The 72089-nt window shown below is 39.0% G+C and overlaps 2 protein-coding genes across 7 annotated transcripts; one reads left to right on the forward strand and one right to left on the reverse strand.

Annotated features, from left to right (window-relative positions):
• Nucleotides 1-2741: 2741 nt before the first annotated feature.
• On the reverse strand, nt 2742-3605 carry LOC131011021 (uncharacterized). The gene has a single exon (XM_057938790.1). The coding sequence runs from the start codon at nt 3603-3605 to the stop codon at nt 2742-2744; it is 864 nt and encodes a 287-aa protein (XP_057794773.1).
• A 15144-nt stretch (nt 3606-18749) lies between these two features.
• Nucleotides 18750-21872, forward strand: LOC131016524 (protein LATERAL ROOT PRIMORDIUM 1-like). Of its 6 annotated transcripts, none has more exons than XM_057945246.1 (3): nt 18816-19219; nt 19477-20316; nt 21447-21872. In XM_057945246.1, exons 2-3 carry the CDS (start codon nt 19620-19622, stop codon nt 21782-21784), a joined length of 1035 nt encoding a protein of 344 aa, XP_057801229.1. In that variant the 5' UTR covers nt 18816-19219; nt 19477-19619; the 3' UTR covers nt 21785-21872. The 6 variants fall into 6 exon arrangements, with proteins under 6 accessions (XP_057801235.1, XP_057801229.1, XP_057801247.1 ...); XM_057945264.1 differs by having other exon boundaries at nt 18826-19219; nt 19443-20316; nt 21453-21872; XM_057945271.1 differs by having other exon boundaries at nt 18826-19219; nt 21453-21872.
• The last annotated feature ends 50217 nt before the right edge of the window (nt 21873-72089 follow it).

Here is a 72089-nt window from a genome sequence, read left to right on the forward strand (position 1 = left end):
ATTCCGATTCCATTGTAGATCGGGCTATACATGTTTGCTTAGAAGATTTCCATGATATTGCTCCTCCACCAATGGTAAATACAAACCCACTTGTGGATTTAGAGTATTTAGTGTCGGATATCCAATTGGCATCACAATACCCTTCCAAAACTGCGGGATATCTCGAATAGTGTATACTATGAGATATTGTGTGTTTTAAGTATCTCAACACTCTTATCAATGCGGTCCAATGATCCTTTCTGGGATTACTTGTAAACCGACTCAATTTGCTAATAGAATATGCTATGTTCGGCCTTGTACAATTTGATAAGTACATTAGGCTTCCAATAATTCTAGCATAGTCCGATTGTGATACGGGTTCTCCTCGATTTTTGGCTAAGTGTATACTTAAGTCAACAGGTGTTTTAGCCGGAGGTAGATCGAAAGCTTTGAATTTCTTAAGCACATTCTCAACATAGTAAGATTGTGATAAGACTATTCCTTCGGGTGTTCTAAGGATCTTAATTCCTAGAATCACATCCGCTAATCCCATATCTTTCATGTCAAAGTTATTCTTTAACATTTCCTTAGTTTCTACGATGATTTTATTATTGCTACCCATAATTAGCATATCATCAACGTAGAGACAGACAACGACAAAGTTGTCGGATGTTCCTTTGATGTACACACATTTATCACATTTATTGATTTTAAATCCATTTGACATCATTGCTTGGTCAAATTTCTCATGCCATTGTTTGGGAGCTTGTTTAAGTGTTTAAGTCCATACAAAGACTTGACAGGTTTACAAACTTTGTTTTCTTGGCCGGGAATCACGAACCCTTCGGGTTGTTCCATATATATCTCATCTTCTAAATCTCCATTTAGAAATGCCGTTTTTACATCCATTTGGTGTATCTCAAGATTATATAATGCGGCTATAGCAAGTAGCATTCTAATGGATGTAATTCGAGTGACTGGAGAGTATGTATCAAAGTAATCATACCCTTCCTTTTGTTTGTAGCCTTTAACTACCAAACGTGCTTTGTACTTATCAATAGATCCATCGGCTTTATATTTCTTCTTAAGAATCCACTTGCAACCCAAAGGTTTATTTCCCGGAGGAAGATCAACAATATGCCAAGTGTGATTGGATAAGATTGACTCGATTTCACTATTGATAGCTTCACGCCATAGATCGGCATCAGGACCAGACAATGCTTCCTTGATTGTCTTTGGTTCATCTTCTAAAGTATAAACTACGAAATCCGAACCAAAGGTTTTCGCAGTCTTTGTTTGCTTTCCGCGTCTTGGTTGCGGTGTTGGTCCATTATCCTTAAGCGAAATTTCATCATAAGTTCTCTTTTTTGAACTTGTATCATTCTTCTCTTTCTTAGGGAATATAGTTTCAAAAAATATGGCGTTTCTTGATTCTATAATCATTCCCTCATTTATATCGGGTACTTCCGATTTGTGTACCAAGAATCGGTACGTACTACTATTGTTTGCATATCCTATGAAGATGCAATCAACAGTTTTTGGTCCTATTTTTACTTGTTTGGGTTTTGGTACTTCAATTTTTGCTAAGCACCCCCACACTTTTGTATATTTATAGGACGGCTTCATTCCTTTCCATAATTCATATGGAGTTTTATCTTGTTTCTTTTGGGGTAATTTATTCAAAATTTTATTAGCCGAAAGAATAGCTTCCCCCCACATGTTATGTGACAGGCCTGAGCTTATCAACATAGCATTCATCATTTCTTTCAATGTTCTATTCTTTCGTTCTGCAACACCATTTGATTGTGGAAAATAAGGTGCAGTCGTTTGATGAATAATGCCATTTTCACGACAAAATTCTTCAAAAGGTGCAACATACTCGCCACCTCGATCACTTTGAATCATTTTGATCTTGGTGTTAAGTTGATTCTCAACTTCATTTTTGTATGTTTTGAAAGCTTCGAATGCTTCGTCTTTGCTTCTCAAAAGATACACATAGCAAAATCTTGTGCAATCGTCTATAAATGTTATAAAATAATTCTTTCCACCTCTTGTTTGCACAAGTTTTAAATCACATAGATCAGTGTGAATCAATTCAAGAGGTTTCGTTGATCGTTCCACTGAATGGAAAGGAGATTTTGCCATTTTAGCTTCAACACAAATTTCACATTTTTTGTGTTGGTCGAAAGTCAATTTTGGCAATAAATCTAAATTCACTAAACGACGTAGTGTGTTTAGATTAGCATGTCCTAATCTATCATGCCATAAATTAGGAGACTCAACCAAGTAGGTAACTTTGTCCTTTATTTCATTATTACAAAGTACATGGATAGCATTAAGCTTGAAAAGGCCATTATCTAAGTAGCCTTTTCCTATATAGCGACCATTCTTGGTCATTACAACTTTGTCTGCTTCAAATACTAGTCTAAATCCGGCGTTGCTCAAGGCAGATCCTGAGATCAGGTTTTTTCGGATGTCGGGAACATGCAACACTTTTTGCAGGGTTATCTTCAGTCCCGACGTCATCTTGAGCACAATGGTTCCAAGTCCGACGATCTTGGATGCGGCCGAATTGCCCATATACAATTTCCTATCTCCGAAAATAACTTCATAGGAGGAGAACATTGCTTTATCTGCGCAGATGTGCCTAGTAGCACCGGTGTCGATCCACTAACCTACTGGGCTGTCGACCATGTTGACCTCGTCTACGACGGCACATAAGTCGAGTTCGGCTAAGTCGAGGGGCACATGTTTCTCCTCCGTCACGTTGGCTTGATGGTGACTATTTTTCTTATCATTTTTCGGTTTGCGACAATCTTTCGCCATGTGCCCGGCTTTGCCGCAGTTGAAGCAATCGCCTTTGATCCTCTTTTGATTCTTCGAGTCTGGCCTTTTGCTTTTAAACTTGCGTTCTTCTTGTTGCTGGACTCAACCAGGTTTGCTTTTGCCTCCATAGAGGTTTTGTTCATTTTGTTGTCGGAGAGTCTATTGTCCTCTTCGATTCGCAAACGAACAATCAAGTCTTCAAGTCCCATCTCCTTGCGTTTGTGCTTGAGATAGTTCTTGAAGTCCTTCCAGAGTGGTGGTAATTTCTCTATCATTGCAGCCACCTGAAAGGATTCAGACAAAACCATACCTTCGGCAAGAATGTCGTGCATGATTAGTTGAATCTCTTGCACTTGTTCAACATTAGTCTTGCTATCCACCATTTTATAGTCCAGAAAACGACCGACTATAAATTTCTTCAAGCCGGCATCTTCTGATTTGTACTTCGTCTCCAATGAGTCCCATAACTCCTTAGACGTCTTGGTGCTAGAATAAACACTATAGAGAGTGTTGTCTAGCCCATTCAGAATGTAGTTGCGACACAGAAAGTCGCTGTGATGCCATGCATCATATGCGATACGCACTTGCGGATCAGTTTCGTCTTCCCCCACAGTTGGAGGAGACTCATTCAGAAAACGAGCCATATTCAAAGTAGTAAGATAAAAAAGCATCTTAGATTGCCAACGTTTAAACTCAAAACCTGAGAATTTTTCCAGCTTTTCGGCAGGTGCTGGAGCATTTGGAACGTTGATCGGAACAGTTGGAACGTTGTTGTTGTTGGTGTTGCTTCCTGTCGCCATCTTTCCACACTAATTTTGCCTTACGATTGTTATTTGGTAGTGTAGAAAATAGAATGACGACAAATGTAAGGATGCAGAACCAAGGCGAGAATAAATTCTCTCTCCATAAGGTAAAATTACTTCCGCTCTGTGCTTGCGGATCTACAGTAATTGCCCCCAAGATACAACAGTTTAGGGATGATAGACGAGTCATTAGCACTAGGAGTTCGCTTGATACTCGGGACTGAGTATGTAAACTAAACTAATATGACAAATTAATTATCTGAATTCGTTGGTGTGTTTAATCTCATTCTGGAGGGTCCTATTTATAGTAGTCCAGGGGTTTCCTTGAACTGACGTGACTGTTTGGCCAAACAGGAGGTCCGAACTGGCGTGTCTCTTCGGTCCTCAACCGCTGCCACGTACCCTGTTAGGACAAACAGATCCGAACCATCGTGTCTCTTCGGTCCTTAACCGTCACCACGTGCACTGTTTGGGCAAACAGGTGGTCCGAACCATGGATATCTTTGGGCATCAATTACTCATTCAATTCTTTACAGATTTGAACAAGTAAATATACCAAATTAATCTACTCAACATGTAGATTCCAAAAATATAATTTAATATCATTAATTACAAAGTAATCATGACATTAAATAAGCTATTTATTCCAACATTTAAGTGCTGCACGTTGGAGTTTAGAAGAATTCAGAAGAATTCGTCAAATTCGCAGCTGAACAGACCAGTCAGCTTCAAACCTTCGTTTGAAGCCTCAAAGATCCTCAAATCGTATTTTGCCCAGAAATAAGACTTCTTCGTATTCGAGAGTGCTTTCAGTGGCCGCCTGTTTTGCCTGAATCGGAGTTCTGTGGAGGAAGTTATGTTCGTTCTCCCGAAACTGCCAGAACTTGATTTCGTGCAAAAATCTGACTCCAGCTGAGATCTTCTGAACTGTATCCCGCTCAGCTTTCACCGTTGGATGGACAACGTTCTATGAAAGTGCCAAGGGAGAAACTGCCTACACATTTCTGGCGCCTCTCTGCTCTCTCAAAAACCTTAATTAATTAGTGTGTATTTTCCTGAGAGCAGATAGCTGTATTTAAATAAATAAATACGTGTGGGCGCCAGTTTCTTAGTGTTAGGCATTTTCTCCCTCTGCTAGGGCAAGGAGACTTTGGGCCAGTCCAGGGACCAGATACAAGGAATAAAGATGGGCCTCAAATAAATTAATTCTCCATGGTCAGCCCAGACCATAATTAATTTATAAATATTAGTTCATTCCACTAGAGAACCAATACTAACTTACCCCTTTATTGCCGGTGATGAGTCGGGGCTTGTATTTAGACTTATTAAATCTTCGTATTTAAAATATCCGACATCCATTAATTAATTAGAGCTCTGACAGCTTAAATTAATTAATCTCTTTGTAATCCTTAAGCAGTACTACTCAAACCTTATTATTGTGCCTGAACTTAATCAACCTGCAGGGTTTAACGCAATAAACCTTATTGAGCTCCTTAAGGGGATGTCATTATCCTATACCGAATACGGGTACTAATACAAATAATCAAATATCATATATTGACCGCTATCACCCAAGATATAGAGTACTCAAGTTACTATATAACTCTCACCCATAATAAGTCAAAGTGATATACGAATCAACATATATATTTAAAATCTTATTAGTATTAAGATTCTATTAAGTCACCGAGATCTTTGATTCTTCACTTAAGTCAGACAGAAGAATACATCTCACTGTGGTCCTATCAATACGTTATGACGTACCAGTATAGACAAGTAGTCAAGACAAACTACTTCCATCTATACCGCAGCCTAAACCAATGACTCGTCCTAAAGTCATCTCGTCTGTGATCATTTTATATCTCTTAAGGTTATTCCAATTATATGGTCTTCTGTGATCTACAACACACCATATAATCTACTTATATAGAGACAAAGGACATACATATGCAATCATGAACACAATCAGATAAGAGATTAAAATAGTGAACTTAGGAAACATTGTATACAAGCATAAAACGCTCTTGCTTTCAGTATACAAATCCAACAAGTTGCTCATTAATTATTTTTATCGTGGTATGTCTTCTTTTGACATGAGGATTGTTGATGCTGCTTGTGGAGGAAGTTTGACCAACAAGATCTTAGATGAAGCAAAACAATTAATTTTTGATATGGTCTCCAATGGTCAACAAAATGAGGATGAGGATGATGATAGGTACAGGTCGGTCAACAGAGCAGAAGATGCATGTGTGAATGAGAAACTCGATGCTCTAACTTCCTTAGTTAGAGGCTCTGTTGGAGCTCAAATTTAGAAGGATAATCATCCAAATTTCAGCTGGAATGAATCGCCTGAATTTTTCACCAGCGCACAGTCGCAGGCTGGGCGGTATGCCCATACCAACCGCCCAGAGCCCAGTATGAGCGATATTCTTAAAAGTCTGGAACAGAGCAGTCATATTATTAATAATCTGGTACAAAGTCAGCAGGCTTTCCAGCAAGAGACGCAGGCTGCGGTGGGTAGTATGGGCATACAGATCACTCAACTCACCACTCAAGTGAACAAATTGCAAGCCAATCATGGAAAACTTCCATCTCAAGAAGTACATCCCAAGGAATATGTTTATGCTGTGAATTTCATGAGTAAGGAAGACTTCTTTGATCCAAAGCCCATGAAAGATGAAAATGAGAAGGAAGAGCAAGAAAGTGCTCAAAACGATGAAGTTGTCGAAGAGGCACAACAATATGAAAATCTCTCTTCTTCCGAGGTAGGTGTTGAATCTAAAATTTCTAATTCTAAAGCACTAATTCCTTTCGCTTTTCCTTTCAGGTTGGCCCAAAACAAGGAAAAATTATGTGACAAGGAGATTTTGGAGATATTCATGATGAATAAAGAACCACCAGATCGAATATTATGATGAAATTCAAGGGTGTAAAGTGCAGTCGAACTCCACCAATGAAATTCACACTTGGCATCTGTCGCGCGGTATGCCCATACCGACTAACACTGGACAAATTGTGCCTTCAATTGTGAAATTTTCAAAGCGGAAATTGAAACCACCTGATGATTGATCCAGTTTTAGGGAAGTTTTTGTTAGTTTCTTTCGTTTTTATTAATTTTTTCTTTCTTTTTTTCTTTTTCCTTTCTTTTATGCTTTCTTTGTTTTGTGTCTTTGTTCTTAGTTTTTCTCCACACAATGAGGACATAAGTGTGGGGGAGTTTTTGTGTCTTTTATCTTGAGTCTGTGTGCTCGTTTTGTTTTGGGTGTCTTTTTGTGTTTGTTGGTCTATGGCAACTTTTCATGCGAGCATTTTGATTTGTTAGGATGAGCATATTGATATGGATTGTATGGTTGTTTTCTTGGATGATACAAAAATGTGTTGAAACCCATATGTGTTTGAGGATGACGAATGTGCAAATTGATCATTTTCGTTGAAAGCCACTTATATAGTGAGGATTGAGCCTTTTGAGCAATAATTTGAATGCTCCTTGCTTGTTCTTGATGAGTGTTATGCATACTTGACGTCTTGATATTCGGTTTGCCATGTTGCCATAATCAATTTTTTTTGGAATTAGACTCATTTGTGAAGGTGATTTAGGCATTAGAAATGAACCTCATTGGCCTTAAAAATGTCATACCTTTCAATATCCCCTAGTGAGCCATTTTGAAGCCTTGACCCTTTTTATTGTTATATATGATTGAAGCCTCGAAAATTTTAGCCATTAGCCTTCTTTTAGCCTTGCTTTGTCCCTTTCCAACAAGATGCAAGTGGTTTTGTTTTGTGATATTACTTTGTTGGAAGAATAAGGTTGATTGAAATTTAGTGCTTGGTTGGAATGATTGAGGATTGAAATTGAAATTGACAAAAGAGGTTGTTGGTTGTTTAAGAATGAGGTGATGTTATGATGTTAGTTCAAAAAAAAAATCGTGAAAAGTACCATATGCAAAAAAAAAAAAAGAGAAAAAAGAAGAAGAAGAGAAAAAAAAATGAAAAAGAAAAGAAAAGAAAAGAATAGAATGTTAGAATTTGAATGGTTATATATTGGGAATAAGGGTCGATTTGATTGAGTTTGATTTTGGGATTCGAATGTGGTGAACTACTTGCATTTTGTTGGTTTTATTAGCCTTATTTATCCACTTTTGTTTATCTTACCCATGCACCCTAACCCCATTACAACCTTGTGGAAAGACCTATTGATTCATGGATGAGTTCAGTTTTCGAATTAGAGATATTGACATAGTGGCAAACTTAAGCACCATTTCATATGATATAAGATATAAATCTTCATTTTTACTATATGCATTTAAAGTAATAGCAATATACATGCAATGTTCTAAAACCTTAAAAGTTAAAGCTAGTGCAATAATAAACACCCAATAAATCAGTTGTTGCATTTTCAAAAACATTTAAAAGTTGAAACAAATCATTATATTTTTTCCAATAATATGGCAACAAAGTCATATTAATCTCGGGAGTAATTCTAAAAAAATCACATAAATGTTCAATATGGTCCATGTTAGATGCAAGCATGACATATGTTGAATTCCAACATGTTGAAACGTCTTTAGCAAAATTTGTATAACGAATTTTTTTTACGACAACAATGTATTTGCCATTTTTTTGCAATATTCATTTTGGAATGTAAAAGTTTAACGGCGTTCCAAATGGCCCATTAAAAGCAGGGGAGCATGCAGCAACTAATTCGGGAATGGAGGCAGTGTTGGCAGCCTCATAATTTATGCATACTCTATTTTTGGACACTACCCCACACATAATTCTTACAATTTTACCTTTGAAACTTTCACTATTTACCGATAACCTACTTAATAATACCCTCAATATGGGACCCTTTCTCCACTATCATTATTACAAACAACTTTTTATTAAAATCCGTGCCAAAGTCAACCATGCATAATTTTTGGGGACGGGGGAGTATTATATAAGCAAAAGAGTAACAAAAGAATAATAGAGTATGATAATAATAAGCAAGAGCAAGAGAGTAACAATAACAACTTAACAAAATCAATTTAGTACATAAAGAATGGAGGAGAAATATAAGTAGAAGATAAGAGAGTGTAGAATTGTTAATACAATTTGGGTGTGTTTGCTTTTTATCCCTCTAAATGGAGGGATAATATAAGGAGATATAAATTAATCCCTTCAAGTGGGGACCACATATTTTATAGTATCTTGTTTGGTTTGTGTTGGGTATCTTCGCCTAGCCAGGGTTCACCACTTGATTCCCGAACCTCCTGTCTTCCCCACTTGTGCTCAAGCACTTGACTCTTAGTCTTCTTTGTCTTCTGCTCCTTCTTCTTCTTCTGCTTCAGATCTGCACAATAAGAGAAAGAAAAAGAGTAAAATAGATACAAGAGAAGGAAGATAAAGAAAAGAGAGTTCAAAGAGGGGAAAAGGTGTCCTCGGGACACGGTGGGGCTCAGATTTTCCCCAGAACTCGGCAACCCTTACGGCAGTTGTTCGATCAAGGCCAAAGTGACGGATATGGAGCTGCTTCTCAGATCTCAGCAGAGCCACCAACAGCAGGAGCCAAGTACAGAACTCCGGCGACTCAGATCTACTCAGGTAACCACCAAACAGGGCTCCGGTGGTCAGGAAAGCCCGGTGATACCTCCACTCACACAGGGAATCCCGTACTATCAAAGAAACAACAACACTTGAAAGGAATAGCAGAGCCTTTCTCACTTTGATAATAACGGTTATCCCAACATGAGAGAGCATCAGGGTTTTAAGGAGAGCAGCAGCAACGGTAGGGTAAAACGCCATTGAAGGCGCTGGAGAAATCAAGGCAAAAGGGCGGTGGGAGGGTGGAGGAGCCGAGGAGTTGGGGAGAGAGAAGAAAGGGAAAGGAAAGCGGCGCTGAGAGAAGTGAGAGAGAGTGGGGCTCGGGTGGGGTATATCTGAGGGTGAGTGGGCTAGGGTTTGGGAATGGGCTCGGTTCTGGGCCCAAGAGATGGCCCAGACAAAAGAAAGATAAATGAGAAATGGGCCAACCTCACATATCCACCTTTGGCACATTGATCATTTAGTCACCATGGAAGGGCCATCCATTGAGTTGGAGTTGTCATCACAGCCCCTATTTTTACTATCATCCTATCACAAAGACAAGACAATAGAGGGTGAGAAAAATATTAAGCATATTTAACTCAATCTCAAAACCACAGAGATCAACCCAAGGGAAATCACCTTTTCTCAAACCATAAGGTTATCATTGAAGACACAACAGACTCAAACAGCAAGAAAGCGACACCACACAAGACACAAAATTCACAGAGCAGATACACAAAAGACCAAAGCAAAACAAGATAAGCACACACAAACAGAACACAGAAAACACAAGAAGAGAAGGAAACAACCAAAAACAACATGCAAAAGAGAATCAAGAAGAAAAAACATGCAGGACCAGACTACTATAGGCTCATATGTAGGGTTTCTGACAAGAAGTGAGCTTGGCAACAGGAAGACACTTAGTACCCATGTCAGCAGGATTAAACTCAGAGGGTATTTTCTCAAGGATGATCTCACCTCTCTCAACAACATCTCTTATGAAATGATACCTGACATCTATATGTTTGGTTCTATCATGAAACACAGGATTTTTGCATAACTGAATTGCAAACTGACTATCAGAGAACAACAAGGGTTTATCATCAATATGTTGAAGTTCAGATAAGATTCCATTCAGCCAGATTGCTTCCTTTACAGCCTCAGTGGCTGCAATGTACTCAGATTCAGTTGTTGATAAGGCCACAATCCCCTGCAATTGAGATTTCCAGCTAATACAAGAACCACAGAGAGTAAACACATAGGAAGTGGTAGACTTTCTATTATCCTTATTGTTAGCATAATTAGAGTCAACATAACCAACACATTTGACTCCATCATCAGATTTATCAAAGGAGAGACCACAATTCACAGTTGATTTCAAATATCTGAACAACCATTTAACAGCTTCCCAATGAGGCATTCCAGGATTAGCCATATATCTGCTGAGGCAAGAAATAGCATAAGCAATATCAGGTCCAGTGCTTATCATTAAATACATGACAGAACCTATGGCATTGGCATAAGGAATGTTTTGCATCTCTGCAAGTTCAAGGTCAGACTGGGGACATTGCTTTTTGCTTAACTCAAAGTGAGAACCAAGGGGCACATTGACAGAATTGCAATTTTCCATATTAAATTTCTTCAAAACCTGTTTCACATAATCAGATTGATGTAACACCAAAGTGGGCTTTTCCCTATCTCTTTCAATACACATACCCAAGATTTTCTTTGCATCACCAAGATCTTTCATATCAAAACTCTCACACAGGCACTTCTGAACATGTTTAATGGTTTTCAGACAAGGACCAAGAATCAGCATATCATCCGCATACAAGAGCAAGTAAACAGGAGTACCAAACTTCATGTAATATAAACAGTGATCAAACTTACTCCTAGTGAAATTCATGCTTCTCATGCATTGATCAAATTTAAGGTTCCATTGCCTTGGTGATTATTTTAAACCATATAAAGATTTTTTCAAAAGACACACATGATTTGGAAAGTTTTTGTCAACAAAGCCTTCAGGTTGTTTCATGTAAATGTTGTTCTCTAATTCACCATGCAAGAAAGCAGTTGTAACATCCATTTGCTTTAATTCCCAATTGAAATGAGCACATAAAGCAAGCATAATCCTAACAGTAGTGAATTTCACAACAGGGGCAAAGATTTCATCATAATCAACACCTTCCTTTTGAGTGAGACCTTTAGCAACTAGCCTGGCTTTGTATCTAACATTGTCCACCTCATTCTTTATCTTGAAAAGCCATTTACACTCAACCAGAGAACAATCATCAAGTTTTTCAACAAGAATCCAAGTATTATTATCATGCAAGGAGTTCATTTCAGATTCCATAGCAGCATACCATTTTTCAGATTCAGGACAGTTCATGGCTTTAGAAAAAGTACTAGGTTCAGACACATCAACATTATTAAATACATTGAAAGCATACATGGACAAATTGTAGTCATCAAACCTAGCAGGAGTTCTCACGTGTCTTCTTTCTCTATCTCTAGACAGCAGGTAATCATTCTGAGTAGTGTTCCTATCTGTGTTAGGTTCTGGAGCAGAATCATGCAAAGCTTCATGTTCAGGTAGATGTTCAGGTTCAGGTACAGGTACTGTGCTATTGTTATTGGTGTGATCATGCATATGCTCAGGCTCAGCGTTTGGTTCTGGGTCCACCTCAGAAGGAATGGGAGGAGTGATCATAAACTCATACCTTTCTAGGTCACAAGGCCTAGTTGTCTCCACCTCACTTGGAGTGTCAGAATGTGAGGATTCAGGTAAGCATGGAAAAACAAGTTCATTGAAAATCACATCCCTACTAATACATGTCTTAAATCCAGGTACAGACTTATCCCAAAGTCTATAACCTTTGACACCCTCAGGATAACCCAAGAAAATGCACTTTTTGGCCCTAGGTTCAAGTTTACAAACACTTTGATGCACATAAGCAGCACACCCAAAAACCTTCAGATTGCTTAAACAGACAGGTTTATCAAAGAAAACAGATTCAGGCAATTTTCCAAGTAAAGGCACAGAGGGAGATCTGTTTATCAAGTATACAGCAGTCATAAGGGCTTCACCCCAAAAATGTTTTGACAAACCAGAGCCAACAAGAAGACTTCTCACTCTCTCTAGGAGAGTTCTGTTCATCCTTTCCACAACTCCATTCTGTTGAGGAGTGTAGGGGACTGACTTATGCCTTGCAATACCAGACTCAGAACACCATTTATCCATTGCATTATTGCAAAATTCAAGCCCATTATCAGTTCTTATGCATTTGATTATTTTCTTAGTCAGCCCAGTTAGAGAGTTTTTCAAAAACATCTGACTTGTTTTTCATCAAGAAAACCCAGGTTTTTCTAGAAAAATCATCTATCACAGACAAGAAATAAGAATTTCCACCATGGGTGGGCACCTTTGCAGGGCCCCAAACATCAGCATGCATGTATTCAAGGATTTCTGTACTAACATGTTCTCTGGGGTATGGTTTGGACACAGGGAATGCAGACTTATGATGCTTGCCCATTACACAAGGTTCACAGAATTGCATGCTTGAAACTTTATCCTTGCCAAATGCACCAGTTTTTCTTAAGATTTCTAGACCTTTGTTACTCATGTGACCTAGTCTAGTATGCCACAATGCAGTCTTGTCATCATGCACCAAATTAATCACAGATGGAGGCACAGATTCAGCTTGGACAACATACAAGTCACCTTTTCTAGGAGCAGTAAAGAAAAGTTTGGAGTCTTTTTCAAATTGAAACCTCAGATAGTTCACAGACCCATCAAGCATCTTATCAGCAATTTTTGACACAGATAACAGACTGAACTTCAGATTAGGCACATATCTGACTTCATTCAAGGTAAGTAAGCTTCCATTTTCAAATTTCAGGCAAACATCTCCTTTTCCCAAAATATCACACTTTTGACCATCAGCTAAAGCCACATGACCAGAATTGACAGACTCCAGATTGTGAAACATGTGTTTGAAAGGTGTGACATTAAATGTGCAGCCAGAGTCAATCAACCACTCATTTGATTTTACAGATTTAGACACATCATTGGAGTAATTAATGTACTGAAAATCAAGTTCATGCACCATGTAGACACTATCTTCCTCATAGACATTATTAGCATGCTGATTTGGCTCATTAGGGACAAAATCTCTATTCTTCTTAGACATTTTGCACCTATTGATGAAGTGACCAGGCTTACCACAGTTCCAACAAACTTTTCTGGGCTTTTGATCAGTATTTTGGTTTCTATTCTGATTAGGAGCAAAATTAGGCCTTTTCTCTCTTTGCCTATCATTAGTAACATGTTTAGCATCATTGGAAGACTGACCCTTATTGAAGCTGTGATTAGAGGTTCTATGATCATTTTTGTTCACAAACATCACATCACCATGCAGAGATTTTGGTTTCTGAAACTTTAGTTCACTTTCTTTAGCTTTTAGTCCATTCACAATCATATCACATGTTACTTAGACCCTCCATATTTTAATGCAGACTTGACTTCAGCAAATGCTTCAGGTATGGATCCTAACAGAATTTGGGGAGCATATTTTTCAATATTATCATCTCCAGCAAGTTTTAAATCTTGAAGCAACTTATTAAAATCATCCATGTTAGAATCAACATCTTTGGAGGAGTCCATTTGAAAAGACATAAACTGATTTTGCAAAGACCATGCAAGGGTTTCAGAAGATGCAGAATATAAGGTGGTCAGATCATCCCATAAGTCTTTAGCACTTTTATGATGAGACACTTTTCTTACCACAGAACTACTCAAGTTTAACAAAATTGTTGCCCTTGCATTATCATTCAAATCCCTCAGTTTTTCATCAGCAGTGTTTTCATCATATCTGTTCACAATAGCTTTATTAACCTTTTCTTTTACAAGGATGCATTCAATCTTGGTTTTCCAGTCCTGGAAGTCATCCCTACCATTGAAGGGAACCATATGCGCAGTGTTCATGATGAATGCAGCACTTAAACAAGCAGAGCATAGCCACACAAAAAGAAATGGTCAAGAAGACCACAGGGAGACCACAACTGAAGTTACAGAGCAGTGGAGAGCCCGGTTCTCAGCACAGATTGATCTGTGGAGCAAGGAGTCACACTGGTCACGTCAGGATCTCCAACTCTGACTTTCTCAGTCAAAAACGGGCAAAACATTCTCAATCAGAGAGAGTTTTCCAGGTACACAGCACCACAGAGCGCAGAAACAAGATAAGCAACAAGGCACACACAGCCACACTAGATAAACCCATCTCTCTCTTGCTTTCCAGGATACTCGCACGAGGAGACTTCTTTAAAGAAGAATCCAGACGAACTGGACCAAGGCAAGAGAGATCTCACCAGGCTTGGAAAGCCAAGGGTTTATCGAGATGTAGAGCAACAAGCGGAAGCACAAGAAAAAAAAATACAGGATCGCAAGATACCAAGACCAAGTAAAGAACATGTAAAAAACAAAAACAGCAGGCAACACCAATCCTAATGTCTAGAAGCTAGGGTTTTCAGCCGATTTACCAGAGCCACACTCTTCCAGGGGGAAAAGCTGGACTTACTCTTTTCCTTGCTCGTCGGGAGCGAATCGGCGCAGCCAAAGGGCGGCGGGGTGGGTAAGATGTGTTCGGAGGGTGCCCTGGCTAGGTCACCGTGGCTCTGATACCACTGTTGGGTATCTTCGCCTAGCCAGGGTTCACCACTTGATTCCCGAACCTCCTGTCTTCCCCACTTGTGCTCAAGCACTTGACTCTTAGTCTTCTTCGTCTTCTGCTCCTTCTTCATCTTCTGCTTCAGATCTGCACAATAAGAGAAAGAAAAAGAGTAAAAGAGATACAAGAGAAGGAAGATAAAGAAAAGAGAGTTCAAAGAGGGGAAAAGGTGTCCTCGGGACACGGTGGGGCTCAGATTTTCCCCAGAACTCGGCAACCCTTCCGGCAGCAGTTCGATCAAGGCCAAAGTGACGGATATGGAGCTGCTTCTCAGATCTCAGCAGAGCCACCAACAGTAGGAGCCAAGTACAGAACTCCGGCGACTCAGATCTACTCAGGTAACCACCAAACAGGGCTCCGGTGGTCAGGAAAGCCCGGTGATACCTCCACTCACACAGGGAATCCCGTACTATCAAAGAAACAACAACACTTGAAATGAATAGCAGAGCCTTTCTCACTTTGATAATAACGGTTATCCCAACATGAGAGAGCATCATGGTTTTAAGGAGAGCAGCAGCAACGGTAGGGTAAAACGCCATTGAAGGCGCTGGAGAAATCAAGGCAAAAGGGCGGTGGGAGGGTGGAGGAGCCGAGGAGTTGGGGAGATAGAAGAAAGGGAAAGGGAAGCGGCGCTGAGAGAAGTGAGAGAGAGTGGGGCTCGGGTGGGGTATATCTGAGGGTGAGTGGGCTAGGGTTTGGGAATGGGCTCGGTTCTGGGCCCAAGAGATGGCCCAGACAAAAGAAAGATAAATGAGAAATGGGCCAACCTCACAGTTTGAATGATAATACATTTATCCCTCCGTTTATATGTGGTATAAAATTATACCACCCTTTCTTAGGTATATAATTATTCCTTTCTCAAGGGATAAGGGGTTGCCCAAAAAATTATACCATCTGCCCGAATTTTTCATACATCAAAGCAAATGTGGTATAAGGTGGTAAATGTAGCTTATCCGTCCATTACACCTTAAAGTGAACGCACCCTTAATGAAATGATTTTGAAGGTGGAAGAAGGGGGTATTTATAGATAAAATTAGGAGGAGGGGGGAGAATTTGAATTTGAAATTTGAATTTTGAATTAAAAACAAAAATTAAATTTCGGCCAAAATCGTGAAACACCCGATTTTGGACGATTTCACGTCGATGTCCGCGTCCAGGGCCGACCCTTTGATTAGGCCCAAGGGGCAATGGCCTAGGGCCCCCAAATTTAGGGGGCCCCAAAAAATATAAAGCCCATTAGTATTAGTAGCCCAAATTTAGGGGGCCCCAATTATTAAAAAAAAAATATCTACCTAACCTATTTCTAATAAGCGAAACAGCAGCAACGTCTCTGATCTCTCTCTCTTTTATTTCTTTCCATTGCTTAATATCTCGACAGTCTAACGTCTCTCTTCTCTCCCAATTCTCAATCGCGCTGCTCTACTGCTCAATTCATTCCTATTTGCGACTGCCCATCCATCTCTCTCTCATTCTATTTTCAATTAAAATTTTCTCCATTTGCAATTTGCTTGCTTGCTTGCTGCTCGCGGCGCTGCGCTGCTCAGTCTTTGCTCCGGCGGTCGGGCCTCGGCTGCCTCTGCGGCTCTGCCTGGGCTGAAATTAAAGGGTATTGTATTCTTCTCTGCACAGCTCAGCCTTTGCAAGCTTGCAGCTTTGCTTCATTTTCGAAAAAGGAAGGTATTTTTGTTTATTATTTACAAGAATTCAGAGGAGGTATTTTATTAGTTTGTAAGATTATAAAATGTTGCCTAGAAAATATTCCTTAGGAAGTCAAAAAAGAAATAAAAGAAAAAAAATTGATGAGGTGATTAAAACTCAAAGAGGAGCTCTTGATAAGTTTCTTATACCTAGTTCTACTAGTTCTTCGGTGAAAGAAGTAGAAGTGATTGAGAATGAAGAAGTTGATGATGTGAATGAAGTTGAAGTAGTTAATGATATTGAGAATGAAGAAATTGATTTAGATGAGGATGAGGATGATGCTTTGAATGAAGAAATTGATGATGTGAGAAATAAAAATGATTCTTTGAATATCGTTGATCCAAGAACTTGGAATAATCTTGATAACAAAACTAGAGATATTTTGATAGAGAAAGGCCCCTTAAGAGAATACAATCTCACGTTCCCTATAGATGAGCTTGGTAGACATTTTGCATATTCTTATTATACAAGAAAACTACCAAATGGTGAGAATCAAGATAGAAAATGGTTGGTGTACTCAAAAGATGCAAATAAAGTATATTGTTTTTGTTGCAAATTATTTAGATCACTTCTAAACATTAATTTAACAATATGTGATATGGCTAGTTCTTGTGTTAAAGCTCTCTTTTTTTGGAGTTGTGCAACGTTTGTATACTTTATTTGCTAGTTCTACAAAAAGATGGAAAATTTTACAGGATCACGTTCATCAATTTACTTTGAAATCCTTATCAACAACAAGATGGGAAAGTCATATTAATAGTGTTACTGCTATAATAACTCAACCTAATGAAATAAGAGATGCTCTATTTGAACTATCAAGAGTTAGTGATGATGTTAAAACTAGGAGTGAAGCCGAGTCTTTGGCAACTAATGAACTTGAGAATTTTGAATTTTTGTTGGGTATGACTATATGGCATAATATATTGAACAAAACAAATTTGATTAGCAAAAAATTACAATCTAAAGATATGCAAATTGATGTTGCAATAGTTATCTTGAAAGGTTTGATTTCTTATTTTGAAAAATATAGAGAGGAAGGTTTTCAGTCGGCCTTGACATTAGCTAAGGACCTTGCATCTAAAATGGAAATTGATCCTATTTTTCCACCAAAACGTGTGATTCGTAGGAAGAAACAATTTGATGAAAGTTGTCAAGAAGAGATTTCATTATCTGATGAGGAGTCTTTTAGGATCAATTATTTTATTGTTATAGTGGATATTGCTATTTTATCTTTAAAGACTAGATTTGAATAATTGACAATTTTTGAAGATATTTTTGGCTTTTTGTTTCCTCATAAGATGTTATCTTTATGGGATGGTGATAAATTGCATAAATGTTGTGTTAAGCTTCAAGATGCTCTGAAACATAATGATAAGTTTGACATTGAGGCTGAAGATTTATATTCTGAATTGCAAGTGCTACAAATGTGTTTACCATCTGAAACAAAGTCTCTTGGTGAAGTTCTTGAGTTTGTTAAAGTTTCAGATTGCTTTCCTAATGTTTCTATTGCATATAGAATATTGTTGACTATACCAGTTACTGTAGCTTCAGCAGAAAGAAATTTTTCAAAATTAAAATTGATAAAATCATATTTGCGTTCTACTATGTCTCAAGAAAGGTTGAATGGATTAGCGGTTTTATGCATTGAACATGAGGTTTTAGAAAAGCTTGATCTTGAAGAAATTATTGATGATTTTGCGTCTCAAAATGCTAGAAGATCTAAGTTATTTTTATAATTATTTTATCATTGTTTTCTAGTTTATTGCACTTTATGGTCAATGTTGCAGGTTTACAACTATCTCAAATTTGCTACAACTTCTCGAAGCTTCTTCTTTTAGGGGCCATTTTTTTCCTTTTCGCCTAGGGCCCCCAAAATGTCAGGGCCGGCCCTGTCCGCGTCTAGCTTGTCGCCTAGCCCTGCCACCTGCCGGCCTCGTCTACCGTGCAAACCGCCGATTCACGATTTCAGTTTCGATTCTGATTTCGATCTGTGGTCAACAGTTTCGAGCTCAAATCATTAAACTCGGGCCGATTCAGCCGGTTTTGGTTCGAGTGGGGTCACTAATTGTAATTAACAAAGCTCCTTAATATATGATGAGGTAAAAGACACGGTAGTTGTATTAATAAATATTCTTATTTTTGTAAAAAAATTGAAAAGCAAAGTTTGGCTTTAGCATGTGAACTTAGGGCTTCAAGAACCTATACGACCTACGAAACTAAAAAGTCATCCTCTCCCTCTCTCACGCTCTCTATATCACACATACACTCTCTCTCTCTCTCTTTCTCTCACACACACACTTTTGCTTTTCTATAGTGCATTCTCTCTCCAATAATCACAAACCATAATCCACTCGAGCGAAAGGTCGAGGGGATCTCACTTCAATTCTTCATTTCTTGAGGAGAGAGAGAAGATTGACGATGGAGAAAAAAAGTTGCAGTCCAAGAACAAATACACTCGTACTGAGTATCCGTATAGTTGTGTGTATGTGGATGTGGGGGTTTCTTCCTCTCTTTTGAAGTTGCCCTTTCTCTGTCTTTCTGTAGATGGGTACTGCCATAGGAAGCGCTACAGTTGAGAAAAGTTTTCAACTAGAAAAGCCAAATTAAGCGACAGCAGCAGCAGTAAGTAGCAGTCACGTATGGCGTAGAACCTCTCTCTCTCTCTCTACACCCATCTTTATCTTTATTTCTCGCTGTCTCAAAAATCTTCTCTTCTGCTCAAAAGAATTTCAGTGACCCCACTCTTTTTTTTCTTTTTTTCTACACTCTCTTAGATTTTTCAAGATTTAGATACAGTAAGACCTCAACCCTTCTGCCCTTGACAGAGACGTTCATCAATTCGTAGGTCGATGTAAGTTTCTGTTTAATTTAATCTGCAGCTGTGGCTACGGCTCGGCGGCTGCCGTCCGATTCCGGCGCCTTCGCGGATTGGGTGGCTTCATCTTCCGCCTCAGCTGGGGACCTATCTCTAAGTTTCAATGCGGGCCCCGCCGGCGGAAGCGCCGCCCCGGCCGCCGCTGGAATGTGGCCTTCCCCTGCGCGGCCCCACATCAATTGCGGCCTCCCCCCGGAGTTCTTCTTCGTCGCGCCGGCTTCTTCTTTCCACCACCACCCGGAGGCCGTCACCGCCGCCTCCACCATCAATTTCGACCCTCATTCCCTCAACGCCTCCAGTGCCATCGGCGTCATCCCTCTCCTCACTGCTGCACCTTGTATGGCTTCGGATGAGGATTTGTTCAACCGTCGCGGTGGCGGCGGCAGCGGCAGCGGCAGCGGAATGCAGCTGTGGCAGCATCATCAGCAGGGACAGAATTCTCCAGCTTACTTGATCAAACCCATGACTGTCGAGCATCCGAATCTCCTCCAAAGCGGCGGTGGCGGTGGTGGTGGGGCTTCCTCCTCCGCCGCCGGCACCACCACCTGCCAAGACTGCGGGAACCAAGCGAAGAAAGACTGCCCACACAGAAGATGCAGAACCTGCTGCAAAAGTAGGGGTTACGATTGCACCACCCACCTCAAAAGCACCTGGGTCCCGGCCGCGCGCCGCCGCGAGAGGCAGCTCCTGGCCACCAGCGGCGCCACTGCGGGGTCCTCCCAGTCCACTTCCGGTACCAAGAAACCCAGACTCGGCGGTGCGTCGCAGACCACCACCGCATCCCACACGTCCACCTCCAACACCACTCAGGCGAGAAGCTTCGACACCACTTCTAGCCATCAAGGTACGATCGGGAATGGATATTTTAAATATAAACTACCAAAATCACATTCTTTTAGAGGTAATTAATTATACCAATCTTTCATTATATTTTAATTTTATATATGGATTAAAAATTCTAACTTTAAATTCACTAATTTTCAATTGTTTAGAATTTTCTCACAAATTAATGTTAAAGTGGTCGCCTAGCTACAATATTTACATATCTTAAACTGCTTATATAGTTAAAAATGTAAGTAGATATATATTTCACTTTTAATTACAACAACATACTATTTAAACTAATCACGATAATATTAATTGACAGAAAATTAACAATCTTGTAAATAATTTAAGCCATTGAAAGTTTGTATATTTAAAGACATAATTTTTAGATTATGTACAAATAGGGATGGAGTTGAGCCGAGCCGAATAGTGTCTTGTTCAAGTTTGACTCGTTTAGCTAATTGAGCTGTTTGATTAATTATCGATCGAGCTTTAATCGAGTCGAATACAGTGCCGAGCTTAATCGAGCTTTTTTAATTTTTATTTTTATTTAAAATTTTAGTTATTTTCTTAGTACATAAGTTAATTTTTAAATATATAAGTTATTTTATTCACAAAAATATAATATATTAACTATTTTCTTGCAAATAAATGATGTTAATTAGATACTTAATCCAAATATTACTACATATAGTATAAAATATAGTAAGACATTTAATGAATAATTTAATATTTTTAAGATAGATCACTTCACGAATTTGTTCACGAGCTAAGGAGCCGAGTATCGTCATGTTCAAGTTTGACTTGTTTAACTTAACGAAATGTTCATTAAACTATCGATCGAACTTTTATCAAGTCGAATATGGAATAGCTCACGAATAGCTTGACTCGTTTACAGCCCTATATACAAAGCAGAATTGCACGAATGTATGTATATTCATGCGTAATTATCTTCTTGTTATTTGGAAAATAATCTGGAGTCTGGACAAATAAAATTATATTTTTGCATCTAAAGAAAATAAATATAAAACACAATTTAAATATAATAATGAAAAAATTGTGTGGACGATCGTGGGGTGTGATGACATTCAATTCCACATCAATTTCTGCGGTAAATTGTGGCCAACATTACATCAAATTAATTTGCAGATGCAGGTTTCAAGGAGTCATTGCCGGGGCAAGTGCGTGCGCCGGCGGTGTTCAAGTGTGTGAGAGTGACGGCGGTGGACGACGGCGAGGATCAGTACGCGTATCAGGCGGTGGTGAAAATAGGCGGTCATGTTTTCAAAGGGTTTCTATATGATCAAGGAGTTGAAGGAAGAGACGGACTCCCAAATCTCGCCGAATTGCATTTAGGCGGCGGAAGAAATGGGGCTTCGTCATCACCACCGCCGCCAGTTCTTGATCATGCTTCCGATATATACGGTGGCACATCTGGTGGTGGCTTTCTGGGTGGATCAACTAACTATGGTAACCCGATCAACTGATTTTTACTCTAATTACTATGTTTACCATTGCTGGTAATTGAATACTTTTTACAAATTATAATTATTACTTCTTCCGTCTCACTAAAAATGATTTATATTTTTTATTTTGGATCGTCTCACTAAAATGACTCATTTTTATAAAATACAATATTTAGATCTTAAAAAGTTCTGACTTTACTATTTTTATTCAATTTATACATACTCATAAATCTCTGTGCTAAAAGAAACTGTGTCGTGTTTAATAGGGCGGCGGAAGTATTATTCTTCCAAACATTTTTATTCTTATTTTAATAATTTTTTTACATTTCACACGCTTAGAGCTGAGTTTTCGTTTAAACTCCTCACTCTCTCTCTTTCTCTCTCTCTCTCTCTATATATATATATAGGGGTAGCTTTTAATGAGATTGCTATTTTTCGTGAGATCATGTGTATAATGAATAAGACAGTATATAGTGTTGAATAATGCAGTATATAATGTTGAATAACGATATTTGAAAAATTAGTAAAATTTTCGGATTTGAACGTCTTTAATCAATTTAAAATCTCAGCTTATATGAGGGTAATCATTGAACGTTCACATATATATATATATGGGAGGGCTACAGTAAAAACACTTCTTAAAATATAAATATAAACGTTTTTTAATGTACAAATTTTATCCAACAGGGTTACGAATTCATCCAACATGGTTACGAATTGTGAAAAATAATTTTTTGCTACCTTTGGGATTCGAACCCGGGACCACGAATTCATCCAAAAGGGCTACGAATCAACCGTAGATCTTGATGATCTAAGGGCTGAAAATCATTTATATTTTATACACTTAAGAGTGTTTTTATTCTAGTCCTCCCCTATATATACATATATATATATATATACACTTAATTTCACGACGAATTGCAATAACTTTGCATGTTAGTGCGATGTTCGCAGGTCTTACCATAAAATGGAATTTTTACGATAATCAATCATTACGCATACACGCAAACACACACACACACACGTATATATATATAGTGAGAAATATATACTCATTTTGTCCCTCAAATAACTTCGTAGGAGGAAGACACGAGTTTTAAGACAAAGTTGTTGAGTGTATTGGAAGTGATGAAAAAATATTTTAATTAGTATTGAAAGTGATGAAAATGTGAAAAGAAATGATAAATGGGATATTATTAATGGTGGGGTAGTGTCCCACAATAGATAGGAAGTTATTGGGGACGAAGGGAGCATTTTTTATAAAATTAATGCAATAAAAAAATAAAATTTTCGCTTCCTCCGATCCAATTGAATCCAAGGTGTTGTATTCATATATAATGATAATACGTTCATCGTAAATTTTCACAATCGAATGATTGAGAATGATTGTTCATTTTCATTTTAAATGTAAGGTTCGTTGAATTCTTTTATCCTGTCCATAATCATTTATATTTTTCACTTTCGTCCATCTCATAAGAAACTATCACATTTTTTATTTCCGTATGTCTCATAAAAAAGTACTACTTTCATTTTGCAACATAGTCATACTTTTTCTATTTAACCACAATCACTTATTTCTATATAATCTCACAATCAATTCAATCACAATCACTCATTTTCACTCAACACATTATTTATTAGTAATTTTTTCTAAAATTTGTGTCATCTCATATGTGATACTCCCTCCGTCCACTAAATGAGTATCAATTTGGAGACGGCACGAATTTTAAGAAATGTATTGAGTGTGGTGTTAGTGGAATAGGTGTCCTGTCTTTTGAGGGTATTAATTAAAGGGTTGTGTCGAGTACACTTGCTAATAATGAAAATGGGTACTCATTTTATGAACGGACTAAAAAGGAAATATGGGTACTCATTTCGTGGACAGAGGGAGTACTTTTTTACGGGAAGGAGGGAGTATTACCTAAGTTGGTGTTGTGGTTTTTCAGTTTGGTGTTAATTACGTATGCTTTCAATGATCATTTTCGTCAAATGTCCGTACGTCTCGATCTCAGTTATTAATCCAATTTCCCATTATTAATTACCATTGTGTTAATCCATTATCTTATGTGGCTTCATGAGTTAGCTAGCTAGGTGTATTAATGGATTTGGGCAGGGAGCAATTAATTATTGTTTTACCAGTTTAAGCTTCAATCTTTTACTAGTACACTTTCGGCTCTCTTTTTGCTGCTTCATGATTGCATTAAAGTGACATATATAGTTTATTAATTTATTTGTGAACTCGTTTTTAATGGCTCTATATATGTAAATATGTAGAAAGAGTTGTGGTTTCTGAATATTATACTGGAGTAAATGGATTATTATATGATTAAATTAAATTAAATTTGTTATAATGCAGCATTAGTTAATTAATTTTGCGCCGTCTCTTGTCATGTCCTGTCTCTGGCTAATACATTTGATAATATGGTCTCCGTTTCGTAGCTAGTCATTTATGTCGTATGATTTGGAAACACTTGCTGGATCTCACTCATTCTTATCTATATCTTTCATCTCCACTTCTTATCTTTCTGCATAAAATAACAACCATATTCTCCTCTTTACACATAAAACTTTCTTGTAAAAACACACTCTTACGTCCGCATTTTCACTCAATTCTTTCTCTATCTATATTTATATTTATATTTATATTGTGAAAATGATTATTTTTGTGAGGAATAAAAATAATGACTAAATCAATATATATGGTTGAATAAGTTCCTTGTAATACATAAATAATAGTCGTAATTCAATTTAAATTTTCACCCCTCCAACCCAGATTTTCGTATATGGTACCAACTACCAAAACTAGTCCCAAATTAGTTCCTATTTCGATCACATATATATATATATATATATATATATGGAATTAATGGTTCTAATGAGATCCCTCATATATAGTGAGATCTTAGATTGATTTATAGACGTTGATTCAATATATCTCATAGCTGATATTTATTTGAAGGGGAGAAGTTTTTATCTGGATTTGAATATTGGAGATAACGAAAATTTTATTAATATTTTTTATTATCGTTATTCAATATTGCATTATTCAAAGCTTATTTATAAGGTCACATGTCTAAGTTTGAAATTGATAGCTAGCTGTGCATGTGACTTGTAGGACTGATCGTTAGACTTTTCATCCTCGAGCACATGTATATATATATCGAACGTCTGGATACATATTACAGCCTTAATTTGCAGGGAAAGGAAAAGGTTGAGAGAGAGAGAGAGAGAGAGTTTTTAGTGTTTTGTACATGCTTTTATATATGATCATATGTATGACCTTCTTTTAAGCATTCACATATTCAAGAAACTGAAGCGTCTCGAGAATTAGTTATTTTCACTCACGTAAAATGTCGTTTCTCATTCACTTTTCTTAGTCTGCTCCGATCCAATATTACTACTATTTTTCTACTAATATTTCTTTTCTCATATATCTTAATTAAATTACGTATATATGGAAAAGTGATAAATAGCTTATAGGGGCGGCCGGTAAAACTCTATATGTAAGGGGTCTATATTGTTTATTCTCTTCTCATGCTCACTAAACTTATATATTTCGACCACCCTTGCAAATTTATGCCTTACCATCTCTAAATACAGTTCATTTCACATGAATTTAACTGCTATACAAAAGGTATTTATTCTCTTATTACAATATTCGTAAATAACCAGTTTGGTTTTTTTAAGCTATTTCTTCATTAGGGTTTAGGGTTTGTAAATTAATTAACTACCCTTCTTTTGTATATCGTCACTGTGTATCATATCATCATCTTATTCATTGTATATCAATGGAACAAAATATCGAGTGTCCTCTTAATTTTTTTTAGAATGAATGTCCTCTTAATTGATTCAATCAAAGTTTCTAATCTTAACTATTAATAATCTTGAATGATATACATATACAAATATGATTTTGATTCACTCTTTTGGTAAAGGGTTTCGATATTCGTACATATAGGTTCATCCTACATGCAGTGAATTTTATAGGGTACGTATATAATCTGTTATTCTAAGAACAAATCTATGACTAATAATAGAATCGATATAATAACATCTATGCGATGACTTTGGATTAAATTAAGTTTGTATATATATGTTTGTTTCTTTGATTCTACGTTTACTTTTTAGCCCCAATTACAAAATATAACAAATATAGTTTGTACTTATTTTCGTTATTGCTTAGTACGTAACCCGAATCACAATTTCTGAACAATTTCTTGTAGGCACATTAACTTAGTTTTGATGTTTATTTCTTGAAGGCACATTAACTCAAATTGACCAAATTTTTTGATTTGGGCTATTAAATAAATAATGAAAATAAATTCATATTATATTTGCAACACTTTTAAGTTCATATATACTAATTAAAAAATCGTCATAGAATCAAAATTATATTACTCCATCCGTCCATGAAAAAACTTCATAGGAGGGAGTGACACACGTTTTAAGAAAAAAGTTGTTGAGTGTATTGAGAGTAGAGAAAAAGTTGTTGAGTGTATTGAGAGTTGTGATAATGTGTTATAATTAATATTGAGAGTTGTGAAAATGTGAAAAGTAAGTAATTATAAGTGGTGAGGTATAGTTCAAAAATAGGTAGGAAGTTTTTTTGTGAACATCCCAAAAATGAAAGATATGAAGTTCTTTCGTGGACAGATGAAATATAATTTAAAAATAACACTAAAAAGAAAAGACATAGGTTTGGAGTTGGGTGGTTTCACTTTTTTGATATGGTGATTACCCATATGGAGTAGAGGTGAAAAAAGGTGCGAGTTTGAATGTTGTCTGCCATGATCTTGCCTACGATCGAATTAAAAGCTAATTCCATCCTTGTGTTTTTCCGGAAACTTTGCAATCTTGTTCTCACTTTTGGTGAAGCATCTTAAATGAACCAACTAATTAACATCACCTTTTTTCTTCCTTGTTTTCCTTTAGATAAGTTAACAATTAAATAAAAAAATTTAAAGATTATGGTAAACTCAAATCTTCAATTTTTACCTTAAAGGTGCATTTTCTTTGCTAGAAAATGGTAAAATACATATATATATTTTTTTTCCCTTTTTACTCTTTTCTTCTCTTTGTTGAAACATTTTCCTCGGGTAGGAGGGAAAATTTTTCCGAGCTGCCCACGCTACAAAAAATGATTTAATCGCCGGCGACAATTCCCGACGTTAAAAATGAGGTGGCCGTCAGTGAAGCAATTAGCGGCGGCGTTTTCGGCGGCACCGTGCCGCCGGCAATTTTCTCGTCGGAGATATGATCCGCGACGGCAAAATGAAGCCGCCGACGATTCCCGACGGCTATTACCGCCGGTAAACGTTATCGGCCAAGTCGGGTGGTTGGCTGGACTTTTACCGGCTGCAGACGCCGCCGGCGAGTTGTGGCGACGATAATGTCGCCGAGAATTAGCGGCGGCATTTCTGCCGCCGGAAATACTGACAGTTTCCGATGGCTCGTCGTGGCCGGACTATCACCGGCGGCCTACGGCCGTCGCTAATTGCCGGCGGCCCTTTGCCTCAGCTAATTAAATAATTTCATTTTTAATTATTTAATTATTTAATTAATTTATTTATTTATTTATATCCATAAGTATTTCCGTATTTATATAGTATTTCAAACCTTAGACAAACTTCCCAGTGCATCACTCATCTTAGTTGTGCTCTAAGTCAAGCACGCTTAACCTTGAAGTTCCTTTCGAATGGTCACCAGTAGAGAACACTCGTATTATTGATATATCTATTACCTATTAATTCATTTAAACTCTATTTCAATATACAATATATATCATCACAAAAGCTTGGGTGAGGTCAACCTCATTCCGGTCGGGTCGGGGCGTGGGTTTGACGGGTCGGGTGGGTTTTGGGCGCGGGTCTAGGATACCAGAAATAAAGTACACGTTCTCATTAATAAAAGTAATAATTATTGTGAATAAATGTAATAATTTAGAAACATTACATTTCATCATATCAATAGTTACTTTTCCTCAAGACAATGATTATTTGAATTATTATTTGATTATTTCATCATATCAATAATTACTTTTCCTCAAGATAATGATTACTTAAATTATTATTTAATTTTTTTTTCTATATTCTATTTATTTTCTCCGTTATTCAAAGTAATTGTTATTATAATGAAAAGTAATTATTGACATGAAGAAATGTAATGTTTTTAAATTATTACATTTGTTCACAACAATTGTTACTTTTATTAATGATAATGTGTACTTTATCCCAGACCTGCGTCCAAACCCGACCCGACCCGCGCCCCCGACCTGACCCGACCCGTCTCATGCTATGAGGTCAACCTCACCCAAGACCTACTCATATATCATATATTCAATGAAGCAACAATCAAACAACGCAGGGAAGAGAGTAGAACCAACTCTGGAGAGCAGAACATCAGAGCTAGAGCAGACTACACCAGAGCAAAAAAACCAGAGCATCCAAACCCCAGAGCTGCAGAGCCAGAGCAGACATCACCAGAGCAGACATCGCCAGAGCAGCAGAGCCAGAGCACATCGCCAGAGCAGCAAACACCAGAGCAGCCAACACCAGATCGCCAGAGCCAAAGCAGACCAGCAGCAGCTCGGCAGATCCAGAGCAGACCAGCATAAGCTTGGAAGATCCAGAGCAAACCAGATCGGCAGAGCAGAGTAGCGAGCTCAGTTTCTTAAGCCGATGCAAGACTAAGAAAACATTTGATTGTCCTCATCAAAATAGTCTGAATCGTCCAGCATATCTCCCCATCTTTTAGAAACCACAGCTGACATAGCTCGAGCTGCGTCTGAAGAAGATGAGTGAACCACAAAATTTTGCAAAAGCGCTCCTCCAGACTGAGCATTGTGCACTTTATTCAAGAACTCCACCGGCGACAGAGAGTCAAGAATGGCGCCCTTATTCATAACCCGCATGCTTGGACCCTCAGCATTCCTGAGCTGACTTTTTATACTGTCAATTAGATTCGGTGGAGCTTGTGGACGTTCCATACCTTTTTTTGGTCGACCCGGTCGACGCTTAGGATTGTCAACAAGCATTTGCATCCCTTGACTAACCTGCTCCTCTAACCTGCTAATACGACTAGCCAACTCCTCCGGAGCAGAATGTGTGGGCTCAAAGACCAACCGAGAAGCAGAATCATCTGCCATGTCCGTGGACGAAACTACAACAGGCTGTATTATGACCTTACCCTCAGACCCGGCCACTTCCTCCCGTGCTGCCGGGCTTGCGGCCTCGCGATCGTCTGCAGTGATCTCCTCATCCACGGAGCTGTCAGAATCCTCCATAACAGCCGTGGCCACCTTGCTATCTTGAGCATCCGAGCTAGCTTCAATGGGCCGATCTAGTACAGAATTCTGAACCGGTCTCATTAAGGACTCCAGTAAATCTGGTCCCAAAAGCGAGTCATCTCAACGCGCTGCCGTATTCTCTAACTCCATACACTCCAGCACCTCAAACCGATTGCTTTTTTCCACAGAATTCTTTCCAACATGAACATATTCACGTCTGGGCGAAGACTCCTCATTATTATCCAGCCCAGCAGAACCAGGCACCTCATTCACGTGCTGTCGGTTCGCAACAGAACGGCTCCTAGTCTTCTTCCATTGTCGAGATCGATTGTGATGCTTCTTGCCCCATAAACTATTAACCTGTTCTGTTTGCTTAGTCGGAGAAGCAGGCTCTTTGCCCGAAGAAAGTTTCATGCAGTCATCAGTGACATGGCCAATCGCAGAACAAAGACAACAGAAGTATGGCAAATTCTCATATCCAAACTCAATTTCATAAATATCATCATCACATTTAACATCAAGAAACTCAGAGATATCCAAGGCCACATTCATCTCAACTAACACCCTAGCAAAATAACCAACAGAAGCCCTAGCAGACATGCCATCAACGAGAATATGAGTGCCAAATATATATCATATATTCATAACATTAGAATATGACGAGATGATATGCAAGTGATGTTGTTAATTATGGATCGGTCTCGTTTTCGCCCTTATTTTTATGGAGAAAAAATATTTAATTTTTAATTAATTATTAATTTTTTTATCAATATAGTTTATAAACCATAAGTATTTTAATTTGATAATTTTAATGGATTTTTGAATTCATTTGCATATATATCCTTATTTTTATGTCAAAAAATATATTTATTTATTAATTTATGTGTTATTATTTTTTTATCAATCTACTTTATAGAGCATAAGTATTTTAATTTTGTAATTATAATGTATTTTGAATTTATTTGCATACGTTGAATTCACTCACAATAAATAGGGGATGGAAAACGATTTGAAAACATGAAATAATTAAATTGTTCAATAAAACACAAATGTAAAACAAAGTGCAAGTGTAATTTTGTTTGTTCCAAAACATAACATAAATAAAATAGTTCGACATGTTCAGATACGTAGAAGTGCTGCTCGGGGTAGCTGACATGACCGCCTCAGTATCTCCTCGAATTGAGCCATCCGCTGCTCATGGGCCTCACGTGCTGCTCGTTCGGCATCATATGCTACTTCTTGGGCCGCAATTGCTGCAGCACTATCCTCGTCAGCCTTCAGGAGGCGCTCCTCCAGCGTGGAGATCCGAGTCTCATACATTCGCTGAGACATCCCGAAAGTGCATGTACTGCCAGCAGACCCCCTACTAAATTGGCTCACACCGGCACTTCCAGTGTCGTAGAGCCGTGACCTACCGGGACGTACGAGCTCCAAGTAGACCTCATCGAGTCGGTCCTCTCGTCCTGTCTCAGCAGAAACGCGATGAATCTCCGCCTAATTCATACATAACAATGCACAATTATTAGAAAATAAATACATTTCACTATGTATTACTAATATTTGATTAAACTTAAACACTTACATCAAGTCTGGCATCCCTGTTTGACACAAAACTTCCATCTCTGCGCATGTGGAGATGGAGGAAGGTGCTATAGTTCTCCGCATCCTGGGGGACTCCACCATCCGAGATCTGTTCATGCATGTATATAAGATAAATAAGGTAATATATATATATATATATATATATATATATATAGGGGAGGGCTACAGTGAAAATACTTCTTAAAATATAAATATAAACGTTTTTTAATGTACGAATTTTATCCAACAGGGTTACGAATTCATCCAACAGAGTTACGAATTGCGAAAAATAAATTTTTGTTACCTTTGGGATTCGAACTCAGGACCACGAATTCATCCAACAGGGTTACGAATCAACCGTAGATCTTGATGATCTAAGGGCTGAAAATCATTTATATTTTATACACTTAAGAGTGTTTTTATTCTAACCCTCCCCTATATATATATATATATATATATATATATATATAGGATAGAGTTCTTGGAGACCATAAAAAATTCGAAGAACGAAGATCAAATCCTGTGCGTCGATCTTCGTATATCCAAGGGTGATGATTCATCTGGTGAAGATTTGATATTTTCGTTAATTGTCATAGATATAGACCATCAAATCTTTTATTTATGGAATATTAATTTGATGAAGAGTCTGTTACGTAAATAATGCATCCACATATTATGTTCATTGATATGTTCGTAGAAAATACTAATGAACATACTAATGTTCGTTGATATATTCGTAAAAAATAAATGAACATACTAATTTTCGTTGATATGTTCGTAAAAAATAAATGAACATACTAATGTTCGTCGATATTTTCGTAAAAAAATAAATGAACATACTCATGTTCGTCGATATTTTCGTAGAAAAACAAATGAACATAATAATGTTCACATATTATGTTCATTGACGGATCAGGTCTCAGAACAGAAAGTTTCGGAATTTCCGGGATTTATTCAACGTGATCCCAGATTTCAGTGGATTTAATCAACCAATATTTAATTACATGAAAAATCAAATAAGGAAATTATATGAACCGTTAGATTAAGCAAGATCGACGCACATGATTTGGTCTTTGTTCTCTATGTAGGGAAGTGGTCTCCATAGAAGCTAACCATATATATATATATATATGGAGAGGTTCAAATAAGAACCACTAATAAAATAAGAACGGAGAACCATTTTAAGCCATTCGATCATCAAGATCTACGGTGGATGCATCATCTTGGTGGATGGATGCAGGTGTTGGGTTCGAATCCTGAAGGGAGCAAAAAAATTATTTTTTTCGGATGCATTAATTTGTATAGCAGATGCAGTAATTTTATTAGTTCTTATGTTTTCACGATAATTGTGGTTCTCACTATAACCGCACCCTATGTATATATATATATATATATATATATATATTTATTTATTTATTTATTTATTTATTAAGATAAATACTTAATTCATAATTACTAACCAGACTCTACTGCAGAATACGACTCGACTGAGACCTTTTAACATGCCGGCTAATCCTTGTACTAACTCCATCGGGTTCAGAGTATCGGTTCTCACGTGCTCGCCTAAAAACGGCCTGTACCTCATCTTGATTCCAGTATGCCTTGAGTCCCGTCCAGAAGGCGTCGGACATGCCCAGGGGTGTCTCCATCCTCTCCCCTGCCTCGGTCTTCTCCTTAAGCTGTCTCTTATACTCGCTCATGTTGTCGCTGTACCTTTTGCGGGCATTTTTTAACCACATTTTTTTCACATCAGCCTCATCCTCAAGGTCCCAAGTTAACTCTTTCTATTGAAGAAATGGTACAATTAATATATAACATTTTAACAATATATAATGATAAATTTATATGTAGTAGAAATTCAATTACCTTGAATTCCTCAAAAAATAAGTCCTTCACCGTTGGCGGAGTCAACTTGCACGTGTACCCGCCTGGGTTCTGAATCCTCTTAAACGAGGTAGTGCAGTTGGTGGAGATCCCCGGGGGCTCGATCGACTGACTGTAGTTGTAATCCAATATGTCAAAGTAATTTAAAAGAATTATTTGTTATAGACAAATAATGATTAAAATTAAATTACTTACCCATCAGCTGTCCTTTGAAAGAGGATCCTCTCGTCGCGCCTAAGGCAGTCGGCCCTAATCTCAGCCACTGATCGGCCTCTGGGCCTTCTAAACCCAGAGGCAGTAGTGGTCTGTGGAGTGGAACTCTCTGGAGTCGCAGAAATATACGACCCAGAGCCTGATGGGGACTGTCGCTCCTGCTCAAGCCCAAAAGACCGACTACCAAACCTAAAAAAACCTCTACGATGAGACATGGTACCTGTGTCAAATTGATTCAGATAAGTATAGACACAACCAATTTACAATTATCAAATAAAATAACAAACATATATATCACATAAATAGACAGTATATGAATTTAGAAATACATTAACAAGTTTTCAAATTGTACATTTATTTCTAATCATCATTACTATCATCATCATCACTGTCGTCGTCATCAGATGTCAACGGTTGGTCGTCGCCTTCTGGTTCATCGTCATCTTCAATGTCAACGATTCCACCGAGGGGATGAACAAGAAGTGGTGGGTCAATGTCTACAGTTGTGTGGGTAGAAATAATAGTAACAACCTCTTCTTGAAACGGTTGATCTAATGTTGAGTTAGATGCGGCAGTGGAGACTTCGACCTTTGATCTTGCGTTGACTTTGCATGCTGACCACCAGTTTTTCTTTGATTGGTTCATGTTGGGATAGGGGCAGTAAAACACTTGCACTGCATGACTGTAGGTACAGATAAAAAGGTTGTATTCTTATAAAATGGTGCCGAAGATGACCGAAATATGTAAGAACTAGTTTGTTACCCATCGAAATTCGATGGAAATTAATTATTATATACAAATTTTGTTAATAATTTTAAGTATAAATTTGTTGTATAATTTGAAAATTATGAACTTCGTTTATATACTTATATTAGTTTTGAAACTCAATTAAAAATAATTTTACTACTCTTATTCTAAATTCATAATAGTAATATCTGCTAATTATCCGAATATGCTTAAATTTATTAAATATCTAAAGAATCAAATATAAGTTGTTACGATAATTAGATATTTATCTCAATAAAAACTCATAACATTTCAAAATAAATATTGAAAGATTAATAAATAGAGAAAATTTCACGTAAGCATGTAGATAATCTTTTATTTAAATTCTATAATTAGTGAAGTCTTTCGCAAAAAATAAATATGGTCCTCAACATCTTATGTGTGTGTTAACAATAAATAGTATGAATAATAAAAACTATATAGTTTATGCACTCGTTTAAAATTTATATATTTTTACTCATGCCAAACTCGATTTAAAAGTAATTTTAATTATGCGCCCGTCCAAACTGACAAACATATGCAAGAGAGTAACAACAAACATATATAATAATATTCGTTAATTATCCGAATACATTTAAATTTTATAAAATATCTAAATAAATAATATAATTTTTTATAGTTATTGATTATCTAATTCAATAAAAGCTTACAATCAATATGTTTGTTTTTGGACATTACAAAGTATACATTTAATAAATAGCATAAATTATAAAAGATTAAAAATTAATTTATACTCACAATTCCTCTTTTTCCTTTTTGGGACGTCTCCCAAATAACTTCCTCTTTTTTTTCTTTTTTTCTTTTTTTTTTTCCATTTTTGGACAACTACCCCACCACTAATAATAATTATTTATTCTTACTTTTCACTTTTTCACCACTCCCAATACCTTTTCACAACTTCCAATGATAATTATAATACTTTTTCTCCACTATCAATACACTTTACAATATTTTCTTAAAACTTGTGCCGTCCCCAAAGATGAACTTATTTCAGGGACGTAGGGAGAAATAAATATAGAAATTAAACATTATATGAAATCTTTTTAGAATATCTTATTAGAATTTATATACCAGTCATGTCGCAAACCCAACTCAAAAGTATTTTTACTATCAGTTCTCGTCAAAACACGTATTGTAATATCGCTATTTTTTCTCAAACTTGTTTAAGTCTATAAATATCTAAAAAGTCAAATATAAATTGTTACAATAATTGATTATTTGTCTTATTGAAAATCGAAACATTACAAAGTAAATATTAATAATACCTAGTATAAATAACAAAAGTGGTTGGTACCTTTCTCTATAATTAATAACCCCACAATTCAAAAGTGGTCAGTACCTTTCTCTACTCAACACACTATCAACTAAATATTTCTTAAAACTCATGGCATCCAATTTCATAAATTAAGAAATTATACAATTTACGAAGCATGTTTTGAATCTATATACACATATTCATCTCATATTCGATTAAAAAATAATTTTATTGTTTGTCCTATTTTCAAACGCGTATAGTGATGCCCGCTTACTACCTGAAGTCGTTTAAATTTATAAATATTTAAATAATGAAATATAAATTGTTACAATAATTGATTATATATTCATCTAAAAAAATTTACATTACAAAGTAAAAATTAATAAATTGTTTAAATAACACAAAAATTAAAATGGATAAAAATACGCTTTTTGTCATCTTCTAGGAAACCCATTGTGTAGTATGCTTCCTTATAACTGTCTTTCAGGTACATTTTTAAAATCATTGTAACACGTTAGCATCTTAAGTTGATATATTTTTTTATTGACGAAGGAACATAAAATATGCTTTTGAGGAAAATTAGAATGAAGTGATTATACGACGCCACGTAAGATAGGATTTATTTATATTTAATGGCATTTAGAGTTTAAAGCTAAGAAGAGTCCGGTTCTTGATATTTACTCATGCAAGATTTATGGAGTATTAATATAATGATTTTTAGATGTTCAAAGTTTTTTAGATATGAAAATTAATTAAAAATTTAGTAAAATATAAGAATGAATGAGAATCGAGGAAAATTAGAATAGAGTGATTATATGACGCCACGTATAATATGATTTATTGTGCTATTTTATAATAATAATTTTCTGGCCTACATATTATTTTTTTATTAGATAGCGAATTTAGCTACAATGTTCTAGCATATATATTATTTATTAGAGATATCAGATTTCGCTACAATGTTCTAGCATATACTCCCTCCGTCCCTGAAATGGCTTCCTCTTTGGGGACGGCACGGGTTTTAATAAAAAGTTGTAAAGTGTATTGATAGTGGAGAAAAAGTGATATAATTATTATTGGAAGTTGTGAAAAGTGTTATAATTAGTATTGGGAGTGGTGAAAAGTGAAAAGTAAGAATAAATAAAGTATTATTAGTGGTGGGGTAGGTTTCCAAAAATGGAAAGAAAGAAAGAGGAAGTTATTTGGGGGACGTCCCAAAATGGAAAAAGAGGAAGTTATTTTAGGGACGGAGGGAGTATATTATTTATTAGATATCGAGTTTATCATCTGATAGTTTCGAATTTTTCAAAAAGATAAATTGTTGAGTTGGAGTTTATAATATGATAATTTCGAATTTTTCAAAAAGAAGAATGGTTGAGTTGGAGTTCTAACATATATACTCCATCCGTCCACAATTTAATGTCCTACTTGCTCTTAAATTTTTGTTCACAAATTAAAGCCATATTATGCTTTTTGTACTTTTTTACTATTCTTTTTTTTCCCTATATTTACTACCCTTTGCCACTAATGGACTCACCTTAAAACATCTTTATCATTTTTATATTCTATATTTACTACACTTTATCCCATCACCTTTTTTCAGCTTTCTTAGTCTCCGTGCCCACACCAAAGTGGGGCATTAAATCGTGGACGGAGGGAGTATTATTTATTAGATATCGAAAATTGTTGATCAAAAATTTTAAAAATTTAAGAATAAATGAGAATTGAGGAAAATTGGAATGAAGTGATTATACGATGCCACATAGGATAGAGTTTATTTTGCTTTAATATATATATATATATATATAGATGACTAGATTGAAAATAATTTGTGTACATTAATATTTAATATCATTGATTTTATTGACAAAATAAAATTAATATGAGTTGCAATCTTTAGGATGCCCATAAACAAAAGAGGAAGTTGAGAAGGAACTTCATCAAAATAAGTCGCTATCACTCAGTTAAATCCAATAGTTGCGTACCACCACTGGCCATACTCTGCAAAGAGTTGACTATCAATATTGGCACAGAAAAATGGATTATGATTCACCCTTTATTTTTTATTTTTACTTTTTGCAAAATATAGAATGTTCTGGAAAAACGAGAGAGAGAGAGAGATGATTTTCCCCCCCAAGTTTCAATCCCTAGATGTTGAGGGCCGCGATGTTAAACTGCTGTGTGGTAACAATCATCGCTGCATTATTGTCACTGCAACAATAAAGGCTTAAAACATGCCTCCACAAAGAAATAAACAATTCTTAATTTTTGTAAAACCTAGCTCCTATATATAGTAACATCATATAGAAAAAAAAAAAAAAAAAAAAAACACAATTCCCAGATCCCAGTTCAAATTTAGATATTCGTAAACGTAGCTTGTTTTTCTTGTTCCGGTCATTCATGAGTTGATATAATTTTGTCTTGTCTTCTTTCTTTCTTTAAAAAAAAAAAAAAATAGTGTGATATGTTTCATTTGATTACATGGACGGATGTTTCATGGGAAGCATCTGTCCATGAGCATCCATCCACATAATCAATCGAAACGTTCCACATCATTATTAATAAAAAATTAACAATAGATACATCACGTCAAATATTGGCACGTCATATTAGCTTGGTATTTGGCCGGAATTTGGATTAGTAGCAAAATCAGATAAAATCTAAAGTTTAATAATTTTCACGCTACATTTCAAAGTTTGTATGAAAAACCAGAATTGGACGAAATTTCAGTATTTTATGGGCAATTAACCTTTTATTTTATTATGTAGAGATGGATGCTTCACGTCAAGCATCTATCCATGAGCATCCATCTTCGTCATTTTCAAGTAGATAAATAACATTAGCTGCAATATAAGGCATTTATGGAAACTGCTGTTATGTCATGAATCTCCCGCTTCGCACTTGGGGGTATGCAGTTTTGGGCTTTAATTAGGCCCAATTTGGGTGTTTTATCTCAGTACTATATATATAGTTGAGATCTGTAATTTGTAACCCTAGCCGCATCATAAAATATGTTCTCTTCTTTGCCCGTGGATGTAGCCAAATTGGTGAACCACGTAAATATGTGTCTTCTTTACGTTTTCTGTTTGATTGTGCTCTTTAATCCTATTCCGTCACAACAAACTGCTATCTAGAGCCTAGTCGTTTCGATCAGGGGTTTTTCCGCACTGTTAGGATTTTCTGCAGTCGATCAAGAATGTCTGCTTTCAACGTAAATGTTAACAAATTCACCCGGGAGAAATAGTTTTGGCCTATGGTAGATCAAGATGCAATCTTTGCTGAAGCAACAGGGTTTGTGGGCGCCGCTGTCTGGAAAGAAGAAATATGATAAAGAAGAGTGGAATACTTGGGAAAAGAAAGCCCAGTTGACTATCATGCTTTGTCTGTTTGACGATGTTATCATGGAGGTTGTCGATCAGGAAACAACTGAAGGTCTCTGGAAGAAGTTAGAGAGTCTCTACATGACGAAGTCTCTGACCAACAAGTTACTTCTGAAGCAACGTCTATTCCGTTTACGCATGCATGAAGGTACTCCCCTTCGGGATCATCTAGAAAAATTAAATAAAATTATGCTGGATTTACGTAATATTGATGTTAAAGTAGAAGATGAGGATGCTGCTTTAATTCTGTTAGTATCTTTGCCTGAGCCGTATGAGAATTTTGTTAAATCGTTTATTACTGGGAAAGATACTCTGTCTCTGGAAGATGTTCGATTTGCTTTCAACAGCAGAGAAGACTATCAACAGGCCACTAGCTCGGCCACACAAAATCAGGCATCAGGGTTGTCTATCACGGGTAAGGAACAAAAGAAATCTGGGAAGCAGGACAATAAGAAGCCGAATCATAAAGGTTCAAAAGGTCCTAAACCCGAAGACATCTGCAATTACTGTAAAGAACCAGGGCACTGGAAGAATGATTGTCCTAAGAAGAAGAGGAAACATGAGCAGAAAGGGGGTGCCAGTGGTTGTGCAGCTGTGGCAGAAACTAATACGAATTCTGAAGATGATCTGGCTTTGGTTGCAGCTGCACAGTCACATCATAATGATGTGTGGATTCTGGGTTCTGGGACATCATACCATATTTATCCAAACAGGGAGTTCTTCTCGACCTATGAGCAGATAGATGGAGGCAATGTTTCCATGGCCAACATTGCTGTCTGCAAGGTGGTTGGAATTAGCTCAGTCACGATACGGACACATGATGGGGTATTTTGCACCTTGAATGAAGTCAGGCATGTTCCACAAATAACGAAAAATCTGATATCATTGAGTCTTCTGCAAGATAGTAAGGGTTTCATTTTCAAAGGTGAAGGTGGAGCTATGTACGTTTGTTAAGGTTCAAAGGTAGTTCTGACAGGCTTCAAACATAATACCTTATGTTAGGTCCGGGGGGTCTCGAATAGGTGTATGGGGGGGGGGGATACACCAATAGGCTATTTTTATGACTATCTACTGACCTCAATCAGAGGGATCTCAGTCAGAGATTAAAACGAAACTTTACACGCAAACAAAGACTCCTATTTTACTGAAATCAGTTTTGAACAACAGGGTTGACGACTGATACTGAAAGCTCTTGAGTAATGAGTTATCAGTTAAGTTACTGGAACTTAACTGATTCAAATAAGGGCTTCAGTCGTGTTTGCAAAGATAGAGATGATATCGCTCTTCCTTACTATCAGAGGATAGTTCAGTCAGATTGATATCATACGCAGCGGAAATTAAACTTAGTTTCGCAATAGCCTCGGTGGAGCAAGTTGTTGGATTAAGGTTTCTCTTTGCTGTTAGTCAGTGTTCAGTTTTATCAATTGAAATAGCACAAGTATGAATGTAAAACTGAAAGCTGTAAATAACACAGAGACTTTTACGTGGTTCGGAAAAACCCTTTCCTACATCCACGGCTGGTTGATCAGACCAACAATCCACTCCGCAAGTGCTTGCCTGGTGCACTGCAAACCGTACCCGTGTGCTTGCCTGGTGCACACAACCGTAAACTAAAGATAACCCCTCTTCAGCACCCACACACCTCGCGTAGGATTTCCCTGCTAAGCACACCTCGTGCTCAGACTTTTCACTCAGAGTTCAGAGTACCTTCCTGAACTCTGAACCACTCAAACACTCTTATGGGGGAGAGGTTTAAACGAGTGCCAACTATACTTACAAAGAACAAGTTCTTTGAAGCAAGTTTGACCTTTGGCTTCTGGGTAAACAGATATATGCCTAGGGTCTAAGAGAATGTATGTAATCAGCAGTGACTGATTTTAGCTTTGGAATTCTCTTCTTCGATACAAGCTTTGGGCGGTTAAGCTTTAGGCTGAGTAGCAATTTCGGCAGAGCTTCAGCTTATGTCGTTGAATCGGTGAAGATTGAAGTGATCCTCGAGCGCTATTTGTAGGAGAGCTCTTGAATAGATCCGTTGGCGTAAATCGTCCTCAAGATTTCTTCCGTTGGAGAGCAATTCGAATTTGGGCTGAGGCTTCAATCTTCGAGGTTCCTTGTCTGTGTGGAAACGGCTCTCTTTGATGGACATGAGATGTGACATCTCTGAAAAGTAACCACCAGATAGGAATGACCTCTGCAGAGATAAGATATTGAGATCTCTGCATTTAATGCGGCTGTACTTGTGCGTACGTGGATTCCTCTGAACGTTGGAAGATCAGTCCTAGGAGGAATGTTCAACTGATACTTGACTTTAGTATCAGTCCATTGCGCGCATTAAATAATCAGTCTTCAACTGATTCTTCAACTGATACTTCAGTTGGTATCTGCAGTCTTCAGTCTTCAGTCTTCGTTCTTCAGTCTTCAGTCTTCAGTCTTCGACACCGCAACTAAACTAGAAACGAACTCTAACACTTGAGTTCAAAACGATTCTAGTCTATTACAAATAAGTCCTATGAATTTTGGTATCATCAAAACAAGGGTTAGGATATTCCACAAGGTTCCCAACAATTTCCCCCTTTTTGATGATGCCAAAACCACACAGCAGTTCTAGACAACAAAAAGACTGAACTCACAGTACAAGTTCTAAACAAGGGGTGAAAACAGTTCCCCCTTAACAATAGAACCTAAACAACTTGTACTTAGAGCAAGAACGAAAACAGTTCTAAAAACAGAACTAAAAAGAAGACATAAAAACCATAATCAGAGCCTGGACAAAGAGTCATTGTCTTCAGGTTGAGATCAATAAGAAGTTCATTTCATTAATAAAGACTGATAAGCCATCAGTCGAGGTACAGAGCAAGACTTACATTGGAGTAATAAGAAAAACAAAAATATCATGGGGAAACCCATGGACTCCAGCAGTCTGCTTGGCTGCGCCTTGAACTTCTTGATCTTCATCTTCTGTCTTCGTGTCTTCATGTTCCTAAGCTTGTTCCACTCTCACTTGTGTTCCGTTGAATTGAGGTCTCATCCTCTGGTTAATCTTGCTCATGATCATCCTGATGAAATAGGATGATCATTTTGCTTGATCGTCTTCAGTCTTTTGAGAATAAGTCTCTTAAGAATTTCCCCCTTTTTGGCAACATCAAAAAGGTGGAATTTTGACTGAAGGATGAAGCTAAGACCACTGCGTGGAAGCAGAATCGCAGAATGGTCCAGAGAAAGATGTTGAGGGTCAGAGGTAAACGGAGAACGCAGAGGGTTTAGAAAAGAAAAATGAAGAGTGAGGAGAGGAGGGATGAAGGAGGCGGAGAACGGGGTGGGATCAGGTTTGCATGGCTCTCGAGATGTTGAGGAAGAGAGCAACAATCATGCAAACCAAAGGAGGTTGAGGAGAGGGTTGATGGTGAAGAGAAAGAGGCATCAGAAGAGAAGTGTGTGGAGGAGGAAAATCGACTGAGTGGCTATCGAGATGATAGACACTGTCGATGTTGCACCGGTTGACAACGAGCTCCTGCTCATCGTTGTTGCTTGGCATCGAAGCTTCACAGTGGGCAAGAGGCCTTTTTGTGAAAACGATGAAGTCTGTGTTATTTCAGACAAATACTTCAAGCCGATGCACCGGGCATGAGGATGGGAGACGCTCGCTTCGCTGGATACAAGTGAGGGTAGAGCAAACTTTGACACCGGAGAGACGTTGAGATCCAGTGGAAGGGTCCGGTGAAGACCAGGTATGTGAGCGTCATTCTTCCACTCCATGACTTTGCAGTCATAGATTTCTCCTTTAGTCGGAACAAATTTTCTCTGCAACTTTTGAAATAATTGAAACTTTTTCTCACAGTGAAGGCTGTGGAGAGTTGTTAGTTGATGCAGAAAAAAAAAACGTGAAGACAGCATGGTATAAATAGACAAGATGTGAACCATGTAGAAGATGAAAGGTTTTTCAAAAACTGTGCCTAAAATGCAATTGAAGAGAAAATTCGCATCCGCCGTCACTGCGAGGGACTGTGTTTTCTAAAAAGTTGAAAGGCATCATTACATACTGTCATGTCAATGAGCTTTTCAAGAAATTTTATTGCAGAGGCAAAAAGGTTGGAAGGATTTTTGGCAAAAAGATCAGGACAAGTTCAATCAAAACAGATTTTCACTTTATAAAAATCTTGTCCTTCTCGGATATTCCATTTTCCAACAAATCCAACAATCAGTTAAAGTTTTTAAAAGAAACTGATCAGTTAGAGAAAAGATTTTTAACTAAAAACTTAAAGCTCATAACAGAAATAACTGATTTTGAAAGGTAAGCATTTAAAATACTTACTGATCAACTGAGCATAGTAGTCAGTTGATACCACGTGATCCTGGTTGATTCAACAGGATGACTTCTTCTTCAGATGAGCATTCGGACTTCATTGTTTTCCACGTCGGCCATCGTAGAAGCAGCAGTTGGTTGACCACCAGTCAGCATGACTGTTTGAGAAAATCTTCAAACACAACATCACTCTTCAGGGTTGATGAGGCCGATCTTTGCACAAAGATCATTGAACCTCTCTTCTGGAAGAGCCTTGGTCAGCAGGTCCGCTCTCTGAATAGCAGTGGGAATCCATTCCACAGAAACATTCTTCTTTTCGACATGATCACGAATGAAGTGATGTCGAATTTCGATATGCTTTACTCTGGTGTGGTGAACTGGATTCTGGGAGATTGCAATAGCACTGGAGCTGTCGCAATAGATAGGAACTTCCTTTTCGTCGATCCCATAGTCCTTTAGTTGATGGACTAACCACAGGATTTGTGAGCAGTAGCTTCTGGCAGCAACATATTCAGCTTCAGTTGTAGAGGTGGCGACTGAAGTCTGCTTCTTTGAAAACCAAGAGATGAGCTTGTTGCCTAGGAATTGACATGTTCCGGAGGTTGATTTGCGATCAAGCTTGCATCCACCGAAGTCTGAATCTGAATATCCGGTGAGCTTGATGTCGTCGTCTGCTGGATACCACAATCCTAAATTGGGTGTGCCTTTGAGATATCTCTGAATTCGCTTAGCTGCATCCAAATGAGCTTCCTTAGGATCTGATTGATATCTTGCACATACCCCGACTGCAAATGCGATATCTGGTCTGCTCGCAATCAAATACAGCAAAGATCCAATGATTTCTCTGTACTTCTTCGAAGAGACAGAGCTTCCTTCTGAACCTGGATCAACTTTCCAGTTTGTGTTCATTGGGATCTTGACTGACTTCATGTGCTGAATACCGAACTTAGCTATCAGCTCCTTGGCATACTTGGACTGATTGATCAGTATTCCTTCTTTGGTCTGCTTGACTTGCAATCCGAGGAAGAAATTCATTTCTCCCATCATGGACATTTGAAACTTGTTGGTCATGATGTCAGCAAACTTCTTGCACATGCGTTCGGATTTGGATTCGAAAATTATGTCATCGACACAAATTTGAACAAGCAAAAGATCTTCTCCTTCTTTGAGAGTGAACAGAGTTCTGTCCACAGATCCCTTTTTGAAGCCTTGTTCAATCAGATACTCCGAGAGAGTATCATACCACGCTCTTGGTGCTTGCTTCAACCCATAGAGCGCTTTCTTCAGCTTGTACACCTTTTCTGGTCCAGCAACCTCAAACCCTGGAGGCTGTTCTACATAGACTTCATCTGTGAGAACTCCATTGAGAAATGCGCACTTGACATCCATTTGGTGTACCTTGAAACCTTTGTGAGCTGCGAAGGCTAAGAAGAGTCTGACTGCTTCCAATCTGGCAACTGGGGTGAACGTCTCGTCGTAGTCGATTCCTTCTTCTTGACTGTATCCTTTAGCCACTAGCCTTGCTTTGTTTCTCACAACGTTTCCTTCTTCGTCTTCCTCGTTCTTGAAAATCCATTTCAAGCCAATCACCTTTGCATCGTCTGGTCGATCCACAAGCTCCCAAACTGAATTCCGATTGAATTCATTGAGTTCCTCTAGCATTGCGATGACCCACTCAGTGGACTTCAGAGCTTCTTCAATATGCTTGGGCTCTGTAGTTGATAAGAAACAGCTGAAATTCTTATATTCATTGATGTAGTTCTGATTGATGTCGAAGACGAGGTTGCACATTGATCTCCGAGTCTTGACGCCATCTGATGGTTCTCCAATGATGTTCTCCTTTGAGTGGAGTTCAAACCATCTTCGATACTTCTTGATTTCTTCTGGAGATGGTGGGGCTTCTTCGGTCAGAATGGTTCTGAGGTGTTGGGCATCTTCTGGAGCAGGGGGGAGTTGAGCTAGGGTGGCTTCTGCGCGTTCAACTCGAACTTAAACAACTGGAGTTCCCCCTTGACTGATGCCATCTGCATTGACTCCAGTCTGAACTTCAGACCTTTGGTTGATCTTCTGATACTGAAGCATTTCAGTATCTTCATCTTTGCCAGGTCCCCACACCAAGACAGTAGAGGGCTCGATGTTGTGGATTTTAGCTTTGGAACCTTCAGCGATCTGAACATACTTTTCAGCATCTTGTTCCCTGAAACCATCTGTAGACTCATCAAAGATCACATGAGGTGTTTCTTCAACACAAAGAGTTTGAGTATTAAACACTCGATAGGCTTTGCTTGAACGTTCTGTTCCAGAGTATCCAAGGAAGACTCCTGGATCAGCCTTGCTATCGAAAGTGTTTAACCTCTTCTTATCATTGTTGTGTATGAAACACTTAAAACCGAAAGCATGAAAGTAGGCAATCGATGGCTTTCTGTTCTTCCATAACTCGTATGGAGTTCTTCCATGTCTCTGAGTGAGGAAGGAGCGATTCTGCGTGTAGCATGCGTTGTTGACTGCTTCGGCCCAAAACTTCAAAGGGAGTTTTGACTCGGCTAGCATCGTCCTTGCTGCTTCCTTTAGAGACTAGTTGCTTCTTTCTGCAACTCCGTTCTGCTGTGGAGTTCTTGCTGCAGAAGCTTGATGACTGATTCCTTGTTCATCACAATACTTACTAATAACAGTATTGAGGAACTCAGTCCCACGATCTTATCTGATGTTGATGATGTTGACTTCCTTTTCAACGCTCAGTCTTCTCAGCAGCTTTGGCAGTTCCTCCAGTGTCTCTTTCTTCTTGAAGAGGAAGATAACCCAAGTATATCGTGAATAATCATCCACAACTACTAAGGTGAACTTCCTACCGTTGTAGCTTCTTGGAGTGATCGGGCCAAACAGATCCATGTGAAGTAAATGCAGAATCCTTCCAGAGGAGTGTCCTGACTTTGACTTGAATGATGTCCGCATCTGCTTTCCTCTGAGGCATGCTTCACATTCTTGCTTCTTCTAGAACACAAAAGAAGGAAGACTTTCTACCAGTTGATGCTTATCAAGTTTGTTGATCGTCTTGAAGTTGAGATGGTTGAGTCTCTTGTGCCATAGCCAATTGAGCTCCGAGCTGCTCTTGCTGATGAGGCACGTTTCTGGTGGGCTGTCTTCCCAAGAAACGACGTAGAGACTCCCTTGTCTGAATCCTTTCAGAACCACCTTCTTTTGATTGTTTCTAACAGTGAATTCATCCTTCTTGATCTTCACTGTGAAACCACTGTCACAAAATTGACTCACAGACAACAGATTATGTTTAAGACCAGAAACAAAGCTAACATTACTGATACTGGCGTTACCCATGTTGAGCACACCGTAGCCTTTTGTTTCTCCAATTGAGTTGTCTCCGAATGCAACTTTGGATCCAGCTTTCTCAACATACTGAGATAGATATTCTTTGTAGCCCGTCATGTGCTTCGAACAGCCACTGTCCAGATACCACGTTCTGATTGAAGCTTTGGCCTCTTCCTTCTTTTTATGTTTCCTGATATTGACCTGCAAGGAAGAGTTGCTTCAGGCACCCAATCAAGCTTTGGGTCCTTCGATGTTAGCTCGAGTTCCCTTTGGAACCCATATCTGCTTCAGAATTGGTCTGGCTGATCTCTTGCGCTTTGTTGAATGTCTGATCGATGTCGTTGGCGCTTCAAGTGGCACATGAGCATTCTTCTATTGAGAAATCCTTTTGAAGGCCTCACTCTTGTAGCAGTTCTTTCTGATGAGTGGTTGAGGTCTTCTTTGCTCGGCGAAGTATCTTCCCTGAGATACTCGAGTCTTTGCAGACTTTTGGAGACTTGGCTGATGTCCAGTAGCTTGTTGTCGAGGATGGCTCTTGGTTCATCTGGACTCAGCATTGCTTGGTCTCCACGGATGTTGTTCCTTCTGAAACTGGACTGTGGATGTCAGTTTCTGACTGATGTGGCTTTTCTTCCCCCTGGATTGGTGAGGAAGATTCTTCTTGACTCCTGATGTTCCTTCCCGGATCTTTGACTGAAATCTGCTTTCCAGCCTTTTCAATAGAATGATCTGGTTGGGGGCCTCCTTAGCTCGTTTGTAGATTCGTGGAGGTGGAACATTTGATCTAGCCATCAGTCTGCGCTTGCGAACTTCATCCATATCATGATCTCTTGATTCTTCTGAGGTTTTGATTTCAGAAGGATCGTCCTTTGAGATGATCATGATATCCTTTCCTTTGACAGCTGCAACCTTTCCTCCAATGCTGTTGACCAGGCCTTTCGATGGAAAGTTGCTCATCATGGGAGACTGCATCATGCAGTTCTTGACTGTTTCTTCCAGTTTGTGATTAAGCCTCTTGATTTCATGAGATGCTCTTTCACATTCTGAGTTGGAGATTCTGAGCTCTTCTTCCAGTCGACTGTTCTCCATGATTAGCTGATCAAGACACGTTTCATCCGGAAAGTAGATGATTGTCTGATTCTTAGCTCGTTCATCATTGATCTCCATGTCCATTTTCTGATTCTGCTTGAGGAGATCTTCGAACATTTTCCTCAGCTGACAGTGATCAGTCAAGAGCTGATCAAACTCGTCAGTTTCATCGGATGAGCTATCTCTAGATTCTGAGTGGTCTCCTGAAAGCATCAGGAAGTTATCAGTATAAGGAGTTTTTGAGTGAGAGTTTACCTCTGAGCCATTCATTCCATTGTCGTAGCTGTTGTCAGCCACGTTTTCTGATTCATTGGCCATCAGGGCTCGGCTCTCATCATCTGAGCTGGAACTGTCGAAGTCGGATGATTCTGATGTGTCTTTGGAAGAGTCAGCATCGTCAACAACCATCGCTTTCTTCTTCGAAAAGCTACGATCTTTCTTAGCTTTCAGTTCCCTGCGCTCAGCTGGAGTCAGATCAGGGCATTCATGTCGAAAGTGCCCTTTATTTATACATCCAAAGCATTCCAAGTCTTTGATGTCGTAAGCGGCTGACTTCCTTTCTCCGCTTCGATCTGTGGAATGTCTGGAGTTCCCTTCTCTTTCTTTTCCTTTGTAGTGTTGCTTGTGGAACCTTCTGTACTTCCGGAACTTGGACTCCATCTTGTTAAATCTTTCACTCAACAAAGCATATTGACTGAAGAAGTCCTCTGGGTTGAGTTCTGTTGGCTCCTTGATTTGCTTCTTGCCTTCTCTGGTTGAGGCCTTCAGTGCAACTCCTCTTGAGGTTGATGGACCATCTTCATCTGATCCTCCAACCTTCTTGATACTAAGATTTCTCAGAAGGTCGAACTCATTTGCCATGAGGTCGGAGAAAAGCTTGTTTGTCGGGAGCTGACTGAATCCTGGCTTATGCTGATGAGCGACTGAGTAGATCTGCCATTCTCCACGTGGCAGTGCTCGAAGAATCTTCAGGTTGATTTCTCGTTGAGTGTATTTGTCTTTGGAAATGGATTGAACTTCATTCAATATAAGATTGAATCTTTGTTCCATTTCCTCGACAGATTCATTCTTGAGCATGAGGAAGGAGTCGAACTTCTGGCAAGCTATGGATAGCTTATTCTCCTTGATTTCCTCAGAACCTACGCATATTCTTTCCAGAATGTCCCACATCTCCTTTGCTGTTCCGCACTTGATGATCTTCATGACATGCTTGTCGGAAACGGGGCCGGAGATGATGCTTTTGGCGAGGTTGTCTAACTCATCTTGCTTCCTTTCTTCTGTGGTGAAGTTTGCCTTTGACTTGGGCTGGACATCATCATAAGGATCCTGTCAGAGATCAGCAGGAACCCTTTTGATGGTTTCGGTGATGGTGATCGGTCCGCTGGTGATGACTTCCCACATTCGGCAATGTTGGGCGGTGAGGAAGCTTTCAAGCCGAAACTTCCATATGTCATATTTTTCAATACTAAACATAGGTAGAGAAGATAATCTGCTGTGGTTAGTCTCCATCAAAAAAGAGAGAACAAATAACGGCAGATAGAGCAAATTGCAAGCACAAAAAGAAAGAGTAAAACTTTTTCGAGACCTTTAAGGAAAAGGATCTAGTTCAAATAGAACCTAGTCAGATGCAGATAGTTCTTGCGAACAACCTGCTCTGACACCAATTGTTAGGTCCGGGGGGTCTCGAATAGGTGTATGGGGGGGGGGAATACACCTATAGGCTATATTTATGACTATCTACTGACCTCAATCAGAGGGATCTCAGTCAGAGATTAAAACGAAACTTTACACGCAAACAAAGACTCCTGTTTTACTGAAATCAGTTTTGAACAACAGGGTTGACGACTGATACTGAAAGCTCTTCAGTAATGAGTTATCAGTTAAGTTACTGGAACTTAACTGATTCAAATAAGGGCTTCAGTCGTGTTTGCAAAGATAGAGATGATATCGCTCTTCCTTACTATCAGAGGATAGTTCAGTCAGATTGATATCATACGCAGCGGAAATTAAACTTAGTTTCGCAATAGCCTCGGTGGAGCAAGTTGTTGGATTAAGGTTTCTCTTTGCTGTTAGTAGTGTTCAGTTTTATCAATTGAAATAGCACAAGTATGAATGTAAAACTGAAAGCTGTAAATAACACAGAGACTTTTACGTGGTTCGGAAAAACCCTTTCCTACATCCACGGCTGGTTGATCAGACCAACAATCCACTCCGCAAGTGCTTGCCTGGTGCACTGAAAACCGTACCCGTGTGCTTGCCTGGTGCACACAACCGTAAACTGAAGATAACCCCTCTTCAGCACCCACACACCTCGCGTAGGATTTCCCTGCTAAGCACACCTCGTGCTCAGACTTTTCACTCAGAGTTCAGAGTACCTTCCTGAACTCCGAACCACTCAAACACTCTTATGGGGGAGAGGTTTAAACGAGTGCCAACTATACTTACAAAGAACAAGTTCTTTGAAGCAAGTTTGACCTTTGGCTTTTGGGTAAACAGATATATGCCTAGGGTCTAAGAGAATGTATGTAATCAGCAGTGACTGATTTTGGCTTTGGAATTATCTTCTTCGATTCAAGCTTTGGGCGGTTAAGCATTAGGCTGAGTAGCAATTTCGGCAGAGCTTCAGCTTATGTCGTTGAATCGGTGAAGATTGAAGTGATCCTCAAGCACTATTTGTAGGAGAGATCTTGAATAGATCCGTTGGCGTAAATCGTCCTCAAGATTTCTTCCGTTGGAGAGCAATTCGAATTTGGGCTGAGGCTTCAATCTTCGAGGTTCCTTGTCTGTGTGGAAACGGCTCTCTTTGATGGACAGGAGATGTGACATCTCTGAAAAGTAACCACCAGATAGGAATGACCTCTGCAGAGATAAGATATTGAGATCTCTGCATTTAATGCGGCTGTACTTGTGCGTACGTGGATTCCTCTGAATGTTGGAAGATCAGTCCTAGGAGGAATGTTCAACTGATACTTGACTTTAGTATCAGTCCATTGCGCGCATTAAATAATCAGTCTTCAACTGATTCTTCAACTGATACTTCAGTTGGTATCTGCAGTCTTCAGTCTTCAGTCTTCAGTCTTCAGTCTTCGACATCGCAACTAAACTAGAAACGAACTCTAACACTTGAGTTCAAAACGATTCTAGTCTATTACAAATAAGTCCTATGAATTTTGGTATCATCAAAACAAGGGTTAGGATATTCCACAAGGTTCCCAACACCTTATATTATCTGTGAGGTTCCACGGTGAAAGGTTTTGCTGATGTTGCATTATTCGAGGTTCAAATCAAGGATATGACCATGTTGTGGCATATGAGGCTCGGTCATACGAGCGAAAGAAGGATGCAAATTCTGTCCAAGCGAGATCTTCTTTCTGGGCATTAATTGCGGAATCTTGAATTCTGCGAACACTGTGTGTTTGGGAAGCTTCATCGCAACAAGTTCTCAAAGAAGGTCGTCTATCAGACTAAGGGGACTCTTGACTACATTCATATGGATTTTTGGGGTCTGTCGCTGACTCAACCTAGAACACCTCTAGTTTGACTTGTAATAGAACAAGGACATCCTAGTGATGGTAAGTTGACCCAGTGTCATCTCTCAAAGAAGATCTTACAGGGCTTCTAATTGTATCGCGGAAATTAAAATCAATGTGGAAAATAAACTAAAACTTGTAAATTAATCTAGGAAAGATTTAAACAACTTAAAATAAATCTAACTTAAGAATTAAAGACTTGTAATTTAAAAACCTTCTAATCTAGGCGTGAAACTAAAGTGCATAATTTAAATAGCATAATTGAAAAAGAAAAGCATAAACATAAACGAAAAGCATAAACATGATTAAACAAAATAAATTGAATTAAAATATGAAATACCGTAAATGTTTTGAAGGTGCAATCGCTGTCACTCGATTACAAAATCGAAGAAAACAAAGCTAAAGTAAAACTTGAAATCGAAATAAAACAAAGAACTTGAAAACTCTAAAAACAATGAAAGCAATAAAAGCCTAGTCTTGGTTGCAGCGCTGGAACAATGACTCTCCAAGGTAGAACGAAGGTTAGGGCGAAGGATGCTTTAACAATGAATAACTAAGCCCTATTTATAGACTGGAAATCACTCTTGATCACCATCAAAGTTGCCATGCAAAGTTGGACTCTAAAGGCAATAGAATCGTGTAGGCAAAGGTAACTCCAGCTGGCATCGCACTCTGCAAAACACCTCAAATCTGGCAAAAATCGCAGCTCTGGCAGCATACGCGAACTCTGGAAACTCGGCTCTGGAGGGGGAAGTGCAGAGCTGAAAGTCAGCTCTGTATTAGCGAGTTCTGAAAAAGTGCAGAGCTGAAAAGTTAGCTCTGCATAGTTGACTTTGTCGATCTTTAGCTCTGCTGTGTCAAATTTACTTTGGCGATCATGGCAGAGCTGGAAGTCAGCTCTGGCGGTCATGGCAGAGCTGGAAGTCAGCTCTGGAAATTTAGCTCTGGCGAGAGTAACTCTGCTCTGGAACTTAAGCGAACTCTGGTGCGTCAGCTCTGCTCTGAAGATTTTAGCTATGCATAGGGAAGTTCAGCTCTGGAAATTTCGGCTCTGACTCTGCAAGTCAGCTATGCTCTGGCGACAGAGCTATCCTCACAGCTCAGCTCTGTCGACAGAGCTATCCTCGCAGCTCAGCTATGGCGACAGAGCTATCCTCGCAGCTCAGCTCTGGCGACAGAGCTATCCTCGCAGCTCAGCCCTGGCGACAGAGCTATCCTAAAAACGCTATTCTCAACCTAAAATCTCCAAAATTGCACTCTTCCATCTATAAAACCTAAATCTCCTGCAAAGCATAAAACAAACCATAAAACGCACCAATTTCTAGAAGATTTAACTTAAAATAAACATATGCAAACCCCTAAAATTAGAACAATTAAGCATAAATCAACCCCCCCACACTTAGCCTTTTGCTTGTCCTCAAGCAAAATCAATATGAATCCTAGGAAGAGAGCGTTTCAACGATGATTATTTCCATTCAAACATTCACAAGTCAATTCAAAATTTTACAATCAACACACATCTATTGATCATGCAAGTAACTCAAAGTTTACGAAGCAACAAAATAGTAATGCAAGTAATTCGATCAGACCTAATTCTCCGCTAGAAGTGAATTCCCTAATGTGATCGCCTTTATAATCAATATCACCATTTTCACACTTTGTGTGCTTAAGATTTCGACAGTTGAGCCATAATTCATGAAATAAAAACCATTTGGATGTAATCCAAAGTCTTTTCATGTGGTTTCCCATGCTCATAGTTAAACTAGAGGAGCAGAGACTCAGCGCTGTCACAATTCAGGGCTGGCCAGATGTTTCAGAGCTGACATTTTCAAAACTGGCAATTCGTCCAGCATTATCACAAATAAGGATACGATCGTAGGCAATCACAATGACAACACTCCTTCTAGCATCTACCGGACAAATCACGTTTTACTTACTTACAATCATGTTGCAACAAAACTCATAATTCTTTGCATAATCAAGAAACACATATTAAAAGTAAAAGAAGAATAGCCACCATTCATTCACAAAACCCGAAATTCACATAAAAAACTATCTTCTCTTCCACAAATTCATAAAAACTAACAAGTATCATAGAAAGACCCATCTCGCTCAATTGAAAGTATGCAAAATAAGACACCCCCCACACTTAAAGCATGCCATGTCCTCAGGGCACAAAATAAAAAGAGTTTAGAAAACATCCCTGATTATCGGCATTGAAATGCTGAAGCATCGTGAGAGGAGGCGAAAAGTGGGAATTTGCGGTCTGTGCAGAGTAGAAACGACAGCACTGGATTGGGCAGCGCTGGCAGCAAGGTCAAAGTAGCTATTGCAGTGCTGAAAACAAAGATATTAATACCCAAAAATCAAAGTATCCGCACAAGCAACCAAAACTTAGGAAAACACAAAACAAAAACGGAAAACAAGGAACAAGAAAAACAAAAACAAAAACCAAACCACGATGGGTTTGTTGGATTTGTATACTGAAAGCAAGAACGTTTTATGCTTGTATACAATGTTTCCTAAGTTCACTATCTAATCTCCTATCTGATTGTGTTCATGATTGCATATGTATGTTCTTTATCTCTATATAAGTAGATTATATGGTGTGTTGTAGATCACAGAAGACCATATAATTGGAATAACCTTAAGAGATATAATATGATCACAACCGAAATAACTCTAGGACAAGTTATTGGTTTAGGCTGCAGTATAGATGGAAGTAGTTTGTCTTGGCTACTTGTCTATACTGGTACGTCATTACGTATTGATAGGACCACAGTTTGAGATGTATTCTTCTATCTGACTTAAGTGAAGAATCAAGATCTCGGTGACTTATAAATCTTAATACTAATAAGTATTCAGATATATATATTAATTCGTATATAACTTTGACTTACTATGGGTGAAAGTTATATACTAACTCGAGTACTCTGTATCTTGGGTGATAGCGGTTAATATATGATATTTAATTATCTGTATTAGTACCCGTATCCGGTATAGGATAATGACATCCCCTTAAGGAGCTCAATAAGGTTTATTACGCTAAACCCTGCAGGTTGATTAAGTTCAGGCGTAATAATAAAGTTTGAGTGGTACTGCTTAAGGAATTATTAAGAGATTAATTAATTTAAGCTGTCAGAGCTCTAATTAATTAATGGATGTCGGATATTTTAAATAAGGAGATTTAATAAGTCTAAATACAAGCCCCGACTCATCACCGACAATAAAGGGGTAAGTCAGTATCGGTTCTCTAGTGGAATGAACTGATATTTATAAATTAATTATGGTCTGGGCTGACCATAGATAAATTAATTTATTTGAGGCCCATCTTTATTCCTTGTATCTGGTCCCTGGGCTGGCCCAATGTCTCCTAGCCCAAGTAGGGCAGATTTTCGGCCCTCACATAGAAATTGGCGCCCCCTCTCAGTTTTCTGTATTATTAAATACAGCTGTCAGCTCTCAGGAAAACACACTGATAAAATTAGGGTTTTTGAGAGCAGAGAGAGGCGCAGGAAAACGTGAGGTGATTTCTGTCTTGGGAATTTCCATAGCTCGTTGTCCATCCAACGTTGGGAATTGAGCAGGATACAGTCGAGAAGATCAGAGCTGGAGTCAGATTTTCGCAGAAAACCAAGTTCTGGCAGTTTCCGTAAAACGGCCATAACATCCTCCACAGAACTCCGATTCAGACGAATCAGGCGGCCACGGAAAGCTCTCTCGAAGACGAAGAAGTCGTATTTCTGGGCGAAATACGATTTGAGGACGTTTGAGGATTCAAACGAAGGCTTGAAGCTGACTGACCTGTTCAGCGACAGATTGACAAATTCTTAGGAATTCTTCAGGTATTTTCTAACTCCAACGTGCAGTTGTTAAATTCATAGGAGCATGTTAGGATTTAATCGTTGTATGATGAATTAATAATAATCCAAGAAACGATCATCGGGCAATCGAGTATTAATTCAATTTAATATTCCTTCAATTGGTATCAGAGCCCAGGATTATTTTCTTGGCTCTATTATTAATTTATGTACGATTAATAATGTGCGTTGTTTTTACTGCTGTTGTTCTTCGTGGTTTGTTATTTCGTGGGATACGTCGTTTGACGTTGTAATCGTTTTTCACCACGAGATAAATCTGTGGTTAGATTAGGGTTTCAAATTGTATTTGTTTTCCTTTGTAATCTGTAATTGTTGGAAAACGGAACGATGACGACGACGAATCAACATCGAAGAACGGAGTTGGAGAGTAAAGAGGGCATCGAGGTGCCGAGGGGCGAGACTGGTCGGGCAAAGGTAGGGCCGAGGAGCATGGCTAGCGAGCAGGGGCTGGGCGCGCCATGGGCTGCGCGTGCGTGCTTTGCGCTGCTGCGTGCCCGGCTGGAGTCGCGCGGCCGCTGCTGCCGTTGATGCTGTTCTCGTGCTGGATCTGCCGAGGTTGCTGAAGGAATATTAAATTGAATTAACGTTCCACTTTGCCCGATGATCGTTTCTTGGTTATTATTAATTTATCATACAACGATTAAATCCTAACATGCTCCTATGAATTTAACAGCCGCACACAGGTGTTAGGAAAAACTTACTTGAGAATCGGATGCACAAACTGTTGATGATCGTGTCGAAAGAATCTGACTCCAGCTCTGATCTTCTCGACTGTATCCCGCTCAATTCCCAACGTTGGATGGACAACGAGCTATGGAAATTCCCAAGGCAGAAAGATCACTCACGTTTCTGCGCCTCCCTCTGCTCTCAAAAACCCTAATTTTTATCAGTGTATTTTTCTGAGAGCTGACAGCTGTATTTAATAGAGAATTAAATACGTATGGGGCGCTCCTTTCTTGTGAGGGACGATTTCTGGCTCTTCTAGGGCTAGGAGACATTGGGCCAGCCCAGGGACCAGATACAAGGAATAAAGATGGGCCTCAAATAAATTAATTTATCTATGGTCAGCCCAGACCATAATTAATTTATAAATATCAGTTCATTCCACTAGAGAACCGATACTGACTTACCCCTTTATTGCCGGTGATGAGTCGGGGCTTGTATTTAGACTTATTAAATCTCCGTATTTAAAATATCCGACATCCATTAATTAATTAGAGCTCTGACAGCTTAAATTAATTAATCTCTTAATAATTCCTTAAGCAGTACCACTCAAACTTTATTATTACGCATGAACTTAATCAACCTGCAGGGTTTAGCGTAATAAACCTTATTGAGCTCCTTAAGGGGATGTCATTATCCTATACCGGATACGGGTACTAATACAGATAATCAAATATCTTATATTAACCGCTATCACCCAAGATACAGAGTACTCGAGTTAGTATATAACTTTCACCCATAGTAAGTCAAAGTGATATAGGAATTAATATATATATCTGAATACTTATTAGTATTAAGATTTATCAATCACCGAGATCTTGATTCTTCACTTAAGTCAGATAGAAGAATACATCTCAAACTGTGGTCCTATCAATACGTAATGACGTACCAGTATAGACAAGTAGCCAAGACAAACTACTTCCATCTATACTGCAGCCTAAACCAATAACTTGTCCTAGAGTTATTTCGGCTGTGATCATATTATATCTCTTAAGGTTATTCCAATTATATGGTCTTCTGTGATCTACAACACACCATATAATCTACTTATACAGAGATAAAAGGAGATAGGAATAGTGAAAACAGGAATCATTGTATACAAGCATAAAGTTCTTGCTTTCAGTATACAAATCCAACAATCTCCCACTTATACTAAAGCAAAATTTTTAGTATACAATGTGTCTAAATACTAGCTATTACAAAAACTTCACTTCATCTCTCCCACTTATACTGAAAGTTTTTCTCTAAGTGGGTGGCATCAACCGCAATCCCATCCCTCGAGCATGCTTCTCATAGGTCTTTTGCGGTAAGCTTTTCGTGAAAGGATCAGCTAGGTTCTCCAATGTATCAATCTTTTCTACTAGCACATCTCCTCTGTTTACGATTTCTCGTATGATGTGGTACTTTCTCTCTATGTGTTTTGACGCCTTGTGGCTCCTGGGTTCCTTAGAATTTGCCACTGCACCCGAGTTATCACAATAAATTATGATACTCTTAGGCAAATTAGGGACCACTCCTAGATCCAAGAGGTAGTTCCGGAACCATACAGCCTCTTTAGCAGCTTCCGAAGCAGCTACATACTCGGCTTCCATGGTGGAGTCTGCAATGCACTTCTGCTTTGCACTCCGCCACGATACGGCTCCACCTCCCAAGGTAAACACATAACCAGAGGTAGATCTCTTCTCATCCCGGTCAGCCTGGAAATCCGAATCGGTGTAACCCAAAGGAAATAGACTGTCTGACTGATAAACTAGCCTATAATCTCGAGTCCGTTTCAGGTACTTGAGAATATGCTTTACCGCAGTCCAGTGTCCTGGTCCAGGGTTCGACTGATATCTTGCAACAATGCCAACGACATAGCAAATATCAGGTCTCGTGCATAACATCGCATACATGAGGCTACCTACGGCGGGAGCATAGGGTATCTTCCTCATCTCCTCAACCTCACTAGGCGTCTTAGGACACATGTCCTTAGACAGAGGAATGCCATGTCTAAAAGGTAGCAAGCCTTTCTTGGCATTTTGCATGCTAAAACGAGCAATCACAGTATCAATGTAAGACGCTTGAGATAAGCTCAACATCCTTTTCTGGCGATCACGAACGACCTTGATCCCCAGGATGTACGCTGCATCTCCTAAGTCTTTCATTTGAAACTGTTCGGATAACCACTTCTTTATGTCCGATAATAGCTCAACATTGTTGCCAATGAGGAGGATATCATCTACATAAAGTGCAAGGAAAACCACGTCACCATTGGCATCTAAACGGTACACGCAACTTTCGTTCTCACAACGAGTAAATCCATAGGATTTAATGACCTCGTCAAAACGTTTGTTCCATGACCTCGAAGCTTGCTTAAGTCCATAAATGGACTTCTTAAGCTTCCACACAAGATGCTCTTCGCCCTTCTTCACAAACCCTTCAGGTTGCTGCATATAGATGTCCCTTCCTTCTTCAAGGAAACTGTTTAGGAAAGCGGTCTTGACATCCATTTGCCAAATCTCAAGGTTCATGTAGGCTGCTATGGCAAGGAGTATTCGGATAGACTTGAGCATGGCAACCGGCGAGAAGGTCTCATCATAATCTATACCCTGTTCTTGGGTATAACCTTTCGCCACCAGTCTAGCTTTGAAAGCTGCGACTTCGCCATCCGAATCTCTCTTTCTCTTGTATACCCACCTACTACCTATAGCTAAAAAGCCATCTGGTAGTTCGGTCTTCTCGTATACATCCATAGCACCCATGGATTCTATCTCAGAAACCATGGCCTCGTACCAAGAATCTGCATCTTGATCTTTCATCGCTTGTCTATAGTTATCAGGGTCGACATCCTTTTGTTCATCAACAGGGAGTAGATCCGAAGATTCTCCCAAGAACATAAATCGATCGGGTTGAACTATAACCCTCCCACTACGACGAAGCGGTGGTGGTACAGTTGTGACAATGGTTCGTGCAGTGTCTTGTGGTGCATTCACTTGCACACTTGGCTGGGGTGATGGAATCGCCTGCCCATTGCCTTCGATTTCTTGAAGGACAATCTCGGACCTAGACTTGTGGTTATCTATATAATCCTGTTCCAAGAATCGTGCGTTGGTGCTAACAACCACTTTCTGATCCTTAGGATTATAAAAATAACCACCTCTCGTTCCCTTAGGGTATCCTATAAACAGCATTAATTCGCATCTACGTTCCAATTTCTTCGCTTCCTTGTCTAGCACGTATGCAGGATAACCCCATACCTTTATATGGTGCAGGCTGGGCTGACGCCCTGACCATAACTCGATAGGAGTTTTAGGAACCGATTTGGACGGTACCTGATTCAGCAAATAAACCGCTGTTTCCAAGGCATATCCCCAAAACGAGATAGGCAAAGATGCATAGCTCATCATAGATCGTACCATTTCCATAAGAGTTCTATTTCTTCTCTCCGCCACACCATTCTGTTGGGGAGTACCCGGTGCAGTCAATTGGGATGTAATCCCTGAATCTGACAAGTACTGCAAGAACTCATTCCCGAGGTATTCGCCACCGCGATCAGACCGCAATGACTTGATAGATTTACCCAATCTCTTCTCCACTTCCGCCTTGAATTCTTTGAATTTCTCAAAGCATTCAGACTTGCGTTGAAGTAGGTAAATATACCCATATCTTGAGTAATCGTCAATGAAAGTGACGAAATACTCATACCCTCCACGAGCCTTTATGGACATTGGTCTACACAAGTCAGAGTGAATCAATTCTAACACATGCGAGGCCCTATTCCCCTTGGCCTTAAAAGGCCTTGCCGTCATCTTTCCTTCTATACAGGATTCGCAGGTTCTAAATGGAACAGCTTGAAAGTCTTTCAAGACTCCATTTGAAACGAGCCTTTGGATCCTATTTAGATTGATGTGGCCTAATCTTAGGTGCCACGCATGTGTATATTGTTCATGAGAATAATACTTCCTCTTATTTGGATTTGGAAGAATTTGTGATGTAGATGCAACATGGACAGAGTTATTCATTGGACATGTAATAGTATAGAGAGAGTTGTTCAAAATTCCAGAACAAATAATCTTGTTATCTCTCATGATAGAGACACCCCCATCAAAAGTAACAGAATATCCATTCAAAAACAACTTTGAAACAGAAATTATGTTCCGCCGAAACTCCGGCACATATAAAATATCTCTCAAAACTAAAATGTCATCACCAAAACATAAAGATAAATCTCCAATAGCAACAGCTGCGACCTTCGACGCATTGCCCATGGAGATGGTGATCTCATCACTTGCTAGCTCCCTTGTTGGGTTGAACCCCTGCAAGGTGTAACAAACATGGTCAGTTGCCCCCGTATCCACTACCCACGAATGAGTAGAAAACGAAGCTAAACATGTTTCTGTTACCAAAACTTGTGACGTACCTTGTCCCTTTGCCTTGAGCACTGGACAATCTTTCTTCCAATGCCCAACCTTGCCGCACTTGAAGTACTTTCCCTTGGCCGTTGGCTTGTTCACGCCGCCGGTAGGGCCATCAACTTTGGCTTTACCGCTCCCACTAGCCTCATTGTCATGCTTGCCCTTTGGACCTTTCCACTTCTTTTTCCCGCCTTTCGACGAAGAAGTAGATCCCTTAGCAGCAACAAGGACCTCTTTCCCACGGCCCATCACTCCCTCTGCCGCAACTAGAGCATTCAACAACTCATTAAGAGTGTAGTTGACTTTGCTCATAACGACATTGAGACGGAAGTGCTCAAAAGTTTTGGGGAGAGTATTGAGGATGATATCAACCTTGGCTTCGCCTTCGATACCCCCTCCTAGCAGATCAAGCATGTCAAACAAATTTGTCATATGCATGACATGATCGTGCACAGGACTGCCCTCGCTCATCCTACAAGATAAGATTTCTCTCATCAAGTTAAAGCGAGCAGACCTCTCGGACTCCCCATAAACCTCCTTGAGGTTTAACATGATGGTCGCTGCATCATCCATGACCTGATGCTGGAGTTGCAAAGTTTGCGACATAGTCATCATAATATAGCACTTGGCCATATTATTCGACTTGTGCCACCTTTTATGCGCCTCACGTTCCGCATCAGTCGACTCATCAGTTAAGGCCGCGGGACGTGGAGTGGTAAGCACAAAACTGTGCTCATCAGCGTCAAGTATGTACATAATATGGCGTTTCCATTTGGTATAATTAGGACCGATGAGAGGATTGTTTGCTAGAATGTTAATTATCGGAGACATAGACATATCTGAAAGTAAACAAATAAACATGTAAGAACATGAAACTCATATAGTTCGTAACAATAATATTGTAACCTTTTGATAAAACAATATTAATGAAACCTCCAACGGCTAAAAGAATTCTATGTGCAAGCCACGATGGGTGGACGTTTACACATAAACTCCTCAACCAGACTATTAACCTAGTCGTTTAATTTCCATACATGTCAACTTAACCTTTTGACAAAGGAAATTAATAGTTGGCACCTTAACTAGACCATATCATTATCAAGAAGGGACTCCGATGGGAAGTTGTACATTGTACTTGAAATGATATCTAAGCTCTGATACCAATTGAAGGAATATTAAATTGAATTAACGTTCCACTTTGCCCGATGATCGTTTCTTGGTTATTATTAATTTATCATACAACGATTAAATCCTAACATGCTCCTATGAATTTAACAGCCGCACACAGGTGTTAGGAAAAACTTACGTGAGAATCGGATGCACAAACTGTTGATGATCGTGTCGAAAGAATCTGACTCCAGCTCTGATCTTCTCGACTGTATCCCGCTCAATTCCCAACGTTGGATGGACAACGAGCTATGGAAATTCCCAAGGCAGAAAGATCACTCACGTTTCTGCGCCTCCCTCTGCTCTCAAAAAGCCTAATTTTTATCAGTGTATTTTCCTGAGAGCTGACAGCTGTATTTAATAGAGAATTAAATACGTATGGGGCGCTCCTTTCTTGTGAGGGACGATTTCTGGCTCTTCTAGGGCTAGGAGACATTGGGCCAGCCCAGGGACCAGATACAAGGAATAAAGATGGGCCTCAAATAAATTAATTTATCTATGGTCAGCCCAGACCATAATTAATTTATAAATATCAGTTCATTCCACTAGAGAACCGATACTCATGACTTACCCCTTTATTGCCGGTGATGAGTCGGGGCTTGTATTTAGACTTATTAAATCTCCGTATTTAAAATATCCGACATCCATTAATTAATTAGAGCTCTGACAGCTTAAATTAATTAATCTCTTAATAATTCCTTAAGCAGTACCACTCAAACTTTATTATTACGCCTGAACTTAATCAACCTGCAGGGTTTAGCGTAATAAACCTTATTGAGCTCCTTAAGGGGATGTCATTATCCTATACCGGATACGGGTACTAATACAGATAATTAAATATCATATATTAACCGCTATCACCCAAGATACAGAGTACTCGAGTTAGTATATAGCTTTCACCCATAGTAAGTCAAAGTTATATACGAATTAATATATATATCTGAATACTTATTAGTATTAAGATTTATAAGTCACCGAGATCTTGATTCTTCACTTAAGTCAGATAGAAGAATACATCTCAAACTGTGGTCCTATCAATACGTAATGACGTACCAGTATAGACAAGTAGCCAAGACAAACTACTTCCATCTATACTGCAGCCTAAACCAATAACTTGTCCTAGAGTTATTTCGGCTGTGATCATATTATATCTCTTAAGGTTATTCCAATTATATGGTCTTCTGTGATCTACAACACACCATATAATCTACTTATATGATCACAACCGAAATAACTCTAGGACAAGTTATTGGTTTAGGCTGCAGTATAGATGGAAGTAGTTTGTCTTGGCTACTTGTCTATACTGGTACGTCATTACGTATTGATAGGACCACAGTTTGAGATGTATTCTTCTATCTGACTTGAGTGAAGAATCAAGATCTCGGTGATTGATAAATCTTAATACTAATAAGTATTCAGATATATATATTAATTCGTATATCACTTTGACTTACTATGGGTGAAAGTTATATACTAACTCGAGTACTCTGTATCTTGGGTGATAGCGGTTAATATATGATATTTGATTATCTGTATTAGTACCCGTATCCGGTATAGGATAATGACATCCCCTTAAGGAGCTCAATAAGGTTTATTACGCTAAACCCTGCAGGTTGATTAAGTTCAGGCGTAATAATAAAGTTTGAGTGGTACTACTTAAGGAATTATTAAGAGATTAATTAATTTAAGCTGTCAGAGCTCTAATTAATTAATGGATGTCGGATATTTTAAATACGGAGATTTAATAAGTCTAAATACAAGGCCCGACTCATCACCGGCAATAAAGGGGTAAGTCAGTATCGGTTCTCTAGTGGAATGAACTGATATTTATAAATTAATTATGGTCTGGGCTGACCATAGATAAATTAATTTATTTGAGGCCCATCTTTATTCCTTGTATCTGGTCCCTGGGCTGGCCCAATGTCTCCTAGCCCAAGTAGGGCAGATTTTCGGCCCTCACATAGAAACTGGCGCCCCCTCTCAGTTTTCTGTATTATTAAATACAGCTGTCAGCTCTCAGGAAAACACACTGATAAAATTAGGGTTTTTGAGAGCAGAGAGAGGCGCAGGAAAACGTGAGGTGATTTCTGTCTTGGGAATTTCCATAGCTCGTTGTCCATCCAACGTTGGGAATTGAGCAGGATACAGTCGAGAAGATCAGAGCTGGAGTCAGATTTTCGCAGAAAACCAAGTTCTGGCAGTTTCCGTAAAACGGCCATAACTTCCTCCACAGAACTCTGATTCAGACGAATCAGGCGGCCACGGAAAGCTCTCTCGAAGACAAAGAAGTCGTATTTCTGGGCGAAATACGATTTGAGGACGTTTGAGGATTCAAACGAAGGCTTGAAGCTGACTGACCTGTTCAGCGACAGATTGACGAATTCTTAGGAATTCTTCAGGTATTTTCTTACTCCAACGTGCAGTTGTTAAATTCATAGGAGCATGTTAGGATTTAATCGTTGTATGATGAATTAATAATAATCCAAGAAACGATCATCGGGCAATCGAGTATTAATTCAATTTAATATTCCTTCAGGGTTGCCTCCCACCAAGCGCTAGATTTAAAGTCACTAGCCCGACTTCAGCTTTGATTCATCAATGAGGATCGTGCAGAGCTGGAATCGCCAGGGCTGGATTCTGCAGAGCTGGAATCGGCAGAGCTGAACTCTACAGAGCTGGTATCCATGTCTGCTCTGCTCTGTCCACTTTGTTATCCACCCTCTTACCACTGCAAAGAACAGTGATAGCTTGAGTCTGGTGAGTCTGCAAGGGCTGACCATGGAATTTTCCGGGCTGCTGCTACTGCTGCAATTGGTTCAAAGTGCCCGACAGTTGCCCTACGGTGGTCTCAAGTCTTTTTTATGGTGGATGTTTGAGACTCCATATTCTGCTTAGTCATTTCCATATTTTGCTTGCTAATCTCCATGAAAGCTTGCAAAGTATCTACTAGTGATGACTTCTGGGGCTGAGCGTGTTTATGATAGTGTTGAGCATTCTGAAATTGATGAGAGGGCTGAAAATTCCCTTGTTGTTGATATCTCGGCGGATATTGTTGGGGAAAATTTTGCTGCGGTGCATAGGGCTGCTGTCCTCTCCATCCATTATTAACGTTTTGACCTTGAATATAGCCCTGCCCATTTTGTGGTCTGCTCTGCCCTTGATTATAGTTCTGCCCGAATTGTAGTCTGCTCTGCTCTTGATTATAGCTCTGAAATCCTTATGTCGTGTAGACCTCAGCTTGACCCTCTGGAGTAAATTCGCCCATTCTGTGACACTCATTAGCTCCATGGCTGAAATCTCCACATATGCCACAAGGTTCGACATTCTGCACAGGGATGGGGGAATTTTCTACCTTGCCCATCTTGAGTTGTTGCACTTCTCGCATAATTGAGGCTAATTGTTGCTGCATCTCAAACTGGTTCGTCACAGCGCTGGCCTCAACTCTCCTTCCACAAACTGATTTCTGTTGGGAGCTCTCTACTAAGGTCTTGAAGATCCCTTTTAACTCTGTTGCCGTCTTCCGAGCTATGTTTCCTCCTGCCGTGCTGTCCACGATAAATTGGACAGTTTGCACTAACCCATCATAGAAGAATTTCATCAACATGACATTCGTAAACTGATGTTGAGGGCATTGAGGGAGGAGTTCTTGATATCTATCCCATGCTTCGTGTAAGGGCTCGTCCAATCCTTGGGTGAACTCCATGATTTGCGTTCTGAGCTCCTGTGTCTTGTGGCTGGGATAGTACTTGAGCATAAACTTTTCACAAGCTTCTCCCCAAGTAGTGATGGAGTTGGGCGGCAGAGATAGCATCCACGTCCTTGCTCTATCCTTAAGGTCATAAGGAAAACACTTGAGCTTAAGTTGATCCTCCGTAAGAGTTAGCAGTGGGATTGTTTGAACTTGCGTGCAAAAATCCCGGATGAATTGCAGGGCATCCTCACTCGGCATTCCGTGGAACAACGGTAGCAAACTCGAGTCATTCGGCTTTAGATTGTAATTTCTAACTGCGGTGGGAAGCACAATAGACGAAGTGTTGGTATCTCCGATGATGGGCCTAGTGAAGTCTCCTATGTACTCCATATTGTTCTGTGCCATCTCTTCTTTGGCGTGCAGGGCTGACTTTTGTTCTTCCTTGTTGTCAGCACTGGAATCGGCAGCGCTGGACTCGGTAGCACTGGACTTTGCTCTTTCATCCTGTACGGACTATTTTGTATGGTCAGAGACAGAGCTCGCTGGCAGCTCTGTAAAATTTTCCTCTTCTACTACGGTCTGCTCTGGAAGGTCAGGGTCGGAGTCAGATCCAGAGCCAGAGTAGAAATCGTCAGCTTTGTCACGTGCTTCTCGGTCATTGCTGGACTTAGAACCGTCTGCTCAGTCCTCGGCGAACACTCCTTTGCAGCTATTCTTCCAGAAAATCCCTTCGCTCGTACTATGCAACGGAGACACGAGTTTACCTTTAAGACTACGGCGTCCCTGCATGCACAACACTAAACAAACGGATTAAACGCACCGAGAGGAAAGAAAAGTAAAAACAAAACAAGAAAAAACAGAAATTTAAATAAAGCAAATAAAAACGACACAACTAAAACGCCTAAAACCTTCCCCGGCAAGGGCGCCAAAATTTGACTCAACCTAGAACACCTCTAGTTTGACTTGCAATAGAACAAGGACATCCTAGTGATGGTAAGTTGACCCACTCTCAAGGAAGATCTTACAGGGCTTCTAATTATATCGCGGAAAAACAGTAAAGGTTTTGATTTAAAAACTTAAACTTTGTAAATTAAAATCAATGTGGAAAATAAACTAAAACTTGTAAATTAATCTAGGCAAAATTTAAACAACTTAAAATAAATCTAACTTAAGAATTAAAGACTTGTAATTTAAAAACCTTCTAATCTAGGCGTGAAACTAAAGTGCATAATTTACATAGCATAATTGAAAAAGAAAATCATAAACATAAACGAAAAGCATAAACATGATTAAACAAAATAAATTGAATTAAAATACGAAATACCGTAAATGTTTCGAAGGTGCAATCGCTGTCACTCGATTACAAAATCGAAGGAAACAAAGCTAAAATAAAACATGAAATCGAAATAAAACAAAGAACTTGAAAACTCTAAAAACAATGAAAGCAATAAAAGCCTAGTCTTGGTTGCAGTGCTGGAACAATGACTCTCCAAGGTAGAATGAAGATTAGGGCAAATGATGCTTTAACCATGAATAACTAAGCCCTATTTATAGACTGCAAATCACTCTTGATCACCATCATAGTTGCCATGCAAAGTTGGACTCTAAAGGCAATGGAATCGTGTAGGCAAAGGTAACTCCAGCTGGCATCGCACTCTGCAAAACACCTCAACTCTGGCGAAAATCGCAGCTCTGGCAGCATACGCGAACTCTGGAAACTCGGCTCTGGAGAGGGAAGTGCAGAGCTGAAAGTCAGCTCTGTATTAGCGAGCTCTGAAAAAGTGCAGAGCTGAAAAGTCAGCTCTGCATAGTTGACTCTGTCGATCTTTAGCTCTACTCTGTCAAATTTACTATGGCGATCATGGCAGAGCTGGAAGTCAGCTCTGGCGGTCATGGCAGAGCTGGAAGTCAGCTCTGGAAATTTAGCCCTGGCGAGAGTAACTATGCTCTGGAACTTAAGCGAACTCTGGTGCGTCAGCTCTGCTCTGAAGATTTTAGCTATGCATAGGGAAGTTCAGCTCTTGAAATTTCGGCTCTGACTCTGCAAGTCAGCTCTGCTCTGGCGACAGAGCTATCCTCACAGCTCAGCTTTGGCGACAGAGCTATCCTCGCAGCTCAGCTATGGCGACAGATCTATCCTCGCAGCTCAGCTCTGGTGACAGAGCTATCCTCGTAGCTCAGCCCTGGCGACAGAGCTATCCTAAAAACGTCATTCTTAACCCAAAATCTCCAAAATTGCACTCTTCCATCTATAAAACCTAAATCTCCTGCAAAGTATAAAACTAACCATAAAACGCACCAATTTCCAGAAGATTTAACTTAAAATATGCATATGCAAACCCCTAAAATTGGAACAATTAAGCATAAATCAGTCGTGTGTTGAGTCTATTGGAAGTCACAGATATTTTGTGTCTATGATTGATGACTACTCAAGGATGACTTGGGTTATTATGATGAAACACAATAGTGAAGTCTTCAAGAGTTTCAATCAGTGGAAGGCGTTGGTAGAAAATCAGACTGGGAAGAAAATTAAGCGACTGCGAACTGATAATGGTTTGGAGTTATGTTCGTCTGAGTTCAATGAGTTCTGCAAGGATTAAGGGATTGCTCGACACCACACCATTCAACATGCACCGCAGCAGAATGGCGTGGCAAAAGGCATGAATCAGACATTGCTGGATAGCGAGATGCATGCTCTCAAATGTTGGTTTGGCTAGGAGGTTCTGGGCAGAAGCTGTAAACACGGCGTGCTTTCTGATCAACCGTGGTCCTCACATTGGTATTTGATTGCAAGACACCTTACTGTTGGATTTGTATACTGAAAGCAAGAACGTTTTATGCTTGTATACAACGATTCCTGTGTTCACTATTTTATCTCCTATCTAATTGTGCTCATGTTTGCATATATATGTCCTTTATCTCTATATAAGTAGATTATATGGTGATTAAAAGATCACAGAAGGTCATATAATCGGAATAAACTTAAGAGATATAAATAGATCACACCCGAGATGACTCTAGGACGAGTCGTTGGTCTAGGCTGCAGTATGGATGGAAATAGTTTGTCTTGAAAATTTGTCTATACTGGTACGTCATAACGTATTGATAGGATCACAGTGAGATGTATTCTTCTATCTGACATAAGTGAAGAATCAAGATCTCGGTGACTTAATAAAATCTTAATACTAATAAGATTTCAGATATATATGTTGATTCGTGTATCACTTTGATTTACTATGAGTGAGAGTTATATATTAACTTGAGTACTCTGTATCTTGGGTGATAGCGGTCAATATATGATATTTGGTTATCTGTATTAGTACTTGTATCCGGTATAGGATAATGACATCCCCTTAAGGAGCTCAATAAGGATTATTACGTTAAACCCTGCAGGTTGATTAAGTTCAGGCGCAACAATAAGGTTTGAGTGGTACTGCTTAAAGATTACAAAGAGATTAATTAATTTAAGCTGTTAGAGCTTTAATTAATTAATGGATGTTAGATATTTTAAATACAAAGATTTAATAAGTCTAAATACAAGCCCCGACTCATCATCGGTAATAAAGAGGTAAGTCAGTATTGATTCTCTAGTGGAATGAATTAATACTTATGAATTAATTATGATCTGGGCTGATCATAAGAATTAATTCAAAATAGGCCCATCTTTATTCCTTGTATCTGATCACTGGATTGGCCCAATGTCTCCTGAGCCCAGTAAGGAGTAAGGGATGCCTTTTACAGTTATTGGGGCCCTAGGACTGTATTTTGCCTTTAAATACAACTATAAGCTCTCAGAATAACATACACAAAAATTAGGGTTTTAGAGAAAGCAGTAGGGGGCGCCGATTTCAAGGTGGTCGAATTCTCTATGGGAGTTCTCATAGTTTAAGCGGGATACAGTTCAGAATATCAGAACTGGAGTCATTCGATTCAGCCGTTAACAACCTCTGCATCCAATTCACAAGTAAGTGATTCTAACTCCAATGTGCAGCACTTAAATTCATATGAGCATGTTAAGAATTAATCGTTGTATGGTGAATTAAGATATCCGAGAAACGATCCACGTGGGGCTAAATCCTTCAATTGGTATCAGAGTCTGGATTGTTTTTCTTGGCTCTGTCAGTTAATTCGCGTACGATTAATAATATGCGTTGTTTTTTCTGCTGCTGTTCTTCGTGGTCTGTTGATTCATAGGATACGTCGTTTTGATGTTGTAATCATTTTTCCACCATGAGAAAATCCGTGGTTAGATTAGAATTTCAATTATATTTATTTTTAGGTTGTAATCTGTAATTACGAAAAAAATGAGACGGAGACGACGACGATCAGACGGAGAACGAAGAACAGGTTTTTGGAGTGGATGACAGGAGGCAGCGTGCTGTAGCGAGCGTCTCCAAGCTGCTGTTGCCCTGGCCTCTGAGCTGCTGTCTCTGCTCTGGCCTCCACGCTGTTGCTGCTCTGGCCTCGGAGCTGCTGTCTCTGCTCTGGTCGCCGAGCTGTCTCTGCTCTGTTTGCCGAGCTGTCTCTGCTCTGTTTGCCGAGCTGCTGCTGCTCTGTCTGTCGAGACGAGCTGGGTGCCTGGGGCTGCGCGGGTCTGCCGGGGCTGCCGAGGAGGTGGCGCACGAATCTCGAGGTAAATCCTAGGGGTTCCCAAACCCTAGTTTCAAAGACGGGCCTGATGGTGCTGTTTCGGGCTGAGTTTTTGTTTTTGAGTTTTTCTTTTTGATTTTAAATGTAATAGATTAGAATTGAGATTCCACGAATGGGTCACGAAGAACTTTATTTCTTTTATTCTGTTCTTTGCATGTCGTGGGGTTAATCCGTTATGCTCTTTGCATGCTGTTGTTGTCTTTGCCTGTTAATATGTTTTTTAACTGCGCTTAGACAAGCATGCTAGGTTTATCGTTTTCTTAAGCATTTTTTAGAATTCTGTGAGCATGTTTTACGTGTTGTGTTCTAGTAAAGCATGTTTAGGATTATGTGTTGAGCATGATCAAGCAATTTGAAGGAAAAAGACTAAGTTGTTTTTAATAATTTTTATGGTGCTTAAAAATTATTTTAGACGTCTGATTCAACCTAAACACTACGCTAGATTGACTCGAAATAGGACGAGATCTATTGTAACGTGTAAGCTAACCCAAAGTCGTCTCTCAAGTAAGATCTTACAGGGCTTCTAATTGTATCACAAAAAAGCGGTAAAGATTGTCGTTTGAAAGCAGTAAAATTAAACTAAAGCTTGGAATTAAAACTTAACTTGAAGTTAAACTTAAGAATTAACTAGGCGAAACTCAAATACTTAAGCATAAATAAATTACTAACCCTAGGCAGAATTAAAAGGATAAAGTAAAGGCGAGTTGAGTTTAAACGCTACGAGGCTAAGAATTTAAATAACTTTAATTAAAAGCTTCTAATCTAATTTGACATAAACGAAATTGCATAATTGAAAGCAAAACATAATTTAAGTAGAAACTAATAAATAAACGTAATTAATAAATACCGAAATCGTCTCGAGAAGCAAATCTGTCACTTGATTACAAGTCAAAATGAAGAACTAACTAAAACTAAATTGAATGCTAACTTAGAATAAAAACTCGAAACTAAAGAACTATGAAAAACGAGAATTAAACTAAAGATTGTTTTGATGCCTAAGGTCGAAGCTATTCTTGGTCCAAAAGCTGAAGGATTATTTTCATGATGAACGTTAAGCCCTTTATATAGACTGCCCTTTCATTAAACCCTAATGTCAATCAAGAACGGCCCAACCAAACTAGGCCTAAAAGATAAACATCAAGGCAGGCGTGCGCGCACAAGAGATTGCAGCGAAGGATAACTTGTTCGGCAAGTTATGGCAGCTCTGGCAAGTGATTGCCAGCTCTGGAACAATGTTGGCTCTGGCGAGTAAAGTCAGCTCTGGTGGTGTAATCTGCTCTGGACGAATCAATGCAAGCTTTGTCAGCTTTAGCTCTGTACAGATGAATGTTCAGCTCTGTAGCATTGTAGTATGTTCTGGAATCTTCAACTCTGGAGTTTTAGTCAGTTCTGGAACTCAGCTCTGTCGAGTTTGGTCAGTTCTGGAACTCAGCTCTGTCAACTCTGGAATTCAGCTCTGGATTAAGATTGTTAGCTGTGGCTCTGGCATGGGAAATCCACTCTGACGAATGGACTTCAGCTCTGTTAGCTCTGGCGAGGCAGCAGAGTATGCGCTGTCAGCGCTGGGCACCACTTTGAGCCCAAAAAAGCAATTTCTGATCCAAAAACTCGAACAAGCATTCTTCCTCCTATTATATCAAAATCTCCTACAAAGCATTAAACAAACCCATAAACGCACCAACTTCCAGAATATTTAACTCAAATTTAGCACACTCAAACCCCTAAATTAAGAACAATTAAGCATAAATCAACCCCCCCACACTTAGCCTTTTGCTTGTCCTCAAGCAAAATCAATATGAATCTAAAGAAGAGAGCGTTCCACGATGATTATTTCCATCCAAACATTCAACAAGTCAATTCAAAATTTTCCAATCAACACAAATCTCTCAGATCATGCAAGTAACTTAAAGTTTAAGAAGCAACACAGCAGTAATGCAAATAATTCGATCAGACCCAATTCTCCGCTAGAAGTGAATTTCCTAATATGATCGCCTTTATAATCAGTATCTCCATTTCACAACTTTTCATTTCTCATACTTTGTGTGCTTAATCACATAGATTTCGACAGTTAAGCCATAATTCGTGAAATAAAACCATTTCGATGTAATCCAAAGTCTTCACGTGGTTTCCCTTGCTCATAAACTAGCAGAGCAGAGACTCAGAGCTGTCATTTTCAGAGCTGGACCAGATTTTCAGAGCTGGCCAGATGTTTAGAACCGTCAATAATTCACATATAAGGATACGATCATAGGCAATCACAATGACAACACTCCCTCTAGCATCTACCGGACAAATCACGTTTTACTTACTTACAACCGTGTTGCAACAAAACTCATACTTCTTTGCACAATCAAGAGACATATATCAAGAGTAAAACCAGAATAACCACCATTCAACACTAACCCGAAATTCACATAAAAAACCATCTCTTCCACAAATTCATAACAATCGTCCAAAATCAACATCATAAGCAAAATGCACGCATCAAAACAAGTCACCCCCCCACACTTAAATGATGCCATGTCCTCAAGGAAAAAGATAATTAGAGTTAGAAGAACGTCCCTGAATTATCGGCAATGAGAAGCATAAGCACTGTGAGAGGCGGCGAAAATTAGGGTTTGCTGCCGTTGGCTTTGAAAACGCGGCAGAGTGGAAATTTCAGCGCTGGCGGCTCTCTTCAGCGCTGGCGGCTTAGTCAGAGTGGAAGTTCAACGCTGGGATTTCAGAGGGGAAATTTAGCGCCAGAGTGGAATTGCAGCGCTGGGAAAGGACTCTTCTGCCTAACATAAACAAGAACACCAACAAGATTAAACCAACACCAAAGGCATCAAAACAAGAAACACAAAAGAAAGCAAAGAAACAACATAACAAAAAGAAATGAAAAGCAAACTAAGAAGAACAACATGGGTTGCCTCCCATGCAACGCTAGTTTTAAAGTCGCCAGCCCGACTTAGAGAAACCCTTAACCAAAATCATTTTGAAGCGTCAGCTGCATTAATCCCTGTGAAAACACGTCCTTCTCCATTTTAGCTGCGGATCCTCTTAATGAGCAAACAACGCTCATCACATTCAACACTCTCTCGACCTAGGAGCCAGATCGCAAGCTCCCCTCTTTCTTCTCCTCCAAGAGCAGTACACCTTGCAATCCTTGCACGACACCATCATTGCATTTCAGCACGTCAGCCCA

Source organism: Salvia miltiorrhiza, chromosome 1 (assembly GCF_028751815.1).
Source record: "Salvia miltiorrhiza cultivar Shanhuang (shh) chromosome 1, IMPLAD_Smil_shh, whole genome shotgun sequence".
NCBI lineage: Eukaryota > Viridiplantae > Streptophyta > Magnoliopsida > Lamiales > Lamiaceae > Salvia > Salvia miltiorrhiza.

What these genes read in the sequence shown, in the direction of transcription:
- LOC131011021 (XM_057938790.1), bottom strand. Translation starts at nt 3,605, where the DNA reads ATGGCGACAGGAAGCAACACCAACAACAACAACGTTCCAACTGTTCCG.
- LOC131016524 (XM_057945252.1), top strand. Translation starts at nt 19,620, where the DNA reads ATGTGGCCTTCCCCTGCGCGGCCCCACATCAATTGCGGCCTCCCCCCG. An exon ending in CACCACTTCTAGCCATCAAG is followed by an intron (nt 20,317 to 21,446) that starts GTACGATCGGGA and finishes ATTAATTTGCAG; the next exon opens with ATGCAGGTTTCAAGGAGTCA.